At 40.5% G+C, this 68,958-nt stretch overlaps 1 protein-coding gene and 1 gene segment (V, D, J or C); both read right to left on the bottom strand.

Moving 5' to 3' along the window:
* Positions 1 to 17,920: 17,920 nt before the first annotated feature.
* Positions 17,921 to 32,760, bottom strand: cd8a (CD8a molecule). 2 transcript variants are annotated; one of them, XM_007898005.2, is made up of 7 exons: positions 32,648 to 32,760; positions 29,758 to 30,054; positions 26,756 to 26,848; positions 24,776 to 24,886; positions 24,613 to 24,652; positions 22,378 to 22,426; positions 17,921 to 18,282 (listed from the first exon to the last, which is right to left on the bottom strand). In XM_007898005.2, exons 1-6 carry the CDS (start codon positions 32,685 to 32,687, stop codon positions 22,381 to 22,383), a joined length of 627 nt encoding a protein of 208 aa, XP_007896196.1. In that variant the 5' UTR covers positions 32,688 to 32,760; the 3' UTR covers positions 17,921 to 18,282; positions 22,378 to 22,380. The 2 variants fall into 2 exon arrangements, with proteins under 2 accessions (XP_007896196.1, XP_007896195.1); XM_007898004.2 differs by lacking the exon at positions 32,648 to 32,760 and adding an exon at positions 30,554 to 30,707.
* Positions 32,761 to 50,464: 17,704 nt separating this feature from the next.
* On the bottom strand, positions 50,465 to 64,318 carry LOC103181488. The segment is given in 6 exon segments: positions 50,465 to 51,210; positions 56,866 to 56,902; positions 57,508 to 57,600; positions 61,769 to 61,861; positions 62,822 to 63,175; positions 64,246 to 64,318. Coding segments are annotated over 6 exon segments (630 nt in total).
* Positions 64,319 to 68,958: the final 4,640 nt, after the last annotated feature.

The raw sequence follows: 68,958 nt of genomic DNA on the forward strand, positions 1-68,958 counted from the left end.
TAAGGGAAAGAAGAGGCTCAAGGATGGAGCCCTGGGTTACCCCGCAGGTGGCCGGGCAGGGCCGGGAGGAGAAACCATTGTAACTTTCATGTTCCAAGCTCACAGGTTCTGTGCATTTTGATGATTTTGATTGCAGGTTTAGTTCTCTGGATATAAAATTATATTCCAGCTGTAGATCATACATTTTGTGAATGTAACCAAGGAGTGCAAATACAGTTGTGACACAATTTAACATTTTTCTTTCAATTTAAACAAGATGAATAGATTTCTAGGTGTTCTACATTGGGCATTGGTTGCTAGAGCAAGGAGGTGAATTTGAACTTTAGAAGACACTGGTTGGGCTACAGTTGGAGTGTTGCAAACCACCTGTGGAATTTTGTCCCAATACCTGTTTTAAATCAGAGGCTATTTCAAGAACAAATAACATTTTAAAAGGCAATCTTAAATCAATTAATTGACTGCCAAATTTGACCCACAAAATATATATATAGTCAATTCACTTTACAGCATATTGTGTGAATATGTTGTCTCAAAGTCATGATAAGGCGCTGTATCAAATGAAAGGATTCTTATTATTAATCGATAGTTTATGCACACGTGAACAAAATATTTTTAGGAAGCGAGAAATTTTCAAACATGGACCTGATACCAATGCAGCCACAAAAGGATGTAGTAATACAATGTCTCCAGAAGGGAGCAGACATTACCAATGTAATTCTCTGAATCAGGTCCATCCAGTGAGCAACCCAGCAATTACCAATGAAATTTCTACCCCACACTTTTCCCACAGCACCAAATAAAACAAAAATATGGCAGTGTTTTAAAAAAACCGTTTTGACATCAAAAAACAGTTGCATTTTACTCCCATCCACTCAACCTGAGAACAATAATAAAAAATAATAATACTTGCATTTGATATAGCATCTTATCACGTCATTGAGATGTCTCAAAGTCTTCACACAATATATTGTAAAGTGAATCGACTGCACATTTTGTGGGTGAAACATGCACAGCAGTGTCCGACAAACAGTCGTGGAAAAAGTATTTTTTTCTCCTTCCCAGATGAGCACAAATTTCACCTAAGTTAAAGATGGGGTCTAATTTGTGTGATTAATGAACAGTAATATTGTATTCTAATATGTCTCAGTCCCACCCTCCATAACTGCTTGGATGCCAATCTCTGTCTTGACTTATCTGAACCTGGATTTCGACAAAAGTTTTTTTATTATTATTTATATGTTCAGCTGGTATCTGATATGCAGAAACCCATCAAAATGTGACCTTCAACATTTTGGGTACTGAATTTTAGGAAGGTATTACTATTCTCTGTCTATCTGCCAGGCTTTTGCCTTCCAAATACATAGATGATATATCAATAAATACATTTCCCAGCAGGTGAAACATTGGACAAGTTTCCTTACTCCATACGCCTGATAATAATCCCTCAAAAAACAACATTAAAATTGGTCACTTCAAACCACGACTGTTTGTGGGACACTGCTGTGTGCAATTGGCTGCTGCATTTCATCCACAAATATACAGTCAATACACTTTACAGTATATTCTGTGAAGCGCTTTGAGACATCTAGAAGACGTGAAAAGCACTATATCAAATGCAAGATATTTATTATCTTCAACATCCACCTAACCTGGAAGACTGGACTTATGTTTCATCTGAAGGACGGCACCTCAAACAATGCAGTGGACCCCCAGCAGTGGAGTGACCGACGTGTGGCTTGAACCTTCTAACATGGTGCGGGCAATGGAGAGGTAAACTAGGTTGAGCTCATTCGGAGGAGAAACACCCAAAATGGACCTTTAGGCTTTAAGACCATGCTGAATTGTGGAAAATTCTTAAATTCAGACTTAAATTGGAAGCTTTTTTTGTTGCGGTTTAAAAGAATTTAAAATAATTTTCCATCATGCTGTTCGATCTTAAATTTTTAAGACAAGGTACAGTCTAGGACATGGTAGAATTTTGGGGCTCCAGTGAAGCCACACAGGACAAGAATGTTAGATAGCTGGCCAACTTACGTATTCATCAATGAGGCTTGGAACGGTAGTGCCTTCAGCCTCCCCAAGACAAAAGCCCCATTGGGAAGGGAAGCCCTTGCTGGACAAGTACTGTGTTGAATAGTACAAGTTATTTGCTAAACCACAGAAGTCATACTTATTTTGGAGTAAACCTGCAATTTATTTAGGATGGTCATTGTGAAAAAGCGATGCAGATCCATATGTATAAAGGGGCTTCAATCTGTCATACTCCCTTTGACCCTTGTGGTACAGTATTTCCTTGTTCTTGACAGTTCTGTATTTGTTGAATCCATGGTGCAAGGAGCCCACTTTACATTGCACTGCATGTTCAGGAGCAAAGAGATCAACAACTTGGCTTTTGCTGTTTGCATTTTTGATGGTAAAGAGCAAGTTACCATAGCTGTGCTCTCATCTAAACCACACAAACATTGTCTGTGTCTGCGTGTCTGTCTTATCAATGTTATCCTCTGCTTCTAACCACACTGACAATGAAACCTGTACCCACGAATCATGCTGTAGTAAAATTCTCCAACTTTACTTATAGAGCAGCACGTGTTAGCACTATATTGTAGTAACACAGAATATGTGCTTTTCTATCTTCTGTGCCTAATGCTCAACCATAAATCCTATTGTTTGATAGATGTTAAAGATCCTGCAACACAAATCGAAAAGAGAAGGGAGTTTCTTCCAGCAACCTGGTCAACAATCCTCCAGATAAAATTAGTCATTCCCTTCATTCCAGTGTGAGGGACATGGCTGTGTGCAAATTGGTTGCCGCGTTTGCCTACAGATGAGCAGTTTTTACACTTTAAAATAAAATCTTGTGAAGCACTTTGAGACATTGACAACGTTATAAGGCTCTATATGAAATGTAAGCATTATAAGATTGTTTAGAGATATTCCAATGATTCTCAGCTGAGAAGCTAATAAGTATTGTTTCTTGGATAATTTATTTTGTTCCTGTGAAGTTTTCCTTTCTAAAATCATACACTTCAGTAATAACCTAGAGCCAAGACACCATTGAGTAGCAGAAGGGAGTTAAATGAACACCCACAGGAGGAACAGCAGACAATGTTTGTTAACGCCAGTTGCCTCAGATCCTGGATTTGCTCAAGAGCTAATCAATTATGGAGTCCTGTAGGATAGTGGTTAGAGCAATCGCCTCACAAGCAGGAGGACCGGGGTTTAAGTAGCGGGCAAGGTGAAACCTTAGATAAGTTTTCTTAATCCAGCCGCCTCTGCTTACCTAGCAGTAAGTAGGAACCCAGTTGTTAATCAATTAGTCAGATAACACTAAGCAGAATCCCTCAAAAAAATGTGGTCACTCAATTCATGACTGTGTGTGGGATACTGTTGTGTGTAATTGGCTGTCGCATTTCTCCCACAAAATATATAGCCAATTCATTTTACAGTATATCCTGTGAAGCGCTTTGAGACATCTCAATGACGTTATATCAAATGCAATTATTATTATTATTTCTCGATTCCTATGATGCAGACAGGAGCATGGCATAGGGAGATAGCAAGCAGACGCACTATGGTATTCTGGAGCAAGGGATTGGTTCATAGATCTAAGAGTACTCAAGTGAAAATTAGGGTCGCGGAGCCTGGTGCGGGAGAGGACACAGGCTGCAGAGTTCTGGATGATCTGCAGCTTGTGGAGGAAGGCGTTGGGGTGGCCGACAAGCAGGGAGTTTGCATAGTCAAGCCTGGATGTTATGAATGAGTGTGTGAGAGTCTTGGTAGAATGCGGTGAGAGTCACTTTAAAGTTCACATTTGGTATAATGTTATACCCATTTCTTGTTATAAATATTATTTATATTTTTATTTTTTATATTTATTATTATTAATTTATTGTTATAAATTGCTGTTGCTGTGAAGTTGACCCATGTCTGTGGATGATGTCACCAAGAGGGAGCATATAGATATTGAGGAGGAGACCAAGGACAGAGCCCTGAGGAATGGTGCATGAGACAATACAGGGACTAGCAGATAAGCCATTTGTGGAGATGAAATTGAGACTGTGTGAGAGGTACGCTTTGAAGGAGCAAAGCTAAGAAGCCACGACTTGTTCCAGGACCTTGGAAAGGAAAGAGGGGTTGGAGATGAAGCAGTAGTTTGTGAGCAGAGATGGGTCCAGGGAGGGTTTTTTGAGGATAGAGTGATGATGGGCATTTTTAAAGGGGTGGGAACATTACCAGAGGATAGGGAGAGGTTTATATCTATGAATGGGGGGTGGGGGGGGGCAAGGAGGTGGAGCTGGAAGGTAAGGAGAGGGGTAGGAATGTACGAAGGAAGAAGTCGGCTTCTTGCGGGTTATGGTGGTGTTAGGAGAGGAGGGGGAGGGTTCAAAGGAGTGAAGGGATGGGTAGGGGGTATGGTCGAAAGGGCAGAGGCAGCTGAGCGGATCCCCTCGATTTTGGTTTTAAGGAAGACCAGTATCTCCTTGCAGTTGGCATTGGAGGAGAGGATGGGCGAGGTGTGAGACGGTGGGCAGAGGAGCCCGTTAGTGATGGAGAAAAGGAAGCTGGGATTGTCCTTGGCCTCCAAGATTGTCTTGCAGGAGAACAATAATTTAGCAGAGGCGAGGGCAGAGTAGTAAGATTTGATAAGGTTCAGCCAGATCTGCTAATGGACCATTAAGTTGGATTTTAACCAGGTGCATTTACAAGTTGCATTGTTGCCTTTTTTTGCTGATCTGAATATGTGCTGGGAAAGAGGGACAAGAAACAACACAAAGGGGAGAAAGAACAGCCATAAGTAGGAATGGAGGAGGTAGGAAAGAGGAGGTTAGAGTTCCCATATAGTCAGTTTGAGGAGATAAATAGCAGATTAGAGAGCAGGACTTTCAGAGATGGTAATCTCAGGATTACCCCAGTGTGGCAAAATGGCCTTATAGTGACCCGGTAGATGGAGCACCCTACTCTATACCCATTAACCCTTGAAGCCTTTCTCCTTCATATACTTGCCCATTTCTTACTTGAAAGGAACAATGGACTCAGCTTCTACCTCTGTATGAAATAAATTCTAAAATCTCCCTTTCTCTTTGTGTGACTATGTTATATGTAAATCCTTCCAAGCTTTTGCACCTCCGTACCTTTCTGACCTGCTTTATCCCCACTCCACTAAGCTCTACTCAGCTGGCTCTGGTCTCCTGCTTATCCCTCAGCCCCTCTGGTTCACCATTGACAGCGCTGCTCCTTCCCCTCTTTTGGATCACAACTGAAGACTTCCTCTTTGACCGTGTTTACAATCACCCCCTCCCGCTGTCCGGCTCGATCACTGTTAAGCGCTCTGAGATGCTGCCCCGCATGAAGGGCACAATATAAATGCAAGTCGTTGCTGTTGTAGTTGTAGTCACTGACTTCCATACCAGTGGAATTAGCTTCTTTCTATTTATCTTGTCAAAACCCCTCATAATTTTACGCATCTCTAACATTTTACTCCTCTCAATCTTCTCCACTCCAATGAAAATAGACTCAAATTCTCCTCATAACTCATAATAATTGTAATTTTGATAATTGCCGTTGGCAGTTTCAGGTTTATATAAAGCTAAGTGCTGTTTTTGTCGTTCTTTGCAACAGTAGACTTGAATGGAAACCTAACATATCTGCTTTGGCTCAAAGCCAGGAATTTCTGCAGACCTCCTGTCAGTAAGACCACAACATAACAACTTACATTTGTGCAGCACCATTTAGATAAAAGAAATGATTTGAACGCTTTACAGAATGAGATCAATTAGAAATGAGGTGGATGTTGTTAGGTAGGCAAATGAGGTTGCTGGAATATCCTAATTTGTAAAACAAAATTAGAAGGATTAAGCAAACGATTTTAGGCAGCAATAAAATGTCAGTAACTATCCTTGCCTGATGTGGAGTGCTGTAGCTCAGTGGTTAGAGCACTGTACTCACAAGCAAGAGACCTGGGTTTAATTCCCAGGCAGGATGAAACTTTGGGCATGTTTTCTTATTCCACATGCCTCTGTTTACCTAGCAGTAAATAGGAACCCAGTTATTAGTTGATTGGTGGATCGCTTTTCCGAGGGTAATAATTCCTTTTTTAAAAAAATGGGTCACTCAATCCACGACTGTTTGTGGGACACTGCTGTTCACAATCGACTGCCATGTTTCACCCACAAAATATGCTGTCAATTCACTTTAGAGTATATTCTCTGAAGCACTTTGAGACATCGCAAAGACTTGATAAGGCACTATATCAAAGGTAAGGATTATTATTTAGCAGGATGGTTAGATTGACGAATTGGACATTTGCTTACTGACTGACTGATTATGGGATTCACTTACTGACTTCAGATGATATGTTAAACTAATATCCCGTCTGCCTGTTCAGGTGGATGTTAAGCATGTTATTCGAAAAGAGAAGGAAGTTTTCTTTCCTGGCCAACAATCCCCCCCCCACCAAAAAAAAAAATACTGGTCACTTGTTCAATGGCTGTTTGTGGACACTGCTATGTGCAACTGGCTACTGCATTCCGCCCCACCCACCCCAAATACACTCACTCCATTTTACAGTGTATCCTGTGAAGGAAGCACTTTGCACATTCTTAAGCATGGTGATGGGTTGCTGCATGTGTCGGACACCTGGCTAACCAGAAAAAAGTTAAATGCTTACCCGCTAAACCTAGTTTTATATGAAATGATTCATTTAAAAAAAACTATATCATGGTTTTACTAACGATAGATAAACTCGCACACAATTTTAAACCTGTATTATTCATTTTCAGGCAATCTTCAGATTATTTTTATTATAATCACTTGGTTTATAAGATGCCACTCACGTAAAAATAAATGCTTTTACAAAAATGTTTACAAATACTTTACAAAATATAGATGATTAGAGACACACACTTTCAGTGTGTACTTTCAGTGTAGCTCGTAGCTAATGAAGGGGTTTCTTCCAGTGTCCTGGCCAACAATCCACCCAAAATAAAATTGGTCACTTACTCCATGGCTGTTTGTGAGACATTGTGCAATTGGCTGCCACATTTTGCCCACAAAATACATAGTCATTCCAATTTACAGTATATCTTGTGAAAAGCTTTGAGACATCTCAACAACGTGATAATGGAGTGCAAGGATAACAAATACAAGGGTTATTATTATTATTATAGCATATGATATTGAATATGGTATATCATATATTATATTTATATAATTTTGAATAAAATACATTAAAAACACTCCATTATAAACCACAGTGATTGCTGGATATCAACCTATCAATGTTTTACTGGAACAAAAGTCAAATCTGAACAGTTTGCATTTACATAGTGCCTTTCATGTGGGGATGAAGTGTGAAATATATTTTTGTTGCCCATTAACACATTTATTCTAGATTTGATGATTCCAGGTTTCCATTTATTATTATTAATACATAAACAATTGGAATAAATAATAATTTATCATTCTTAATAACAATAAAACACTGAGAATAATAATAATTGCATTTGATAAAAATCCTTACAATGGTGTCGCCTCGAGGATACATTATTATCATTAGCTTGTCTCAGAGTACAGTACTCTCTCTGGCTATAAAAATAATAATAATAGAAACAAAAAAGTAAACAAGGAAAAGTGCCAGTTTGCATCATTTTGCACAATCTAGAGAGATACAAGAGACGGTTTACCCGAGCCAAAATACAGGTCACGAAAAGAGGTTTCACTCAGAATAAAACAGGGCCGTGTTTGTGTTCTTAAAACACACAACAGAATGCAGAGGAGGATTTCCGGATATCTCGCCCCCAGGTTTATTTTCACTGCAATCACCCCGCAGCTGGGTAAGAACATCTTTCTCTCCCTCTCTCTCAAGGTGGGTGGGTGTCTCTCTCTCAGGGTGGGTGGGTGTCTCTCTCTCGCTCTCCCAAACTGGGGGAAACACAAGGAATTGATCTAAGGAATTCCACTCTGTTCCAACTAGACTTCAACCCAACTCCTTATATCTGGGAGATCCATTCAGTGGGAGGGTTCACTGAGGTTTTAGTGGGATTCCATCCCATTGAAACAAGTGCAAATCTAGTAACTATGGAAAGTCACACCTCTCTCTCTCTGTCTTTCTCTCTCTCTCGCCCCCGTGATCAGAGAAACCACAATGCCAATTCAACCAGTTTCCATTAACACCACCTCAGGAGTGGCTTTCCGGTTAACTTGCAAACCGTTTGGAAAGAGTAAATAAGGAAATGTCAAGTGCTAAAATGCAGTCAACCAACAACCACACACACACACAACCAGTGGAAATGTGGGGCATCAAGTCTCAGCTAACACACACCTCACTGTGACCTTGATGCAGGCGGTGGGTGGCCTGAAATTCCACCTAGTCACAGCCTGTGGGACTCTTAACATTTTTTTTAAAATCGGTGTAGAGCTGTGGTCTTAAACGTGGCCTTGATTTGGAAGCCAACAACAATATATAAATTACACTTATATAGTGTCTTTCACCTCGGAAAGCTGGTGTTCCACAGTGCTTGAAAAGAATCCGCTTCCACATTTGGACTGAAAGTTTAAGAATATTATAATAATTATAGTATAATTCTTGCAATTGATATAGCACCTTATCATGGCGCAGAGACGTCTCAAAGCGCTTCACAGAATATACTTTAAGTGGATTGACTGTATTTTGTGGGCAAACACAGCAGTCAATTGAGCACAGGAACAGCCCACAAACAGCCTTGAAGTGAGTGATCAATTTTATTTTGGGGGAATGTTGGCCAGGTCACAGGGAGAGAGAAACTCTTCTCTTTTCAAATAGTACTGTGGGATCTTTAACATCCACCTGAACAGGCAGACAGAACCTTGGTTTAATGTCTCATCTGAAGGACAGCTGTCTGATATCGCAACGCTCAACCACACTGTACTCTTGAACCCAAACCTTTTGACTCAAAGGTGAGAGAGCGTTACCACTGAGCCAGGCTGACACACAACGTTTCAGAATGTTCCACAGTTCTGCACAATTTTGTATTTTAAGACAAAGCTGCCTAAACAAGCTAAGACGAGGTACAATTTCAGCCCTCCGAAGTGCTTGGAATGTCAGAATCTCTCCATAGTCTTATAGTATACTAATTAGAGCACTTGACTCTCAAGCGAGTGGATCTGAGTTCGATTTCCTGGACAAGGCAAAACCTTAGGTAAGTTTCCTTACTCCACACGCCTCTGTTTACCTAACAGTAAGTAGGAACCCGGTTGTTGATCGACTAATGGATTGGTTTCCGGGGATAATAATCCCTTAAAAAAAAAAAAAATTTGGTTACTCAATCCACCCACTCAATCTATTTGTGGTACACTGCTGTGTGCAATTAGCTGCTGCATTTTGCTCACAAAAAACGCAGGAAACTACTTTACAGTATATTCTTTGAAGAACCTTGAGACGGTTCAACAATGTGATAAGGCGCTATATCAAGTGCAACGATTATTATTATAAATATTTTACAGGTGATTGCTCTCAAGTGTAGTGACTGTGCATTTTGTAGGCAGACCCAGCAGCCAAGTTACATACAGCGATATTCCATAAATAGATACTATCAGTACTATTATTATTATTATAATTATAGCAAAGGGAAGCTCCCTCAGAGTCCTTCGCACCAACAGACCGTGACGTAGGCTCAACCTGCGTATGTAAATCCCCACCCTCCTGACTTATACAGAGACTCAAGAAACACGATTAAGAAAGCTCAACGGTATTTTATTGGGCTTTCAAATGCAACCCTATGCCTTACTTATCTGCCCGTTAAATATGAAAACAGTCGCAACGTTCAATAGTAAACACTAACACACTAAAACTATGCAACTAACAGCCTTATCTAACAGGAGTACACAAAAAAAACAATCTTGACCAAGAAGACTCCTCCTCAAGTCAGGCACATATCTCTTTGATGACAAGACAAGGTGAATAGCGACCACGAGCCATTTGGGCTCACTCATTTTAAGGATATTAGACCCATCCTCTTTTGGAACATATCTACTGATACTTTTTCCCCACCAAACCTGCAGCTTCACCCCCTGGATCCTCCCGATCCTCTTTTCCCGCCAAATTGTTGCCAAATCTAGACTTGATGACGCCAACAAGATAATTTCTTTTAAATACAAATACTGGCTATGGACTTTTAATCGCTCTTAAATTATACTCCGTAACTGCGTAACTTTGCATACGCAAGATTTTCAATAGTGCGAACATCTCGCCTTCAACAGCACACAAGCTTACTTGAAGCTTTCAACAACACGTAGATACAAATATACATATTAAAAGAAGGTTAAGATTAAATAATGGGGTGTCTGTAACATATCAGCCTCTTGATAATAAAGAAGCAGGTTCGTTATCAATCCTGATTCGTTACCTAATTTACTGATTTTCTTTGACGGTGTGACAAGGGAGCTTGATAACGGTAAGGCTGTGGATGTTGTATATCTGGATTTCAGTAAGGCTTTTGATACTGTTCCTTTTGAGAGGCTGGTACTGAAAGTAAAGAAAGCGGGAATTAGTGGAAGTATACTACAATGGATATGTAACTGGTTAACCGGAAGAACCCAGAGGGTGGTGGTACAGGGAATGTCATCAGACTGGGAAAATGTTACCAGTGCAGTTCCACAAGGGTCTGTTTTGGAACATCTTTCGTTTTTTTTTTATCAATGATCTGGAACTAGGAGTCGCAAACTCTATGGCTAAGTTTGCAGATGACACCAAGCTAATGAACGTGGTAGATTGCGAAGCTGAACAAGATAGGTTACCAGAGAATTTGAACATACTTGTGAATTGGGCAGATCGGTGGCAGAAGAAATTCAATGTGGAGAAACGTAAAGTACTTCACATGGGGACAAAAAATCCTGGACGGGACTATTATTTGAACGGAAGGAAAATAATATGTACGGAAAATGATTGACAATAAATTGAAGATCTTGCAACAGTGCTCTGTGGCAGTGAGTAAAGCAAACCAGATGAATAGCAAGCTGAAATAGTGGCGTAATCCTGCCAATGTATAAATCACTGGTGAAACTGTACATAAGTACTGTGTACAGTTATGGTCACTGTAGTACAAAAAGAATATGGGAGAAATCAAGAGGATACAGAGGAGAATGATTGAAGGAATGGAGGGACTAGACTATGAGGGGAGACTAAATAAATTGAGCTTGTTCACGCTGGAAAAGAGAAGATTGAGACATGGTTGCTGTCTTTAAGATTCTAAAGGGGTAAGACTATATAGATCATGACAGGCTGTTTCAACTTCAGAACCAAGGTATGCAAACACTAATTCAGTGAGTGAATAGTGAACCTGTGGAACAATTGAAGCAGGAAATATTGATTCCTTCAAACACAGATTAGATAGTTTTCTTTTAGGAAATAACATTATGGGATATAGTATGTAGGTAGTTTGGAACATATGTGTATGAGACCACCGGGAAGGTGGGAGGCGAACGAGATGGACCTTGGTCTTTTTTGTCTAGCATTTCTTATGTTCTTATGAAGGTCTTGATAAATCATCTCTCTCTCCTCCATCATGTGCTGGTTACCTTCCTTTACGAGAGAGATGGCTATGCTGTGAGGTATCTCTAGCTGCCTGTCTGGATCGCTGGAAAACAAAAATCTCAAAACAGTAATGTGTCCTTAACTGTATACATATAACATAACTATTAAGTTTACACAAATGAAAAGCTCAGCACCATTACTCCTGTATCACAAGAAAATTCTAAGATTTTTGCAAATCCCCAGTGTGAAATCATTTCCCCGAAAGTTGTCCAACATTTGTAAAGAGTGCCTCTTTAGTTGACAGTAACCAGTGCTGTCAATGGGAACAGTTTTTTGCAGATTTTTTTTTTCAGGTCTTTTTGAGTTCTACTCTGTCTCCCTTCACCGCTAGGCGATCCAGGCTGGCTATAACAATAAGCTCTCCTCAGCAGTGGACTTTGTACAGGCATTTCTATCTTTTTAACTTGGCTGGAAGAGTGTAATATTCTTGCTTCTCGATGTAAGAATCCCTATCGTCTTCGGATTTATGACTTTCACAACCTGGCTTGGCTTGTAAAATCTGTATCATAATGTTCCACTGGTATAGTGGGTTTTCCAGGCACCAAAAATCCCCTCTTGATTATCACACTCATTTATAGTTTGATGACCTGCATTTTAATCAGCAATCATACGGTCCCAAGGTAAAAATATACATATTAAAGAAGGTTAAGAACAATTACTGGGATGTCCATAACAGTACAGAGGGATCTTTAATGACCTTCAGAGCAGGTAGAAAGGAGCTTGGTTTAATGTCTCATTGTGAAGGACAACACCTCCAATAATGTAACACTCGTGCCCTTGAGTGTCAGCCTAGACTGTGACCAAAACGCCAGTCAGGGTGAGGGAAGGGAGGGAGCGAGGAGGGGATAGAGAGGGGAGCCGAAGGCTCGGTCAAAGAGAAAGGTCTTGAGACCGGCCTTGAAGGAGGAAAGGGAGGAGGCAAGGCAAAGGCACTGGGGGATAGAGTTCCAAAGCAAACAGAAGCATGTGGAGTAAAGAAATTTGCCTGTAGTTTCAACATGATAAGGCGCTATATGAAATGCAAGGATTATTATTAATAATAAAAATAAAAGTCGCTGGGAACAGGCAGCAGATCAGGCAGCATCTATGGAGAGAGGAAAATGACTTAACATTTCAGGTCGAGGACCTTTCGACGGAACTGGGGGAGGTTGGAAGGGAGCAGATTATAAGGTCCTTTGTTTTATTATTATTATTTGTAGCTGAAAGTCCACCTTACTGTCAGCCCAAGGGTAGTCAGCCTTTGTCCCTCTGTACAAAAAGTTACGAAAATTCGGAGTGACGATGAAATATTTGTCTCAGTGCTGCTTCTTGGCTGTGGTGTACAAACATTTGCAGATCAAAGGACTGATCCTGATACAGATAATGCACAATACAGCTGTCAAACACTTTTAGGAGCATAAGAAAGCTCGGAACAACAAAAGGCCATTCGGCCCATCAAACCGTTCTTTCCATAGATCATTCAAAGCCTACCTTTTCCCGGTGAGAGGGTAACATAAATATCCCTCAGTTTGAGAATTTTTCACAATTCTGCTTGATTTCAACATTTTACGATGATGGTCTTGAGGCTGAGACTGCGAGAAATTTTGAGCTTCCGACCCACTGCAGGTGCTTTCACCAACAATGTCACACAAACATTGTTCAAACAATGGGCATGTCACACAAATATTTCTGTCGCTTCCAGTGGTGATCAGATCTCGTGCTTGTGCCGAGCACTGAAAACCACAGAAGTATGACTGAAGATGAAAGACCTTCTTTTCCAGTTTGTCTCGACCTTGTTGCTCCGCTTTGCTGCTCAGACCTTTGCAGACCAAAGTGTTGATTCTCCTGCAAACAGGGTGCACTGCAGCTGTTGAAACCTTTTGTTTTACAAGAGTTAGATTCTCAGACCCATTGCGAGGCACACCCAAGGCACCAAACATATCCTTCTCTTTTGTTCGCTCTGTATCCCTGTCTCTGGATCTCTTCTCAAATCCCTTTGACTTGTCCCTCTCCAATCCCTGTCTTCAAAACCCTGTTTAAAAAAAACTAACTTCAACCGTTGCTTCAGTCTACATCAGGAAGGTCCAACCTTTTGGCTGCTGAGGGCTGGATGCTAAATTTGAGAAACGTCCGCGGGTCACATAAGCAATATTTAACCTGATTGTCCAGTCTTGTTACCAGGCAGAGCCTGAGCCCCCGATGACCGTCTCCTGACTGGCTCGGGGCCTGTGTTTTGCTTGCATTTGCCTGTCAGACTTGAAGTTAGAAATGGATTTAAGGCTGGATGAAATAATTGGTGATTTGAGAACATTATTTTCTGGGAAAATATTCTATGTATTATATAAGTGCAAGTTGTTTATAATGATAACAATAATATTCCTTGCGTTTGATGTAGCGCCTTCTCACAGGATATACTGTAATTTAAATAGCATTTTGTGGGTGAATGCGGAAACCAATTATTAAATATTTGCTAATATTTGTGCTGTTTTTTACTGTGCCTATGGTCAACTCCCACTCCCCTTTCTCCCTTGTTCTGTGTTCCACAAACAGCCATGAAGTGAATGGCCAATTTTATTTGAGGGATTGTTGGCCAGGACACTGGGAGAAATTCCATTTTTCTTTTTGAATAGCGCCATGGAATCTTTAACGTCTGCTTTATCAGGCAGACAAAGCCTCGGTTTAACATTACATCAAATGGCCAGCACCAACAATGCAACATACCTACAACACTGCATTGGAGTGTACTAGACTATATGACTATCTGTACTAGACTATATGACTATCTGTACTAGACTATATGACTATCTGCACTAGACTATATGACTATCTGTACTAGACTATATGACTATCTGTACTAGACTATATGAATATCTTGTTGGGATTTCCGATCCTGTAGTTCGACATATGACTCGACAATCCAAATATGGTGTAGCAAGGTTTATTATGAACAGAGTGCACGCAACATGCATTAACAAGTTACTACAAATGTCTAACAAATTATACGAGCAGTCTTTGAAGACAGTCACACAACGTCATGGAACACCTTCCTTGTGATTCTTAAAGGGACCTCTCCACACTGGTCACTCTATCTCTCTCTGGAGCTTTCCTGTCTACTGACTGTTCTCACCTAGAGTGCCATAGTTATACCCTTTCTCCAAGTGACCTTCCTAGGGCCCCTCTACCCACTTCTGATACAGTCACGTACTGAGGTTAATCAACCATCTGCTTGGTGCGAGCCTGACTGAGTCTCCACGAGGTCTTCCCTTTGTCCTGTCTAGGATAGGAGATGGATCGGTTTAGGGCTGTATCTGGTGTTTGTTATTTTGTTATGTGGGATCATTAGTACATTCCTTTTAAGTGACTGGTTATTTCTTATCATTGTCCCGGGATGATACCGAAGGTTTCTAGTTTAAACAACTTTCTCATTAGTTGCTATTCTTGAGGGTTGCCTTCAGTCGCTTGGCAGCCCTGTCAGAATCTAATGACTTATTGCTAAGTCGAGATCCTGTGTCGACCGGTACCTTGGACCATTACCTTGTGGGCTTGTTGTTATTTACCGATAAGAGGAGCCCCTGCCCTTTTCCAAAGCTGTCTTGTTATTCTTTCAGAAACAGAGAAAAACAGATGTGTCCTATCCCATGACTGTCAGTACTTTCTCCATTCTACATTTGTTTAATGTTTCATTATTATTAGACTACAACTTCTATAATCTAACAATCTGTACTAGACTATATGAATATCTGTACTGGACTATATGAATTCAAAGTTCTGATGTTGGACTAGAACGCATAATCTTCTAATTCAGAGATGAGAGTGGGGAGAATGCTACCAACTGAGCAAGACTGACAATTACAAAGAATGTACAAAACAGAATCAGGCCACTTGGCCCAACCAGTCCATACTGGTGTTTGTACTTCACGAGTCTTCACCCATTCCTTTAGTCTTCCCATATCCTTCTATTCCCTTGCCCTCCACGAAGGTCCAGCTTCCTCTTGAATGCATCACACTATTTGATTCAACCACTGCTTCAGACAGCAAATTATAATAATACAATAATAATCCTTGTATTTGATATAGCGCTTTTCACATCTTCTCGATGTCTCAAAGCGCTTCACAGAATAGATTCTAAAGTGAATTGACCATATATTTGTGGGTGAAACGCGGCATCCAATTGCACACAGCAGTGTTCCACAAACAGTCGTGGATTGAAATGACCAATTTATTATTGTTTTTGTTTTTGGAGGGATTATTATTAGGCGTTCTCACTAGCCCTCTTCATGGATGTGGGAGCTTGACAACTATGTTTGACAGCAATTTTTTTGGAAGGAGATCAGCCAGGTTTCTGAGACATGCGGAAATCTATCATCATGCTTAAGGGTTGCCAAACCAAACTGAGAATTCCATGCTTCCCAAGTACACATGGAAATTCCAGAGATAAATTGTTAGAATGGAATGCGCACTCTCCATCGAGGGAAGCATCCTGCTTACCTAATTCGGGAAAGTATTAGGCACAGGTTGGCAAGAGCCAAGGCTCAGGGACCCCAGAATGCTAAAAATAACAATACAGGACTCTTTCAAGGCCCTGAAATTGAAATGAGTACATTCAAATCCTTTAGTGAAGATCCATTCGAGGGCAAGGCTGGTGTTTGACAGCCATTATCTGTGAAGCACTTTCCGACATTGACACTTTAGGCATTATATAAAATGCAAGAATTATTTGGGTAGCTGACTTCAGGGTGTCTTCTATTTGCCTCTAAATGATGCTGTAATTCTGAAAATTTACAAACAGTAATTTAATTGTCTTCAAGTACTACTCTGAAAAAAAGGCATTTAAAAATAATTGGGGTAACTGCAATATGTTCAAAATTAGCAAAAATACATGTTTCAGCCCTATTTCAGTGAGTGAGCCTGATTGAGACTAAGGAGTAAAATTTGTAATAGTTTCTTAACAAATTTGTTATGCTTTTATCTCAAGGAATAGATTGGAAAGACTACCATGGATTTTACACTCCAATCTCTAACTATACTAATCTCCTCCTAACATTCTAATGTACAATGATGATCTGTTGAGCTCAATTCTCTGTGTTTGCTCCTCTAAGAATAAATAATAATAATAATAATAATAATAATCCCTGCATTTGACACCTATCATGTCCAACCATCTCAAAGCGTTAACAGGTTTTTTTTGGTAAGACAGCTGAAACATGTGAAAACCCATCACCATGCTTAAGAGTATCCAAACCAAACAGAATTCCATGCATCCTACCAACACATGGAAATTTATTGGAATGGAATGCGGACTCTCTCCCTTGAGGGATGCATTGTGCTTACCAAATACCAGAAAGTATTAGGCGAGGTTGGCAAGAATCAAGGCTTGGGAACCCCTAACAATAATGTATTGTGATGGTGTATTTAGTGAGTGAAATGTGGCAGCCAGTTTGTGCACACCAATATCCCACAAACAGCCACAGAATGAACGACCAATTTTATTTGGGGATTGTTGGCCAGGACAGCAGGAGATACTCCCTTCTCTGTTTCAAGTAGTGCCATGGGAACTTTAATGTCCAGCTGAACAAGCAGAGATCACGATTTAACATCTCATCTGAAGGACGACACCTGGGACAATGTAGAGCAACATTGGAGGGTCAGCATCAACTCAAAGTACCTGAAAGACAGGGGATTTAAGACATCTATTCTCTATAGATTCAATCCAGTTTGATCAGTTAGCATTTCCTTGCTTAAACAGTTCACGCACCATAGATGCAGACAGGTTTCAGATTCTGGGTGAGGTACAGGATCAGGTGCAAAATGAGGACTGAAGGTTATACTAAGTTTTTGTGGTTTGCATACGCCAGTACAGAAAGACTCGAACCATGGTTTAGCTGGTTGCTGCACAATTTAATATCACAGTAACATCAATCCGCACGCAAATTTTTATAATTTAGTTTAGCAAGAAAATCGACGCACTCAGAAATATATAAGGAGTCCTGCTAAATATCGAACAACATTGGGGAATTTATTTTTTTTAAAAAAGAAAGCAACTTTTCCGATGAAGGAAAGCAGGCACTGGCTTTGTTGGATAATAGAGTAAAATTACTGAAATTATTTTAAATGAAATCGGGGCAGAAACCCTCACTTATTACTCTAAAACCCCGAGAGTCGAAAAAATTATATTGGAGTAAGATTTCCCCCCATCTTATCCCTCCCCCCCTCATACAACGACGACAACAAATTACATTTATATGGTGCCTTTCATGTTTGGAATCAGGAGGGGCGGAGGGAGGGTAGGGGTAGGAGGGTGACCGAAGGCGCGGTCGAAGAAGAGGGTCTTGAGATGGGCCTTGAAGGAGACAAGGGAATGGGGGAGGTGCAGGGACTGTGGGATGGAATTCCAAACCGTGAGGGCAGAGAGGCTGAAGGTGATGGTCGTGGATAGTGGTCAAAAACAAGGAAAAGGAATTGAAATGATAGTTCAAGCCTGCGTTTTATCGCCAAGCGCGCAAAATGCTGAGCTCCACCTTCGGATCATGGATCAATTTCATTGTTTTTTGAAAATCGATAGTTTCATTTCCATCTGACTCACTGTCCTGGTAGATAGGTGCCCCAGCAAAGCTCCATTTTAGTCTTCAAAATGTGCTCGTGTTAACAATTAGCCAGACGTTGCTTAGATCAAAGTGATTGTTGAAATGTGCTTTTTTTGTCTTGTTTTTGTACAACGATTGTTTTTTGGAAATCTGTAAAAGGCAAAGATATCAATAGTTGATTAGTCTAGAATGATGTCTTGTTTTTTTGGGGGGGTGGGGGGTGGGGGAGGTAGGCATAATGTGGGGAAGGAAGGGGAAAAAATAGCAATAATAATAATAATCTTTGCATTTGCTCTAGCAACTTATTACGTCTTTGAGACATCCCAAAGAGCTTCACAGGATATACTGTAAAGTGAATTGACTGTATATTTCTGCATGCGAAACACGGCAGCCAATTGCACACAGCAGTGTCCCACAAACAGTCATGGATTGGATTGAGTGACTACATTGTTATTGTTATCCTACACCTGTTTGTTAGATGGAAGTTTGCTCAAAGTTGGCACACAGTTGGCATTCCAATGTGTTACAGGGGAGGGATGTCGGTGGGTGTGGGAGGGGTTGGGAGAGACCTATAAAGGAGAAAAGTCAAAAGTTGAACACATTTGACCATGCAAATATAACAAATATGGTTTTGACTGAAAATAAAAAAAGAGTTCAGAGTGTGTCACACCGGGCCATTACATCTCTTCAGAGTTCACAGCTACAGTGAAGCACATCTACAGTGATACTGCAAGATCTAAAATGCCACGATCAGTAAACAATTCAAATCCCAGGCGCCTGGGTTTGTCTCACTGTGACCTGTTGGGACTCCAAGCTCTCACCAAGTCCCTCTATTTTCCATAATCTGACTTCAATTTGACTTCAAGTCAAAACTGAGACCAACGTCAGACAAATCCATTCACAGTAAACTACTGATAACTTGACCCATGGTTTAACTTGTCACAAATCACTTAAGTAATCCTGATGTCAATTTCTCGGCTGCATTTATTTATGTATTTATACATATGCCTGACTCACCGCTCTGGATAACTGGTCATAGAGCCCTTTTCCTGGGAGCAATGAGTTATCAGGAGTTGACTGTAGCTCCCTAGACATTAAGCTCAATAGTCACTTAACACCAGTTTATTGCATTTGAGAAAAATAAAGCGTAAAATAGGTTATGCCCTTAAATATAACCTTTACCTGGTTGAGGAAAACTTTTTTGTTTAACAGCTAAATATCCAAACTCCCATTTTAACATTATAAAAGCATCCTGATTAAGCAGCAAAGTTAAATGTGGTTGAGAGATAATAAACCACAGTAATGCTTGCATTCTTAAAAGTGCTTCACAGGATACATCGTAAAGTGTATTGCTTGTATATTTTGTGGGCAAACACGGCAACCAATTTGCACACAGCAATGTCCCATAAAGAGCCATGAAGCGAATGACCAATTTCATCTCATAGGTGCAATAATAATAATAATCCTTACATTTGATATAGAACCTTGTCACGTTGTTGAGATGTCTTAAAAGTGCTTCACAGGATATACTGTAAAGTAGATTGACGGTATATTTTGTGGGAGAATGGAGGCCACCTTTGCTCAACAGGTGTAAAAATAAAAACAATGTAACTTGAGGTTTTATTCCTATGACTTTCAGCCACATTGCAGAAACATTGCTGTTCAGAACCACAGCAGAGTCAATTTGCAGAAGGAGAACAAAATGGCAGTGCAGACTGTGCAATGGGGGTTTGTTTGCAGTGTGGGGGATGGTTGCTAGTTTAATAGCTACTGAATTTACACCTGGGGCATTTACTAAATCCACACCTTGGTGCAGGATGCTTTGAAATGAAATAAAAAGCAAACAGAAGGCATAGAAAAATGCAATAAGTGATACTTAGCCTATACTCCATATATTACATCAGTCTGGCTCAGTTGGTAGCTTCCAATGAAGCATCCTTGGTGTGTTGTTCTTGCCATAAGAATGATGCATCATGAGTATATATATATATTATTGCTGACCTTTGCCAGTATGAAACATGTATTTGTAATCAATTTAACATTGTACACCATTAGATTCAGTTAGGTTGATTATTATACTGTATTGGTTAGGTATTTTGCTTACTTTAACGTTACTTCTGCTGAGAACTTTTGTAATCTTGATACGAATGAATCATGTCTGTGATTCCTTTATTTAATGTCTTTGTGTATTATCTAGAAAAGAGACTTTGGCATGCAGATATGGGAGTGTGAGGTGGAGTAATCTGAAACTCTGAGAAACAGACTGAAATAGCAGGGAAGATAATCAATGTGAGTTGTTTGAAGTCTTGGTTCTCTTAAGCAAAGTATAGCATGGTTTAATGGTCACGGACAGCATTTGACATGTTTGTTTAGGGGTAAAAGTATTGGTCACTAACTAGCCTGAAGTTGAAACAGACTCTAGAGGGAAGAAAATAATCATACCCTATTATCCATTCCTTGGAACATCCTCCCAATGTGAAAGGTGCTCTACAAATGTCCTTTGTTGTTGTTATTCCCAGATTGTTAAATATGCCTTTCTGTACATGCAGGTCACTGTATAAAGGTTTCTTTAATAAAACAGATTATTGAAGGAGCACATGTCTCTGTGAGTTTGATTATCTTGGTATCCGGAATCTAAATGATTATATATCGATAGTTTTATTTAAAGTAAATATAATACAGAACTGACCCATTGCAGCCAAAAAAGTTAGAAGATTGTAGGTTCAAGCTCCCCATTCAGGAATTTGATCTTGTAGTCCAGCTACACACTCCAATGCAGTCAAGTCTTATTGTAAAGCAGTCATACAGTTTTATTGTGTGTACACTAATCAACAACTTACATTTATATAGCAGCTCTCACACAGGGTAGCATCCCAGAGTGGTTGACAATGGTGGTACCTGAGGCCAAGCCGGGGGAGGTGGGGAGGTGACCGGAGAGGAAGGTCTTCAGGTGCGATCTGAAAATGGGGAAGGAAGGGGCAAGGCGGAGGGATAGAGGAAGAGTTTTAGGGCATAGTGACGTGAATGCACAGCCACTAATGGTGGAACGGAGGGCACAAGGGACATGCAGGAGGCCAGAGCTAGTCGAGTGGAGGTAGGGGATGATTGGTTGGGGAGTAAGCAGGGTGGAGAGTTAGGGAGGTGTCAGGGTATGAAGGAATTTGAAGACGAGTGAGAGGATCTTGAAATTGAATAATCATGATAATCTTCAATCCCTTTCTTAATATATGTTACTGTGCCGCTGTGTTGAGATGTGACGTTATATTGAATAATCATGAAATATATCGTCAGCATGTTACAAATGATTGGCTTCACAATGCTTGTAGAAAAGACCACTAGGTTAATTTCTCAATTGTATTGAAATCATTGTTAATAATAATAATATGTAATAATCCTTGCATTTGATATAGCACTTTTCACGTCTTCTAGACGTCTCAAAGCGTTTCACAGAATAGACTAAAGTGAATTGCCTGTATATTTCCGGACGAAATGCGGCAGCCAATTGTGCACAGCAGTGTCCCACAAACAGTCATGGATTGAAATGACTAATTTATTATTGTTTTTTTTCTTGAGGGATTATTATCAAGCGTGTGGAGTAATGAAACTTGCCCAAGCTTTCACCCTGCCGGGAATCGAACCCAGGTCTCTTGCTTGCAAAGCCAGTGCTCTAACCGCTGAGCTACAGGACTCCACACCTTGTTAATGCAGCTATCAATATAGATAAGGATATATGCTTAAAGTAGACATGGTAGTACAGGGTTAAAAAGATAGGGAATGAGCACGAGTCGGGGCAGCAGCCAGAGGAAAGTCAAGGATAAAGGTCAAATGGTTGTTGCCCAGAGTCATCAGAATGGGTGGTATGCTTTGATTCTGTAAATACTTATATTTGACTAATTGTTCAATAAAACTTTTGTTACACCACTTTGGATTGTCGGGTCATATTTCGACCTCAGGGATCGGAAATCCCAACAGTTGGTGCATTCATTCAGGTTTAATAGGCTGTCCGTCCTTATTGATATTCTGCTTCGTACTGTTTACAACAGCGTAATGCAGTGGGACCTTATCTATTTGTGGGCACCTTAGTTTTGAGGGCAGCTCACTAACCAGTTAAATTCTTCACAGTCTACTTCGTTCATTTCAAATTCACAGTGACCCAAATCCACAAACCTACAATCAAAGGCACCCTAGGGTAAAATAATAATAATTATTGTAATAATAATACCTCAATGTAATTGAGGTACTCACATGTTAGTAATAGTTGTTTGGTAGCCTTCTGTCCTCCTCAGGCATTGGTCTAAAGGAACAAACAGTTGTAATCATGAAAGGTTTTTTTTGGAAAGAAGCAATTGTAACCTATATTTTGTATGACAATGTGTCATATCTATAAATATAATCGACAGAGTGTTACTGAACTGGGTAGCAATGGACTGCAGAGAAAGAACCTTATAAACAGAAACTGAACCTAAAAATAAATGTTCACATGTTTGTTTTACATTTGCAAAATGTAATACATTTTTTCGTCACCTTCCATCTCCAGTGGAAAGTGTACCAATTGTACTATTCAGGAGGTTGCGAACTGTTCTAAATGGGGGCACAAAGTCACTAAATAAACATGACCTGCATTTGATGAAGCACCTTATTACATCAAAACAACTCAAAGTGCGTCACACAAGCAGCTACAGTTGTAGGTGCTGCCACTGTTACGTTGGCAAACATGCCACTCAATCAGCCAACACAAACATCCCAACAAATGTTTTGCCCATGAAATACAGTCAATCCACTTTACAGTATATCCAGTGAAGTGCTTTGAGATGTCTCAACAATGTGATAAGGCACTATATCAAATGCAAGGATTATTATTATAAAACCCAATGAGATATATGACCAAAAGCATCTATTTCTCGGGGAGGAACGGTTGGGGGTGAGGGAGGTAATATTAGCCAGGACACTTGGACATTGCACTCAACTATCTAGAAATAATACCTTTGCATTGCTAAAGTCCACACTGGAACAGAAAAACTAAACAAAATACACAGTCAATCCACTTTACAGAATATTCTGTGAAGTGCTTTGAGGTGTCTCACGACGTGACAAGGTACAATATCAAATGCAAGGATTATTATTTATTATTAAGCAGGGCTCACTTGCTAGTGCATGGAGGATAGCCTAGATTATAAGCTCAAGCCCTGCTCTCCTTAATGTGATCTACCACTACTACTCCTTTAATTTGTTATAATGCTTATCATGTCTTTCAGATGTCTCAAAGCGCTTCACAGAATATACTGTAAAGTGAATTGATTGTATATTTTGTGGGGGAAACACGGCAGCCAATTGCACACAGCAGTATCCCACAAACAGTCATGGATTGAGTGACTTAAATATTATCATATTAATTACAATGACATTAATGCTGTTCTGTGTCCACTCCAGGAGCTAGGCAGATACCTTAAAAAGAGACAGCTACATGGCTGTGGGAAAAGGACATGTAAATGGGACTGAAAGGCTTGATTTTGAGGGAGCGACACAGATGCGATGGGCTGAATGGCTTTTCTTCTCTAACATAATTCGCTATGATTCTAACTCCATCCCAGAGTCTCTCCACATCTTCCCTTGCCCTTTGCCCCTCTCTTCCCACCTTTAAAGATCTTCTGAAGATCTTTTCTTTTCAACCACACTTTCGGTCACTCTCTGCACTGCCCCAAGCCCCAGCATCCCCAAGTCTCAGAATATACGGTAAAGCGTTTTGTGGGTGATTATTGGAATTTCTGCTTATTGCTTATTGCTTATTGCTTATTAACTCTGCTTATTGGAATTTCCAATTTGACAAGCATCTTTGAGAGCATCTCTTGATAAATTCTGGGTTTTCTCTTTATAATTATCACAGGAAACCTTTGGGTAATTTCCTGTGTGAAACAGTATCAAGCAAAGATCACTTGCTGATTTACTGTTGAACACGATGAACATGTGGATCACCAAAGAGATAAGAGATAATAATAATCCTTGCATTTAATACATTAAGTGTGATCAATTAATTCTAAGTTAATTCATAAGTGTCTTATCAAAGAGCTGCACAGAATGCACTGTAAAGTGAATTAACTGTACATTTTTCGGATAAAACACATGCGACCTTCTCCACCTCCGCTATTCCCACCCTCTTAATCCAAAAAACCTCCATAAACCAATTTGGGTCGTCAGTCTAGGTCAATGATGGGCAACCAGTGGCCCCTGGACTGCCAAAAATGTGGCCCCCGAACAATTGCACTAGTCTTGTGCTCAATCATTTCCAGGTTTGTCTTGATTGAATATTTATTGGTTTATGGTAGAAATCAAAAAAAAACACTTCAGGAAATTTATTTTGAGAATTCACCACTGCCATATAAGGTGAAATATAATAGATGGAATATCAATAGATTATGAAAATACAGTAGGTGAAGTATTATAATATTATGGAGATATAACAGGATAAGCAAACACACTGACCTCTTTCGGAACTGGTGTTGGCAGCGTCTCCTACGGGGTCCTGGAGAGAGAAAACACCTCCATGTTAGCCACACACCGACCGCTGCACAATGTAACAAGTTTGCTCTACTAACATTTGTAATAAAAATAAATAGTGTGGAAGATATCAACGCGGGCATCTTACGTTTACAGTAAAGGATGGAAACGGTGACTAGAATCACCAGCAACAGGGAGGAAACGCCTGCGAGCGATGTCCAGATGATCAAGTGGCAGGAAAACCTGTCATCTGCAATCCCTAGTTACAAAAAAAATCAATCAGTAAAATCAACCAACCAATCATTTAACTGATCACATAAACAACCAATCGATCGATATCCATCCATCCATCCATCCATCCATCCATCAGTAAAATCAATCAGTAAAATCAACCAACCAATCATTTAATATTAATCACATGATCAATATCGATAGATCGATTGATCGATAGATAGATCGATCGGTAGAATCAATCAATTAATTGATCAATTAACCAATCAATTAATCAATTTAATCAATACAGAGGAAGAAATTTGCCCCTTGCCATTTCAGCCACACACTCAATGCAATTTCATATCAAATGCCGTTTGAATCTATTCATTGTTGTTAATATTAATAATGTCTAAAATATTTTCGATGTTGAAAATAGTCCAAAAATACTAATTCATGTGGCAGATTAAAATCTACGCCGATTTCAAAAAAAGAACAGCAGGAAATAACTAAACCAGAGAAATCTATTGCAGTAGATTCGCACACGAGTGGTGAGCAGCTCTCTCTCTGCATCGTCCTGCTATCCGCACCAACAACAAGGCAGGAGTGAGCCGCTAAAGTGCATTATACCCGGTGTAGCATTCGTTTAAAAAAGCTTAAATCTTAAAGGTATCAAAGTATATCCCCCAAAAAAGCATTCGCTCTTAAGATCAACTCTTGGGTGATTAAAGGCTAGACTTGGCTAAAGAGAGAGAAACAGACAGACTGAATTCCTTTCCCATTTATATAAATATTTATAAATATTATATATTAGATATATCAAAAAAAATTAGATTATATATCAAAATAAATATTTATAAACATTATATATTATATCAAAATAAATATTATAAACATTATATCTTATATCAAAATAAATATTTACTGTATTATATGTGATAATTGTATATAGTGTATAAAGTACTGTAAATATCAACATTTTATTGCATATTTGATATCCTGGAGAGATCAGAGCTACCTGCTTGTTTGAGACCATTTCTCAACAAAATTCTCATTGTGATTTTATCAGTGTATCGATATTTTGATATAATATATTTTGATATCAATATTTTTGATATTTTGATATTTATTTTGATACAACACATGTTGGCATTTTGATATCAAAGTATATTAGACCAATATAAATATCAATATATATCAAAATTGGTATAAAAAAATCAATGTACCGATCAAAGCACAACCGAAAAATGTCATACAAGCGATGCGATATATACACTGAGTTGGAGACAACTGTGGAAACCTATATATGACATACATTGTATATAGTTATTTACATACATTGCATACGTTTGTATCATATACCCATATATACATTTTATGATATTCCTATACATCACAAAAGTACTTGCTGAAACTCCTTACACGTTTTGCAATTATTATCTTTTTAAAAAAAGTAAAAATATAATTAAAAACAGATGGTTAACACAGAAACGTTTGTTCAATACAGTTAAACATGTTCCAGCCCTGTTAACATTGGTGTTGTTTGTGAACGCACACATACACAGATATACACAGACACGCAGGTACCCACAGACACACACACACACACACACACACAAATAAATACAGATACATGCACATTCACACATAGACACAAATACAATTACAGACACACACATACACACAGACATACATACAAACACATACACACAGACATACATACAAACACATACATGCAGAAACCCACAGATACAGACACACATACACACATAGAGGCGGGTGATGTGCACTAAGTGTAGCTGGAGCCTGTGCGCTGGGTTGCGTTGCTGTAAGGATACCCAGACTGTCAAGTCATTCTCTTACGGATAACGACTGAGAAGAGAATGAGCTTGTGAGTCTATGCTATAACCCCCTGTACCTCTGCTGGGCTGGGTTGTTGATGTCTGTGGAGCCTCAGTTTTCGGCGGGGGCAGTTTGGTGGTTGAAACCTTTGTGGCAATGGTTGTAACCTCTGTGTTGGGATAGAGAAACAGATAGACATATAAACATGTAGAAGTCGCTGTCAGATGGGATTGTTTAACAAAGCGCCAAATCGAGTTAAAACAATAATAAGCCTTGCGTTTGATCAGCTGCCTTTCATGTCTGGAGCACATTTGCAAAGGCTTCACAGGAGTTTTTTTTTAAAAAACGAACCACTATAAAGTTCTGTCATATAATAATAATGATAATAATTTGGTCACTCAATCCACGACTGTTTGTGGAGAAACTGCTGTGCGCAATTGGCTGCCGCGTTTTCACCCATAAAATACAGTCAATTCACTTTACAGTATATTCTGTGAAGAGCTTTGAGATGTCTCAAAGTCGTGATAAGGCGCTATATCAAATGCAAGGATTATTGTTATTATTGTCATAAAGACTCCAATATTGTAGAGATCACCAAAGAGTCAATTTGCTGCCAAACAAAGTCCCACAAACAACCATGAAGATAAAGTAGATTGAAGTGGAGATCTAACCACATTCTCTACACAATATATCATATAATATAGTATTTTAAACAAAATTCATCACTCACTCCAAGGGATATTATTGTGTGCAAACTGAAATTGTCTGCCCCTTTTCACCCACAAAATACACAGTCACTCCACTTTACAGTCTATCCTGCGAAGTGCTTTGAGACATCTTGACAATGTGATAAGACGTGATATCAAATGCAAGGATTACTATTATTAAGGAGTCCTGTAGCTCAGGGGTTAGAGCACTCGACTCACAAGCGAGAGACCTGGGTCTGATTCCCCGCAGGTCAAAACCTTGGACAAGTTTCCTCACTCCACTCGCCTGATAATAATCCCTCAAGAAAAAAAATAATAAAATGCACGACTGTTTGTGGGACACTGCTGTGCACATTTGGCTGTCACGTTTTGCCCACAAGTATATAGTCAATTCACTTTACAGTATAGTCTGTGAAGCGCTTTGAGAAGTCTAGAAGATGTGAAAAGCGCTATATCAAATGCAAGGATTATTATATTATTATATTACTATAACAACAACAACTCAGATTTATATAGCGCCCTCCACGCTGGACGGTGTCTCAGAGCACTTTACAGTAACGGATCCCGTTAATATATGATATAGGATATAATATATGCTGTATCACATGTCATAATATGCAAAGCATATATTATGAAATACGGTATACAGTATTTAATAAAATATTAATCAAATATATAATATATTATATATAATAATAATCCTTGCATTTGATATAGTGCCTTATCATTTCGTTGAGACGATTTTGCCCACAACATTTTGAGACCCCTCAAAAATATGATAAGGCGCTATATCAAATGCAAGGATTATTATTATATATTATATGTTATAGTACAATATATTATAAACCACTCCATTACATAGCACAGTGAATGCTGGATATTAACTTATCACTGTTTTACTGGAACCAAAAGATATAGCTTGTATTTATATAGCGTCTTTCACGAGTGGAAGGAAGTCTCAAATATATTTCAGTTGCCCCTTAACATGTTTATTCTAGTTTTGATGATTTCAGGATCCCATTTATTATTATTTTTATTATATATTATATCTTACAACATATATTGTATTGTATAATAATGATGATAATAATAATAATAAATGGGATCCTGGAATCAACAAAACTAGATTAAGTAGGTTTCACCTATAAAATACAAAATTCACACCAAACGCTTTGAGATGCTTCAATGACATAATAAGGCACTATTTCAATGAAAGGCTTATTATTAGCAGTAGTAATAATAATAATAAACAATTGTGAATAAATAATAATGTATTAATAATTATAAACAACGAGAATAAATAATAATAATTGTATTTCATACTCTTTTTGCATTTGATAACAATCCTTACATTAGAGACACTTGTTGGATATAATAATAATCCTTGCATTTGATATAGCGCCTTATCATGTCTTTGAGATGTCTCAAAGAATATACTGTAAAGTGAATTGACTGTATATTTTGTGGGCGAAACGCGGCAGCCAATTGTGCACAACAGTGTTGCACAAACACTTATGGATTTAGTGATCAAATTATTATTATTATTATTTTTAAGGTATTATCTCTAGAAAAGTGATCTGCCAATCGACTAACAACCAGATTCCGACTTACTGATAGGTAAACAAAGGTGTATGGAGTAAGGAAACTTGCCTAACATTTTGCCCTGCCTGGGAATCAAACCCAGGTCTCTGGCTTGTGAGGCGAGTGCTCTAACCAATACACTACAGGATTCCATGTCTATAGGCGCCTGTAAGAGCATTTCACATGTGGAATTATTGCTCAGTGTGTAGTGGAGTGTCCCTGTGCTCACTCACCAGGTAATATTGCTCAGTGTGTAGTGGAGTGTCTGTGCTCACTCACAGATAATATTGCTCAGTGTGTAGTGGAGTGTCCCTGTGCTCACTCACCAGGTAATATTGCTCAGTGTGTAGTGGAGTGTCTGTGCTCACTCGCCAGGTAATATTGCTCAGTGGGTAGTGGAGTGTCTCTGTGCTCACTCACCAGGTAATATTGCTCAGTGTGTAGTGGAGTGTCTGTGCTCACTCACCAGGTAATATTGCTCAGTGGGTAGTGGAGTGTCTCTGTGCTCACTCAGAGATAATATTGCTCAGAGTGTTGTGGAAGTGTGTAGTGGAGTGTCTCTGTGCTCACTCACCAGGTAATATTGCTCAGTGTGTAGTGGAGTGTCTCTGTGCTCACTCACCAGGTAATATTGCTCAGTGTGTAGTGGAAGTGTGTAGTGGAGTGTCTGTGCTCACTCACCAGGTAATATTGCTCAGTGTGTAGTGGAGTGTCTCTGTGCTCACTCACCAGGTAATATTGCTCAGTGTGTAGTGGAAGTGTGTAGTGGAGTGTCTCTGTGCTCACTCACCAGGTAAATGGAAATCATTAACCTTTCCGAACTCCAGCTTCGAGTTTTGCAGCATCAAGCAGAAATAGCTTCCAGTATCCCTCTTGGCAAATTTTTTAATTTTGAGATGTGTAACTGTAGCTTCGAAATTTGCATCCACAGAGGGTGAAACTCTCCCTAAGGGTGAAACATAGAGCAGAAACTCCGGGTTCTTTCCTTTGCTGTGTCTGAACCAGTAAATGCGATCGTCGGCTCTCAGGCTACAAGGCACAGACACACTTGTCCCTTCCTGGACTTGTTGGGTGTTTTGGTAAGTTGCTGAAATAAGGGCAAAAAAAGAGACAGAGAGAGAGAGAGAGAGAGAAATTACCTTTTAAACCCAGAGCATAAAGTTTCTTTCAAGTTTTAAGGTTTAAAGTTTAGTCATTCTAACATATGCATATACATATACAGTTAAACCTCAGCTGTAGCACCACTCTCAACTCCAACTCAACAACAACAACAACAACAGCTCCACTCAAAGGACCAGAATATTTACAGCGAATTAAATTGATCGTATTGATCAGCCACATACGTGTGCAATTGCATAGTGTGGATCTAATGTATCGTGCAAACACAGTTGTTGCATGTTATGCAACATATTTGCTGTTGTTAAAATACTTCCCCCACCCCCGGGGGAGTTGGGGTGGAGGGAGGGAGGTGATGGTTCAGGATTTGCACCTATATATTGATCCATTGATTAATTGATCGATTAATTCTATCGTCTCAGGCGAGAGAGAGAAAAAAAAAAGCACAAGTTTGCAAAGCAGTGTGTTACCCCAGGGGAGAGCCATCAGCGACAGGAATCCGAGGACAAGTCTCGCCATCTGACAGTGAGAGCGATAAGCCCAGGATCCGAACTGCGCAAACTTAAGCGTAACTTGTGAGTGTGTTCACCTTCTGCAGCAACTGCTGCCCAACAGCATCAGCTCAGGACGTGAGGTCACAGGGAGACTCACCAGAGGCTGTGAGCTCCAGAGTTTTATATTGCACGACCAATATTTACTACTTATTCTATTCCATCTCTCCACAAAACAGGGGATTCTGTTTGACTTCCCAGAATGTGTGAGGAGAGAAAGAGAGAGAGAGAGAGAGAAGAGGAGGGAGTGTGAGTTGGTGAGAAATAATGTTCACTGAAGAGTTCCAACAGAAAGATTGTGATGGTGTGGATGGAATGAACCTCTGTTTTGGTATTTAATAACAAAAGATTAACAAAACGCCAGTGCAGAAAATGACTTAGAACACACAAAGCAATTGGTGGATACCCAAAAGCAGGCTTGAAACAAATAAAATCTCATCTCAGTTATTTCTATCTATTATTAATAATAATAAACACTGGGAATAAATAATAAAAACAATTGCAATTGCTAATTTATCAAATTTGATAATATATATACAACCTGGGAGAATTGTACGCAGTCTAAAATACTACAGCCCTGAACAGATAAACTAGTTTTATTCTTGTATGATAAGGTGAGTCCACCTCATTTCTACTCGGGCTAGATTTACACTATTTACACTATTTACCCTCATACATGCATTCATAACATCGAGGCTTGACTATGCAAACTCATTGCTTGTCGGCCTCTCCAACTCCTCCCTCCATAGGCTGTAGATCATCCAGAACTCTGCAGCCCATGTCCTCTCCTGCCCCACAATCCGTGACCCTATCACCCCCATCCTCGCCCGACTCCACTGGCTTCCCATCACTTAGACAATACAGTTCAAGATCCTGGTCCTCATCTTCAAAACCCTCCTTGCTCCCCACTACCTCTGTGACCTCCTAACACCCTACCATCCTGCTCACTCAACTCCGCTCAGTGTGCTCCAGCCTGCTTCACGTCCCCCGCCTCACCCACCCCACCATTGGCCGGTGGACCTTCTGCCACTCTGCCCCCACCCTCTGGAACTCCATCCCACAGTCCCTCTGCCTCGCCCCCTCCTTTGCCTCCTTCAAGACCCATCTCAAGATCCTCCTTCTTCGACCGTGCTTTCGATCTCCCTGCTTTCCCCCCTGTCCTCCACCCTCCCCAATCCCAACCCCCAGCTTGGGTCCGAAACACTGACTGTCCAATGCCTTGGAACTGTCCTCCCAACATGAAAGATGCTTTCCAAATGTAATTTTGTTGTTATTATTGTTGTTTAACAACAAGAAATTTTAATTAGATTTAGATTGCCTTCACAAGCGAGAGGACCTGGGTTCAATTCCCGGGCTGGGCGAAACATTAGGCATATTTCCTTACTCCACATGCCTCTGTTTACCTAGCAGTAGGTAGGAACCTGGTTGCTGGTTGATTGGCGGATCATTTTTCTGCTGTGGGCAATTGGCTGCCATGTTTCTCCTACAAAATATACAGTCAATTCACTTTACAGTATATTCTGTGAAGCGCTTTGAGACATCTTGAAGACTTGATAAAGCGCTATATCAAATGCAAGGATTATTATTATTTATTATAATGTAGTGTTTCTAGATTTGTTACTAGGACAAATCTAAACCCAGGTGGAATTTCAACCCCTTTTATGCCCCCACCCTCTGGAACTCCATCCAGGAGCCCCTCCACCTCAGCCCCTTCCTTGCCTTCTTCAAGCCTGTCTGAAGACCTTCCTCTTCAACTGTGCCTTTGTTCATCCTCCTACCCTGCATTCCCCTACCCTGCACCTCTCTTGATTCCAACCCACAGCTTGGATGCAAACCCTTCACTGTCCAAAACCTTGGGACATCCTCCCGACCTGAAAGGCTCTGTATAAATGCAATTTGTTGTTGTTGAGTGCATCAGTAACCGTGTGTCTGGGGCTTTGGAACAATTTGCATTCAGATAGCTACCTGGTACGTTCTCATGTAGAATCTGACTGAGGAAGTAAAACCACAAACCCTTCCATTCGGCGTGTGCTCTTTCAGCGCCTTGGGACATCCTCCTGACGTGAAAGGCGCTTTCCAAATGTAATGTTGTTCTGGTTGCAAGACCACATTGTTATTGCTGCTGAGCGCATACAGGGGCTACACTATTCAGTAAAAAAAATATAGATTTTTAAAACAAAGTTATCGCAAGACAAAAGCCAGCACGTGTAAACCATCGTTCTAACATTACGGTCATGGAAACGACAAATATGGTGATAAGTCTTGGTTAAAGCAATAGGAAATCCGCATTGGTATGGAGTAAATGGTTGTATGAAATCACTAACATTCTCTTTGTTGAGAACACGTTGTGGACAAGCCTGTGCCTTTTTATGCAATGTATGACAATGAGGTCTTGCCAATTAAGGCAGATTTTAACTGGGGGGAGAGAGAGACACACACAGAGAAGAGGGATAAACCACAATCTGTTACAATTTTTTTTGCAGTGTTTTGCTGGGACCTCTTCTGCACACCGTGTAGCAAAACACAATTTGCAGCATTTTGCTTTCTATATATCATTTTTTTTAATGACACACCGATCTTTGGCTCTCTGCCCCTATAATGTGATTTCACATCGTTTTCTAATTGGGAAGTATATGGATTTACATTGAGATGAACTTTATCATATTTGACGAATTATAATAATCCTTGCATTAGATATAGCATCTTATCACATCATTAAAACGTCTCAAAGCGCTTCACAAAATATAATGTAATGTGAATTGACTGTATTTTGTGGGCAAAGTGTGGCAGCCAACTGTTCCCTCGAACAGTTGTGGATTGAATGACCAAATTTTTTAAAAGGGGATTATCACCCCCATAAAAGGATCCGCCATTTGATTGAAAAACATGTTCCTACGTACTGCTGGGTAAACAGAGGCACGTGGAGTAAGGACACCTGCCTAAGGTTTCGCCCTGGCCAGGAATCAAACCCGGGTCCTCTTGCTTGCAAGGCGAATGAATGCTCTGTAAGTTGATAAGTAAAATAAATTCGAGCCTCCTTGCGCAATAGGTGAGCCAGCCTCAACATTTAAAAGTGTAATAATGAACAAAACAGGACCTTGTTTTGACACCAGCCGTGCTTAAGACTCTGTGGAATCAGTATGGGATTATTATTCAGCACATCATCAGTTCTTTTGAAGTACAGTATTTCAGTTGGCCATTAAAGATCCCATGGCACTATTCAAAACAAGAAGATTTTTGTTCACGTTGTTCTGGCCAAGAATCCCCCCAGACAAAATTGGGAATTAATTTTTTGCTGTTTATGGGACACCGCTGTGCGCAAACTGGCTGCCACGTTTCATTCACATAAAACACGGGAAATCACTTTATCAGTATTTCCTGTGAAGTGCTTTGACATGATATCTCGAAGATGTGATAAGGCGCTATATCAAATGCAAAGATTATTATTATGATGAGAAGTACGGTTGCGAAAGACATAAATTGACTCCAGTCTTTATTTGGTTAGCTGTGAAGCACAGACCGTTGTACATTTATGAATTTAATACAGTACTATTTACATTTATGTAGCACCTTTCACATCAGGAAGATGTTGCTGGGGATGGGAGCTGAGGGGCGATGGAGGAGGGTGGTTGGGTGAGGGGGTGCGGTTGGGTGGTGGGGGGCGCGGGAGAGCGGAAAGATGGCACACTGACTCTCAAATGGATAGTTTTGACCTAAATTGGCCCTGTAATGATACAGCACTGATACAATACACTTTTATGTTACAGTACTGCTTACATTACATTTTATTTAATGATGTCACCAAGGGGGAGTCATGTAGAGGATGAAGAGGAGGGGACCGAGGACAGAGCCCTGAGGAAAGAAATGAAAATGAAACAATAAAGTGTTTAGAAGACAATGAAACTTTTAAAAACAATATTCTCAGATCAAGCAAAACCCATTCAGTCTAGTATTTATATTAGTTCTTGAACTACTGTGCAAATGATTTTTTACTTGTATATGAAGTCCTGTAGTGTATTGGTTAGAGCGCTCGCCTCACAAGCAAGAGGACCTGGGTTTGATTCCCAGGTAAGGAAAAACTTTCGGCAAGTTTCCTTACGCTACACGCCTGTTTACCTATCATAAGTGGGAACCCAGTTGTTAGGTGATTGGCAGATTGCTTACCAGGGGTAATAATTCTTTTTAAAAAATCACCCAATCCACGACTGTCCGTGGGACACTGTGGTGGCTGCCCACAAAATATATAGTAAATTCACTTTACAGTAGATTCTGTGAAGAACTTTGAAACGACTGAATGATGTGATGCAAAGAATGTCAATTCAAAGAATATTTGTATTATTATTAAATGTCCAGGAACTTGGAGCTCATGGTCTAGGCTAACACTCCAGTGCAGTGCTGGTGGACAGCACATTGCCAGTGGTGCCACCTTCAGGTGAAATGTTAAAGTGAGGCCTTCTCTGTTTCTTCAGATGGATGTTCAAGAACTCATGACACTATTTGAAAAGAGAAAGGTGTTTCTATCAGTGTTCTGACCAGCAATCCTCCCAATAAATTGGTCTGCCACTCCTTATGGGTCACTGCTGTGTGTAAATTGGTTGCTAAGCTGACCTATAAATACACATTCACTATGTTACAGAAATTTCTGTGAAGCATTTTGAGACATCTTGACTAGGTAATGCACTTTATCAAATGTAAATCAAATTTTTATTTTAATTCTGTCCAGAAAGGATATTTCTACTGTAGGAAAGTTTACTTTTCTTAATGATGAAATAGTGTGTGTGCAATTTGGATGTTAAACAATTGTTTGTTTGCTGCCGTGGAAGAAGATCTCCCCGCAATCCCTCTTCATTGCCCTGGAGTCCTCTAATCTCCTTCCCCTCTGGCCCACCTCTCGCAACAACCCACTCACTGCATCCACTCTTCTCCACAGCACCCACTCCACCACACTCGCCATCCTTGCCCCCCTCACCTCCTGAATTGCCTCCTATTCTTGATCCTCACCCTGGTTCACCAGCCACCTCCGCTTGCTTAAGGTGTGGGCTGCCGAATACACTTGGCTCAAATCTGGCCTAACGGTCCACCGCTGCATCTGGCTGGACCTCATGAAAACCTACCGTTCCGCTCTCACCTCTGCCAAATCATCCTTCTACTCCAGGTTAATCCTGGAGGCGAAAGGCAATCCCAGGCTCCTGTTCTCCACCACTAACCGACTCCTCCGCCCTCCCTGACACGCCTCAAAACAGCCACTATCATCCCCACCTTGAAGAAACCTTCCCTCGACCCATCATAGCTATCCAGCTACCGGCCCATCTCCAACCTCCCTTTACTATCCAAGGTCCTTGAGGGAGCCATTGCTTCCCAGCTTCTCTCTTTCCTCTCCTCTCACTCCCTCCTCTTGTGTGGTGTTCCTCAGGGTTCTGTCCTCGGTTCCCTCCTCTACACCCTCTACATGCTCCGCCTTGGTGACATCATCCGCAGACATGGGGTAAATTTCCACGTATGCGGAAACTCTATCTCTTTGCCTCCACCCTCAACTCCAGGACTATTGGCATCCTGACCAACTGCCTGTCCGACATCAAGTCCTGGATGAGGGACAACGTTCTCCAAATCAACATCAGCAAGACTGAGGCCCTCCTGATTGACTCGCGCCAGCGCCTCCACACCTCAGGCGCTGGCAGCATCAGCCTCTGCGGCTGCACAGTCAACCTCACTAAGTCAGTCAGGAACCTTGGTATTTTGTTTGACCCTGAACTGTCCTTCTTCCCCCACATCTGCGCCATGACCGGCACTGCCTACCACCACCTCTGCAATATTGCCAGACTCTGCCACTGCCTCACCGCTAAGACTGCCGAAATCCTCACCCATACATTCGTCACCTCAAGGCTTGATAATGGGAACTTCCTCCTCATCGGCCTTCCCAACTCTTCCCTTCACAAGCTGCAGATCATCCAAAACTCTCAACCACCAGGCTCCGTGACTCCATCACTCCCACCCTCGCCCGACTCAACTGGCTCCCCATCCCTCAGAGGATCAAGTTCAAGATCCTCGTCCTCACCTTTAAGGCCACCCATGGCCTTGCCCCCTCCTACCTCTCTGACCTGCTGACTCCCTACGAGCCTGTCCGCTCCCTCCATTCATCGGGCTCCGGCCTGTTCCATGTCTCCCGCCCGACCCACCCTACCATTGGTGGCCGGGCTTTCAGCCTCTCTGCCCCCACGCTCTGGAACTCCAGCCCACAGTCTCTTCACCTCACTTTCTCCCTTGCTTCCTTCAAGGCCGGTCTGAAGACCCTTCTCTTTGACCGTGTCTTTGGTCTCCCTCCCACCTCTCTGCCGTCCCTCACCCCTACACCACCCCTCCCCCATGCTAGGACCCGACATCTGACTGTTCAGCGCTTTGGGACGTCCTCCCGACATGAAAGATGCTCTATAAATGTAATTTTGTTTGTGGAGTCCTGTAGCTCAGTGGTTAAAGCACTCGCTTTGCAAGTGAGAGACCTGAGTTCAATTCCAGGCAGGACGAAACGTTGGGCAAGTTTCCTTACTCCACACAGAGCCTAATAATAATCCCTCCAAAAAAAACAAAACTATAATAAAAATTGGTCATTTTCAATCTATATGACTGTTTGTGGGACATTGCTGTGCGCAATTGGCTGCCGCGTTCGCCCACAAATATACAGTCAATTCACTTTACAGTGTGTTCTGTGAAGCGCTTTGGGACGTCCTCCCGACGCGAAAAGCGCTATATCAATTACAAGGATTATTATTATTATTATTAATTTAGGTATTGATCAGTTATATACCCTTGGGAGCACAGCAAGCAGCGGGGAATCATCTGATTTGAGTCTCAATGATTTAGACTAAATTCTCTATTTTATAGCTGATTGATTATTGGTGATTGTGGATCACAGACCAATCAAATAACACATACAGCCTTTGGTTAAAACTCATAGGCCTGAGCAGGGTTCAGATGGCTGGATGTCTCAGCGAAGAATGCCAACCAAAATATTTTCCTTCAACATCCTCCATTTCTCCTTATCAGAGAGCCATTAAACAATGCCAAGGCCATGGTATTTTTCTGCATTTCTGCAGATAATATTTTATGTAAACTCTTTCCCCATATTAGCTACTTTAAAGCTGTTTCAAAAATATTTAAGGTCAGATAGTAGTAAAATCTACTGTAAAGTTCGCTCCGCTGGGTCTAGCCTCCTCCTTGTCCCCCGAATCCTCCGATCCACCATCAACGGCCGTGCCTTCAGCCACTATGCTCCAAGGCTCTGGAACTCCCTTCCTCACTCCCTTCGTCTTGCTCCCTCTCTTCCTATTTCCGGTCTCTGCTGAACTTTCTTTTCGACCGTGCCTTTGGTCACCTTCCTCCCCCTCCCCCCGGTTCGGTCCTGAGATCCGTTACTGTGAAGCGCTCTGAGACGCCGTCCGGCGTGGAGGGCACTATATAAATCCAAGTTGTTGTTGTTGTGAGGTTAAGATTATATCGAGGAACGTAAAGAGAAGGTTGTCAGAGTGTGGAATGACCTGTCTGGAGTGACTGTCAGAGCAGAGTCGTATTTAAAAGGAATTAGATAAACACATGTGGAAGGAATGGAAGAAGTGTATTAGAGGATATGGGGAAAGAGCAGAGAATTGGGATTAGGTTAGGTGGCTTCATTGGAGAACTATCCCCCTAGGGAGGGGGAGGGAGGAAGGGAGGTGGGGTCTTCTTGGAGCTGAACAGGCTCCAAAGTGACATGCTTGACCTTATGGTTATAATAGTAATAATAATAATAATCTTTGCATTTGATATAGCGCATTATCACGTCTTTGAGATAAGTTACGTATTAAAGCATTCTTCAGTAAACAGGTCCCCACTCTGAACAATAAGACGCAGTGATGCACTATCAGCACTAGATGGCAACCCCCCACAAGATCTAATAATCCTTGCATTTGATACAACGCCTTTTCACATCAATGAGACGTCTCAAAGCGCTTCACAGAATGCACTGTAAAGTGAATTGACTGTGTATTTTGTGTGTGTTCCGTCTGCTTCTTGTTCAGGTGGCCCTTAAACATCCCACTGGACTATTTGAAAAGTGAAGGGAGTTTTACCCGGTATCCCGGCCAACAAATCCCCCAAATAAAATTGGTCATTCACTTTATGGCTGTTTCGCCCATAAAGTATACAGTCAATCCACTTTACAGTATATCCTGTGAAGCACTTTGAGATGCCTCAATGACATGGTTAGGCGATATATCAAATGCTAGGATTATTATTATTTGGAGCCCTGTAGTGTATTACGTAGACCTTAGTGGCTAGAGCACTCACCTCGCAAGTGAGAGGACTCAGGTTCGATTCCCAAGCAGGGCGAAACCTAAGGCTAGTTTCCTTACTCCAAACGCCTCTGTTTACCTGGTAGTAAGTAGGAACCCGGTCGTAAATCAATTGGCAGATCACTTTTCCAGGAGTAATAATCCCTTCAAAAAAAAATAATATTTGGTCAATCAATCCACGACTGTTTGTGGGACGCTGCTGTGCACCATTGGCTGCTGCATCTCGCCCACAAAATACAGTCAATTTACTTTGCAGTATATCCTGTGAAGCTCTTTGAAACATCTCGATGACATGATAAGGCGCTATAGCAAATGCAAGGATTATTATTTATTATTATTATTTTAGCTTTTGTTTCATCCTGTTGTTTCATTGTCATCCCTCAACCTGAAAGGCACTATAGAAACGTAGATTTGAATGGTATTGTATCATTGGTGGTGCTGTCCATCAGATGAGATGTTAAACCAAGGTCCCCACACACCTGCCTGTGCAGGTGGATGTTAAAGATCCCATGACACTATTCAAAAAGAGAAGGGAGTTTCTCGCTGTGCAATGACCAACATTCTTTGAGGTTAAAAACAACTGCTCATTATGGCTATTTGTTGGCTGATGCTGCACACAATTCTCTGTTGCTTTTGCCAACAAATAGACAGACATTTTAAGGCAATGAGAACCCGTAACTTGGCTATGGACCTATTGGAGCTGGAAGTCAAGCCAACCAGTGGACATGCTGACAATGGGCTCCTCCACACCGCAGTCATCTACAATTTGCAGCCACGTTACAAAATTGTTAATGTTAAAGCCTTGTCACCTGGTGTATAATCAGGAGAACCGGTGCAGTTGAGCTAAAGTATAACAGCTACAAACTCATTAATCTCATACCTCTCAAATGGACAATTTTAACCTAAATTGAGCCTGTAATGATAATAATAATAATCCTTGCATTTCATATAGTGCTTTTCACGTCTTCTCAACATCTCAAAGCGCTTCACAGAATAGACTGTAAAGTGAATTGACCATATATTTGTGGGCGAAACGCAGCAGCCAATTGCGCAAAGCAGTGTCCCACAAATACTCATGGATTGAAAATGACCAATTTATTATTGTTTTGTTTTGGAGGGATTATTATTAGGCGTGTGGAGTAAGGAAACTTTCCCAAGGTTTCGCCCGCCTGGAATGACAAATCCCTTTGATATAGAAAAATACAAAGCCAATTCACTTTACAGCATATCCTGTGAAGCGCTTTGAGACAACTCAAAGCGTGATAATGTGCTATATCAAATGCAGGGATTATTATTATTATAATAAAAAACTATAAAATTTCTGAATTTAGCTTCTTATGAATACTTTTATGGAAATATGTTAAGGAGCATTCCCCAGCTAATATAATGCGCCCAGGAGCGAGACACAAGTATGTGTGTCAGCATTTGTGAGAGGACTTGAAAGAAGAAGAAGAATCCTTGCATTTGATATAGCGCCTTATCATGTCATCGAGAAACCTCAAAGAGCTTCACAAGATATACAGGATATATTTTGTGGGTGAAACAAGAAGTTGTCAATCATCCTTATTAATGTCCTAAATTAAAATATCCGGGTCAAATGAATAATAATAATCCTTGCATTTGATATAGCGCCTTATCACATCTTCAAGATGTCTCAAAGCCTTTCACAGAATATACTGTAAAGTGAATTGACGGTGTATTTTGTGGGCGAAACACGGTATCCAATTGCGCCCAGCAGTGTCACACAAACAGTTGTGGATTGAGTGACCAATTTATTTATTTATTTATTTATTTTGAAGGGATTATTATCCCCGGAAAAGTGATCCACCAATCGACTAACAACAAGTTCCTACTTACTGTTAGGTAAATAGGCATTTGGAGTAAGAAAACTTGCACAAAGTTTCGCTTGGGATCTAAGAGTAACAATAATAATATTTGGTTTACTGCTATCAAGTCAGAAGGATATCCCAAAGTGCTTCACAAGATATACTGTGAAATGTAGTAACTGGGATTGCCATCTTGTGCTGATAGTGCATCACTATACTGTTTTTTATTTGTGGGTAAACATTGCAGCCAATTTGCACAAAGCAAAGTGCCACAAACAGCCATGGAGCGAACAACCAATTTTATTTGGAGATTGTTGGGAGATAAACCCCCTTCTAATAGTACCATGAGATCTTTAACGTCCACCTGAACCAGGGTCTCAGTTTAATGTCTTATCCGAAAGATGGCATCTTCAAATATACAGCACTCCCCCAGCACTGCATTGGAGTGTCAACTGGACATAGTTGATGGGTGAAATGGTTTCCTCCTGCTTCTATACTCCGTATATATTTTAGCTTATTTACCTTCAAGAAAATCATTAATTCCTCATGTACCTTGCTTTATCGTCTCCATATGTTGAATTTCAAATGGTTTGTCTATTGCGGTTCAGGTTTCGAATGTTCCTCTTGTGCCCCCATCATTACTTTCAGCATCTCTGACTTTGCTCTGCAATTTCGTACAAGACTCACTTTCGAAACACCCACCTCTCTCCGCACTTCACTGTATCATCTCACACTTTTTTTTGTTTTTCTTTTATGCTTCCTCTAACCTCCTCATCTTAGCCACACAATCCAGTTGTGAGGCTGAGGTTTTGATAACAGCATCTTGCCTTTCTATGGTTCAGTACCATCTACCAGCTCGCTGTGTAAAGCACTTTGAGATGTCCTCCCGAGGTAAAAGGCACTAGATAAATGTTAAATTGCAGTGCAAATTGGATTGTATTTACAGTAAACACAAGGAAGCACGTTGAGCCATCCTCCCGACATGAAACATGCTAGATCGAATATCCTTAATATTCAGCTGATCGAGCATCAATCACCAGTTGTGATATTGAACTCTACAACTCACTGAAGAAATCCATTCTATTCTCTCTCTCTCTCTCCCCTTCTCCCCGTCACAACCTTCTAAAATAAAATACTGAAGTCCTCCTGATGTGAAAGGAGCTATAGCAAAATGTATGAATTATTATTATTTATTATTATTATTAATAAAGCTTAATTTCAAAACAATTCCTACCTTGCCCTCTTATCTGCAAATTGGAATTCTCATTCTCCGTTAGGCTGATACATGCCTCCTGAGTTAGGCCACCTGGTTCCTCAGCACAACTCAATTGAGAAGCAGCAATAGAGTAAAGTGGGCCTCCCCACCTTGTAATACAGTAGATGAGATAGCTGGGATTTCAAGTGAAACATGCTTGAGATGTCTCGATGATGTGATAAGGCACTACTCATCAAATGCAAAGATTATTATTATTATTTGTAGAAGATTAATGTGTGTCTGACACGTTGAATAAATCAGCCTGAGTGTGTTCTAATGCACTAACAGCGTGCATGATGGAAATATCACTTTTTTTTTACAATTTGCATACAGATATTTGCTGACAAATAGCAAGAAAACATGAGAAGGTTATCGGGTCACTTATCACCTACACTGTGGCTGAAGGGACGGCCTTTCAAAGGCATCAGCCACCATCATCGTGGCATTTCCGATCAACCCAGTGCTCTGATGTTGGACCTGACCACAGGCACAAAAATCTCATTAGAGAGGAACTGGGGTTGCGAGATGAAGGATTCCTCTGCGCCGAATGAAACCCCAGTGATGTCTCTTCACAGAATGTGGTCAGACAGCGTGATCATCACCACATCTATACTTCCTGTTCATTTTCTTTCTTTCTCTCTCTGTGAAGGCAAGACTGCAACATTTGGGCTGTTAGTTCAATGAGATGATCAATCGGAGCTAATCAGCAGTCATATCAATGATGTCCATCTGAGTATTTTAATCGTTGGTAATATGTTATAAACGGTGAATCAAAAGACCTTGAGGTCTACATGAATTGTCCAAACTCCATGCCATGTACACATTTGCAGTTTTTTATTTGTTGTGCGCAATTGGCTGCCGCATTTCGCCCACAAAATACACAGTCAATCCACTTTATCCTGTGAAGAGCTTTGAGATGTTTCAACGACATGATAAGACGCTATATCAAAATGCAAGGATTATTTTATTTTGTTGGCAGACAAGGTATAACACATTATACATATTATCACACACATCAACTCGGTGACAAATATTTTCACGAATGTGGTGAAAGACAACTCCTTTAACAACTGCATGCTCTCTATGGATGTTGTCTTAAAAAATATAAAATTAATAATAAAAAATCTCTATTAGTAAGGACTTCTGTGTATCTGTAATTAAAATAAAATCTCCTTCTACCCCGTATCACAGGCGCCACGTGTTATTATAGACTTTGACCTTTTTATAGGGGGTTTCTGGTGAGACAGAGCTCAGTGAGGGAGGTGGGGAGGTCTCGCCGTGACCAAATCTGCAATGGAAACCCCAGAACATCCCAGTCGCTGGCAAGAAAACCTAAGAAAACAATGAGTGGGCCAGGGTGCTTTCCCTATCACAACAGATGCCATTTCAATTGGGCTAGAGGCACGAATTTCAAGCGATCTTTGTTTTTTTCTTCTATTTATTGGAGATTTAGTCAGTGCGGGTGTGGATTCCACTCATGCAACAGGTCTTTGTGCAAATGGTTCTCTGGTTGAACAGGAAAAATAGTGATTCTTATAAAACTGAGCAACTGAGGAGAAGGACTGGGATCTACAGTAGAAGACATCTCCTCGGCTGGATGCAGAAGACGACATGACAATATGTGCGTCAGCCTGGCCCAGTTGGTATCACTCTCGCCTCTGAGTCAAAAGGTTGTGGGTTCAAGCCTCAGGTTGGGACTTGGAATCACATAGTCTAGGATGACACTCCAACGCAGTGCTGGGGGTGGATGCTACATTGTTGGAGGTGCCATCCTTCAGATGAATCGTTTAACTTCCACTACTGATCCACCCCACACACACTGTGCATCCTGGCTGAAGCTTTCACTGATGAATTACACAGTTTTGTTGTAAGAAAAGACCATGCTCGCACTGGACAGCTGCAGGAGATGTGATTTCATTGGATCTTTGAGAAGCTGCTGAGGTCAGTCAATAACCTCTGCCTGGTGCTGGTGTGTCAGCCTGGCTCAGTGGTAGCACTCTCACCTCGGAGTCAAATGGTGGTGGGTTCAAGCCACACATTGGAACTTGGAGCTCATGTAGTCTAAGCTGACACTACAATGTAGTGTTACATTGTCACACATGCCGTCCATTGGATAAGAAGTTAAACCGAGGTCCCATCTGCCTGGTCAGGTAGACCTTAAATATCCCATGGCGCTATTCAAAATGAGAAAGGAGATCCTCTCTACCAATATCCTGGCCAACAATCCTCAAAGTAAAATTGAAAATTGTTGCTTGTTTGTCTCCAAAAATACATTCTGTACAATTTACAATAAATCCTGCGGAACACTTTGAGATGTCCTCTTGATGTGAAAGGCATTATACCAAATGCAAGTATTATTATTAAGCAATTTATTATAATAATATAAAAATAAGCTTTGTATTTGATATAGGGTCTTATCACATTGTTGAGACATCTCAAAGTGCTTCACAGAACATATATTATAAAGTTTATTAAATGTATATTTTGTGGAAAAAACGTGGCAACCAATTACACACAGCCGTATCCCACAAACAGTCGTGGATAGAGTGACCAATTTCTTTTTTTTTGAGGAATTATTACCCCCGGAAAAGGGATCCGCTAATTGGCTAACAACCAGGTTCTTACTGCGAGGTAAACAGAGGCGGGTGGAGTAAGAAAACTTGCCCAATGTTTCGCCCTGCCTTGAATCAAACTCAAGTCTCTTGCTTGCGAGGCAAGTGTTATAACTACAGAGCTACAAAATACCCTTACCTAACAAAAATCTATCTATTTCAGTCTTGAAAATTTGAATAGACAGCATCTTTTGGGGGAGAGAGTTCCAGATTTCCACTACTCTTTGTTTGAGAAAATTATTCAGGAGGTGAATAACAGTTTAACTGGAAGTTAATTTGCCAACACATGGCTTTTTTATCTTTTATGAACAGTGTTATTGGTTCTTTAGCATCGAACTAAATGGGAAGACAAGACCCTCATTTAACATTTCATCCAAAGGATTGCACTTCATCATTGCAGCGCTCCCGCAATGCTGCACTGGAATGTCAGCCTTGACCTCAAAGTCCCTAACGTGGATCTTGAACCCACAACTTTCTTCTACAAACTGAGCTGGGCTGGTACCTTAAAGTATTGCACAAAAACAAAACAATACGACAATGTGCCAATGTTACCAGAAATATTGTGATGATCCACATTAAAAAAATTTGCCCATAGTCAGTCACATTACAGCATATCCCATGAAGCATTCGAGATGTCTCAACGATGTGATAAGGTGCTATATCAAATTCAAGGATTATTATCATTAATAATAAATATTGCTATTTTACTTTAGCTTAGGATTCAACGTTCATTTTTGAGTTAATAGCAAATTCTTTTGAACAAAGTGTTGATTCTTTCGAGAACAAATTTCTGTTAGGAAATAATATCTTGGGATACAGTATATAGTTTGGGGCATGACATGAACATGCTACTACTAGGATGGTGGAACGCAAACTGAATGGACCTTGGTCTTCTTCCACCTAGCAAATCCTTATGTTCTTATGTTCTTAAACTGCATTAAATCGCTTTGACATTCTGAATTTCTAAGAACATGTAACTCTAATCGGTGCTTGCAATCTTCAACATTGTGCACTACATAGCATTAACCACAATAAACCCTCAGGAGCCACAGAAAATCCCAGGTGCAGCGCCTAGCAGACAGATGTGTTTTTGCAGCACCTGTTATTCTGTGCCACCAGGAGAATGGCAAACAATCATGCCTCTTTTAAATGATAATTCAGTAATTCAACAACAACAGATTACATGTGTATAGCACCTTTCATGTGGGGAGGACATCTCAAGGCATTGTAGAGTCAACAATTTAGCCCCGAGCAAGAGGTTGGGATCAGGAGGGGTGGAGGGCAGGGAGCTTACGGCTGAATGGGTGACTGAAGGCTCGGTCGAAGAGGAGGGTCTTGAGACATGCTTTGAAGCAGGCCATGTAGGGGGCAAGGTGAAGCGACTGTGGGATGGAGTTCCAAAGGGTGGAGGCAGAGAGGCTAAAGGCCTGACCGCCGATGGTGGGCAGGGGACATGGAGCAGGCTGGAGCCTGCTGGAGGGAGCGGACAGGTCTGTATGGAGTTAGCAGGTCACAGAGGTAGGGAGGAGCAAGATAGTGGACAGCTTTGAAGGCAAGGATGAGGATTTTGAACTCTGTCCTCTGAGGGATGGGGAGCCAGTGGAGTTGGACGAGGGTTGGATGATAGGGTCAAGATAACTTCAGCACACTCTGCAAACTAAATAGGTTTCAATATCCATTCAAGGGCAATTGGGGTGTTGGGTGGGTGTAGAGTGGGTGGAGGTGGGGAGGAGGAGTTGGTGGAATATAAAATATTTCTTATTGCATCTTGCAGACAATTGCATCTAACTGTCAGCTTAAACTCAGGTGCATGTGGCTAGCCTTTGTGGTCCCTTTGTGAAAGGCAGGACACGTGTAAAGTATTATAGGGTAGAAGTGTTGAGAAAAGGTGGTAAACATTCCACCTATTTGAGTCACTTGTTCAGAAATTATTAATATGTGGCTTGAACAATAAAGTTATTCCCCCACTTCTATTTTGTGTCATGGAACATTGGAGATTTTAACTATTAAGGTTTTCGCTGGGGTTCATCCAATATTTGGTCGCTCGGATCCTCACCCTCACTACCTTCGCAAGCCCATCACTCTATCCTCACCAGGCTCCACTCGTGGATTCCCGTTGGTTAGTGCGGTCGCTTTGCAAACGAGAGGACCTGGGTTCGATTCCCGGGCAGGGCGTTAATGACCTTCGACAAGTTTCCTTACTCCACACGTCTCTCTCTGTTCACTGATTAGTCGATTGGTGGATCGCTTTCCGGGAGGTATTAATCCCTCCAAAAGCAAATAAATTTGGTCACTCAGTTCATGATTGTTTGTGGGACACTGCTGTGCGCAATTGACTGCCGGGTTTCGCCCTCACAATATACAGTCAATTCACTTTATAGTATATTCTGTGAAGCGCTTTGAAACATGGCGTGATAAGGCTCTATATCAAATGCAAGGATTCTTATTATTATATTACTGTCTTTCTGTTTCTCAGACTTGAAGATCCTCTCTCTCACCTACAAATCCCTATGTAACCCTCGCTCTTCCCTCTGTGACCTTCTTTAGCCTCACTTCTGCTCACCCCCTGCATTTGGCTTACTCAGGCCAGCTGTGACTACAAATAGGTCATCGACAACAACAACAACTTGCATTTATCTAGCGCACTTCACTCAGGATAGCATCTCGGAGCACACGGAGGTACAGAGTGCTTTGTCACTTTCTTGATCAGTGTTTTTCACATAGAATCATAGAATCCTATAGCACAGAAGGAGATTATTCAGCCCATCGGGCCTGTGCTGGCTCTTTGAAACAGCTATTGAATTAGTCCCACTTCTCCACTCTTACCCCAATTTTTTTTTCTTCCATGTACAGCTTTATCCTAAAGTACTGTTCTAGGTTTCCTTTTTCAATACCCTTCATCCCGGGATGAATTTAAAAGTAAACCCAGATCAATACTTTAGGACACAGGAAGATAGTAGAACAAGAGGATATAGGTTTTGTTGTAAAGGGCAACTTCAGGACAGACACCAGGATGTTTTTGCCCAGAGTGTAATTAATGACTGGAACAGGTTACCAGGAAGGGTTGCTGAAGCCTGGACATTGGGACTCATTTAAAAAGCAGCTTAATGTAATGATGGCAGGGATGTGTTCTGAAGGGATGAGATCAGATTGGCCGAAGGGTCTTCTTCACCCAGACCTATCCTGTGATCTTTGTGTGATCTGCGAGTTTAATCAATCCACATGAATCTTCTCTGAAGCATCTGTTGCGTAAGCCCTGCCTCTCCGACCTGCTTACTCCCCAACCCACCATCCCCTACCTCCACTCGACCGGCTCCGGTCTCCATCCATGTTCCTTGTGCCCTCTGTTCCACCATTGGTGACCACGCTTTCAGTCACTATGCCCGAAAACTCTGGAACACTCTTCCTCTATCCCTCCGCCTTGTCCTTTCCTTCCCCATCTTCAGATCGCACCTGAAAACCTTCATCTATGGCTGTGCCTACGGTCACCTCCCGCTTCCCCTGGCTCGGCATCATGCTCCTCCATTGTCAAGCGTTCTGGGACACTGCCCTGTGTCTGAGGCATTATATAAATGCAAGTTGTTGTTGTTGTGTTTTGTGGTAGAGTTCTTGTAGTAGAATACAAATTCAAGACTACTCAGAATTTTGGATTATTTTGAAAATTTAGTCTGAATTTGGGAAAAAAAGTGAGAAGAAACAAATTAAGAATGAATTTAAGAAATGTCCAAAATTCTGTGTAGCCTCAAATTTTAAAATGATGGAGTGTTTAGGTTCAAACCAGAAGAGATTTCAGAGAGTCAACTGAGTGTCAACTTCTTACAAAATACAATACAAAATTCCATTTGTATAGCGCCTAGCATGGTCGGAGGACATCCCAACCCACTGGACAGTCAGGAATTTGGCCCCAAGCTGGGGGGTTGGGATCAGGAAGAGTGGGGGGCAGGGAGAGTAGGAAGGTGGCCGAAGGCTCAGTCAAAGAGGAGGTTCTTGAGACATGCCTTGGAGCAGGCAAGGGAGGGAGCATGGTAAAGGAACTGTGGGATGGAGATTCAAAGGGTGGGGGCAGATTGGTGAAGGCCCAATTGTCGATGGTGGAGCGGGCTGGGTGGGAGTTGTGGAGCAAGCCACAGCCTGCTGAGCAGGGAGAATGGACAGGTTGCCGAATGAGGGTTTTGGCAGCCTCAGAGTTGAGGTAGTGGTGGAGCCGGGCAATGTTGGGGAGGTGGGGGAAGGCAGAGCGGGTCATTGCACACATGTGGGGTAGAAAGGACAGTTGAGGGTCAAGCAAGATGCCAAGGTTCTGGACTGGCTCTGTGAGGTGGAGTGTGTATTCTTGGATGGTGATGCTGAAGGTCATGTCCCGGCTACAGACCCAATTGCAGAACCTCCTGCAACAACAGGCTGAGGGAACTGATGTCAGAAAAGAATTCCAGGAGGTGAAGGGTCAGCAAACTGTGCACTTTGCTGCCCAGGCCTCCAGGGTCATCTTCCAATCCAGGGTGCTCAGGATAGAACAGGACGAGATGGGCTCACGTTTCTTCTTTTAAAAAGTGAGCAGAGGAAGTTCTGTTATCACTGGGCTGAGGGTCAAAACAGGCTGAGTGCATGCGGAGCAGGCTGGTATGCAGAGGATCAGCAGATCCTTTTATGCTGACCTGTACTGTCAAAAACCCACAGAGACCACGGCCTCCAGGGATATCCCATCTGCCCTCACCGAGCTGCTGGATGAGGAGAGCCGGGAGCACTTAAACAGGCCTCTCTCCCTGCACGAACTAACCAGGGCCGTCAAATCCCTCCAGACTGGTAAGACACCAGAGGCGATGGCCTCCCAGTGGAGCTCTACTCAGCTCTGTGGGACCTGCTGGGCTCGGACCTGCTGGAGGCCGACAACAACCTGCTGCTATCAGGGACCATGAAACAGAAGGGTGAGAGGGAGGAGATAAAGAATCGGTGACCAATCTCGCTACTGAATGTAGACTGTACGATCCTGGCAAAGATGATCTCCAAGCGGATAAAGACTGTCCTCGGGCGGGTAGTACACCCAGACGAGACCTGCTCGGTTCCGGGCCAAAGGATCTCAGACAGTCTCACGCTGCTCAGGGATACCATCGCCTACTTGCAGGACAGGGGGGTGATCAAGAAAAAGCCGTTGTCAGGGTATATCACAGCTACGTGGATGAGCCACTCTCCAAAATGGGCTTCTGGGAGGGAATACGCAAGCGCATCCGACTGCTCTACACAGACATCTGTAGCGCAGTCACAGTTAATGGGTACGAGACTGAGCTGTTCCCCATCAGGTCTGGAGTTAGGGCTGTCCACTATCCCCCACCCTATTTGTCTGCTGCATTGAAGCCTTTGCACGGGCCATCAGGAGGGACGAGAGCATCAGAGGTGTCACCATCCCAGGCAGCCACGGCTCACAAGCCAAGGCCTCCCTGTATATGGATGATGTCACTGTCTTTTGTACAGACCAAAAATTGGTCTTGATCCTGCTAGGCATTTGCAAGCGGTTTGAGCAAGCCTGAAATGTCACAAAGAAGAATAGAAATTTCTTGGAAAATAATGCACATAAAAATTAACGCAATTAAAAAAAAAAGAAATTATCACCATTTTATTTTCATTTTATTTTGAACGTGCAATGGCGCTAATCACAGAATTTCTGCTTTTGTGAGGATTGAAGTCACAATTTACAGGGTGTCCACAAAGTTCCTATTACCCCCTCTGTTTTTTCTCACAATAAATTTTTATTTTCTGTTGCAGATGAGTCGAATGTAACAATGTTTGCTACCAGTAACTTCCTCCTCATTCACTCCATATTACATAAGAACATAAGAAATAGGAGCAGGAGTAGGCCATTCGGCCCTCAAGCCTGCACTGCCATTTAATAGGATCATGGGTGATCTACTAACCTAATTCCATTTAGCCACCCTATCCCCATATCCCTTAATCCCTTTAGTTTTGTTATGGAAGATGTTGCAATGAACATTATCTGCCATGAAAATGATTGCGCTCACTCAGACCAATCCTCTGGCCATCTAAATACAGCTAAACACTTGTACTGAATACAATCAAGTGCTTCTAAATACAATTATCACCATTCTTCCACATGTTTCAGTTGTTGGTCAGTGGACTGTAGAGAAAAATATGGGGATAACAGGACTTTGTAAACACTCTGTACACATAAACAGTATGGTGCAAGCAGCAAGTGGAATAAGCCACATCATTGTTATTGACTAAATGAAAAAGCTTTTACGGAGGACATGTGTTTTGACTGCCACCAATGGTGCATTTACCTGAAGATTATCTACAAACGCTGAAATTCCTCTCTAAGCCACGGCTCAAAATGTTCGAAGATGATCACTTGGAATTACACTGCAAGATTTTAGCATTGACAGAAATAAACTTGTAAGGGCTGATTAACAAGTTGCTGGTTTGTTCATGAAGGTGGTATAATGTTCTGATGCAACTTTGTTAAAGAATAAAAGTTTCCAAATAACATTCCTCTCTCTGTCTCTCTCTCTTTGCATTTCTTCAAAGCCCGTGGATGTGTTAAGCATACCTGCAATAGATAGAAAAAGACATGATAAACAGTACCGGACCATAATCCACCAATAACATGGGTTGGTAATGTAACAATCTATCATTTTAATGTCTCTAAAATTATCTTTGGGTTTTCTTTGGGAAACAGGATTGCTTAGTGCAGTGGTGGCCAATGTTTTTAGTCGACCAGCCAAATAAAATTTTCTTTATTGAATTTTTCTTCATATATGTCCTCTCCAGGCTGCCTTGTACCTCCTGCTCCACCTCTCTTCCTGTCACCCTCCCCGATGCCTCTCCTCTCATAATATATTTAAAAAGGTGCCATACATACATTTCAAGGCTGCTGGGTGCTACTCTGTCACTGGCTAGATCCACAAGTTAACACTTTACTTATACACTCCTTTGCCACCTAATAAACTGTGTGCGGTCAAATGCTTGTGCATTACAAACCAGAAAAGAAATCAACTCATTTTGCTCTGCTTAAGAACTATAGACATTTACAACACCGAAGAAAGCTGTTGGGCCCATTATATCTGTGCAGGCTCTTTGAACAAGGAACCCTTTCATTTACGTCTAGCTGCCTTTTACCTTGTAAGCGCTCTGGGACGCGTGAGGAGCGATATATAAATGCAAGTTGTTGTTGAGATGCTACCCTTTGGGAAAGCCACAATATAAATCTAGGTTGTTGTTGTTTCATACTTCATTGATATTTGTGGAAAATTATTGCGTTCAAAACTGGATGCCACATTTGTCTACAAAACACACAATCATTACACTTTACAGTATATTCTGTGACACACTCTGAGACATCCTCCTGACATGAAAGGCGCTGTATCAAATGTAAGGATATTATTATTATTACTTTTATTATTATTAACCTAATGAATCCCTTCCATTTTCCTGCAGGTCCCACCTTGCTCTGATGTCTAGTTCAATGGATAATCATTTGATATCTCATTCTAAGTCAAGACAGTGTAACAGCAGACTTTTTGATCACTAAGGGCATCATAACCAAGTCAGATCTTCTTGTCACCCAACAAATGCCTGCAGCACCCAATAAAGCTCAATAAATCAATGATCAGGAAGAAGGGGGGAAACACTGGTCAATTTTCCTGCTCAACCGCCCAATTGTAGCAGCTCTGCTGCCACAGTGAGTAAAGGGGAGGGGAACGGTGAGTGTGGAGGTAGGGGGGCATGTCGTCAAATGATAAGGGAAACACAGTACACAAGGAGGAATCAATGTGAGTAATTTCAAGAAACTTTTACACTCTAATGTCTCTCCCACTCAAATGGTTTCAGTGTTTGTCGGAAAATGAGCCTTGGTTTACTGGATATCCAAGTAGAGAACCAAGTCCTAAAATACAATACTTGTGAAACCGAGGCTTCCACTTTGCTCTATCAAACCTTTCCAGATAGCACTTCATTTGCTTCAAAACAAGAGGACGCATTCTGAAACATTTCTACCTAGGACAGTTAGAGGTGACATCCGAAAAACATTTCTTCACACTTAAACCCAGGTTTGATTCCCCAACTGAGAAAACCCCTAGGCAAGTTTCCTTACTCCACACGCCTCTGTTTACCCAGCAGTAAGTAGGAACCCAGCTGTTAGTTGATTGGCAGATCGCTTTTCGAGGGATAATAATCCCTCAAACAAATTTGATCACTCAATCCATGACTTTTTGTGGGACACTGCTGTATGTAATGGCTGCTGCGTTTCACCCATAAAATACACACTTTACAGTATATTCTGTGAAGCGCTTTGAGATGTCTCAACGACATGATAAGGCATTATATCAAATTCAAGGAATATTATTATTATTAGAGGGTTGTAAAAATGTGGGCTGGATTGCCTCCAGAAAACGGTAGAAGCAAAATTAATGTGGATGTTCAAAAATGAGATAGATACTTGAGAAGTATTAAGGGGTAAGGAGAAAAGGCAGAAAAATGAGATGCTGTGATCTAATAAACTAAGGGAACAGGTTGAATGAACTGCTACAATTGGGCGGTTGAGCTGGAAAATTGATCGTAGTAATAATAATCCTTGTTTTTGATATAACGTCTATCCTCCTGACGTGAAAGGCATCTATAAATGTAATTTTGTTGTTGTTGTATTATGTCAAAACATCTCAAAGATCCTCCAGTTATTCCCATCTACAATAGCAACAACAATTTACATTTGAATAGCGCCCTTGTCTATCTGTATAATGTTACATCTTACAAACACGAACAGATTGGAGCATTATACAAAATAATTCTTGCATTTAATATATATTTGACACACGACCAGCAAAACTGAACCACCTTTAAAGCAAATAATTCTCGAGAATTTATAAAGGCAGAAAACTTGACAGAGCATTATTTGCCAATCTATTTCAGATATGAACAACAACAAATTACATTTATCTTACGCCCTTCATCTGGCTCTCTTTATGATAATGATCCTCGCATTTGATATATCACCTTATCACATTGTTGAGACGTCTCAAAGTGCTTCACAGAATTTTACTGTAAAGTGTAGTGACTGTATTACTAGGTGAACCCAGCGGCCAATTTACATTGAGCAAAGTCCTACAAATGAAGCAAACTTTATAACTTTAAAATATACATTAAAATATACTTTATAATTTAGAGACAAAAATATTCAGATTAAAACTGCTATCCATGAAATGGGGCGACTGAGTGCATTTTGTGGCAAAATGCAGCAGCCAATTTGCAGAATTGTCCCACAAACAACCATAGACCAGTTTTATTTCAGGGATTGTTGGCCAGGGCACTGAGAGAGAGAAACTCTGTTATATTTTTGAATAGTGCCATGGGATCTTTAACGTCCAACTGGATGGGCAGATGGGAACTTGGTTTAACAACGCATCCAACGGACTGCACCTCTGACAATGCAGCTCACGCCTAGCACTGCATTGGAGTGTGATTTAGACTGTGCAAGTACCAAGTCCTGACATGGGGCTTGAACCCACAAACTACTGACTCAAAGACAAGCACTACCAACTGTGTCAGACTGGGGACAGCAGGATTTAGTTATTGACTTACAATGGCGATGACAGATTTGATGTGCCAGTTAACGCGTCGTACATGTCTTTTTGAAGGTAGAGCGGCCAAATCTACACATATTCCAAAATGTTGAACTATGCAAATGTAAAGTAGCTGTTTTTGACATGTTGCCAAAAACCTTTGAGAAGTATCCCATTGTGCAACAAACTTTGCTTCATATTAGCTCAATACCTTCAGTAAGTAGTGAATATTCACCTTGAAATCTTTTGCTTTACTAATTGAGTTTCTTAAATGCACTAGTTGTCTCTCTGTCATCTATCTCATTGTTGAGCCACAGCAACGTGCATTGTAGCTTCACGAAGTATAAAGCAATGCTCATTGCTATCACACAAAATGTTGGAAATTGGGGTCTAATTTGTGGAATTTCTTGATGAAATTCCTTATTCCCTCCTCATCAACATTCACCCCCAAAATACTCATTAGTTGACTGCTCATCTCATTTCTGGCTGTGTCCCACAAGCTGATGCAAATTAGTCTCCACAAAAATATTCAGATCATTTCTAACTGTTTCCATTCAGTGCTTTGAGACAAGTTCTATATGTGAAAGGCGCTTTAAATAAATGTCAGTTGTTGTTGTCTTCACTTCCCATTCTAACACTAATTTTCCTTCACAAAGGTAAGAACTATTATTTGAAGTAAACACTAACTGTATGAAGACAGTGGTTTGACTTTAAGTATAAGTATTGTCCCCACAAACACATATCACCCTCATCTCGGGTGCCCATCCAGCAATGTTAAGCACTTTTAGACATTCTCCTGATGTGAAATGCTCTTTATAAACTACATTAAATTGCATTGCTCCAGTGTATAGATGCTATATCAAATGACAAAATTCTAATTGTATTATTATTATTATTTGATGTGTTATCAAATACACATAAAGTTCATTTTTACAGTGCCTGATCCTGTCAAAATACTCCAAAGTGCTTCCTGGTAATTATTGGCAAGTGCAGTGACTGTTTTTTTGATAAAAGTGATTGCTGATTTACACACAGATACAATCCACAGGGCTTGCAAGAAAAGCAAATACTACCAATTAAGTTTGGTTGAAATCTGACATAGAGAACCATCCAATTAAAAAACAATATAAAGAAAATACACAGGGATACTATGAAAACTTCAGAAAAATACACAAAGTACTAACGAATCACAGGGAAACTGCACAGTTTATCAGGATCCCCGGATTTCAATTACTAGTCTGCTGGGAGTGGTATCACTTGGTGCCAGCATTGCTACCCATTGCAGGAATATTAAAACTAACTTTGTTTTTAAGATATCAAATGTTTATCAAATGCATACAGTAGAATTTAAAATACAATTTACATTTATGCAGCACCTTTCATGTCGGGGGGATGTTTCAAAGTGCTTAAATGTTGGGTTTTGATTGGGTCTGACTTATTGCTTCCCCCCTACCCCACTCTCTTCAATTAAACGCTACGATTTCATGAAACGTACTACAGTATATCAATGCACGTCAACATTACTGGATTGTGGAGTGACTGAAGGTGTTCAACAGCAGTGACATTGATTCTTAACCTGAAACTCTCTCCTGGAGGTGGTTTCATGACTAGTTCCAAACAGAATTATTGTCATTTTCTGTCTCTCTCACAAGCTGCTCTACACTTTTAGTGTCAATTCAACTCGGAAACTGCATCAAAGAGGCACGTACTATGTAGGACGACTGCAGTATAAATAGATAATAATAAATGAATTATCGGTGGGAGTGGGGCAGAAAGGACAAAGAGCGAGGCTGTCTGTTACATTTGTCATGGTTTTAACCTTCTTTTATAACGCGGACAATTATTGACAGTGACACAACGTGGTCATTCTTCAAACAGGTACAGCTTTAGTCTTACGAAAATTGCCTTAAAATTTAACATTGTAATAATAATAATAATACTTGCATTTGATATAGTGCCTTATCACGTTGTGAAGACGTCTCAAAGCGCTTCACAGAATATACTGTAAAGCGAATTGACTGTATACTTTGTGGGCAAAATGTGGCAGCTAATTCATGAATCAATTAATGAATGAATAATTAATTAATACAGTATTTGGGGGTGGGAGCAGAGGGGAATTCTTCAATTCAGTCTTAATTTTGGAGCCAGTTCTTATAAAAGTCTTTATAAGGAGGTTGGGTTTCCGCAGTTCTTGAAAAAAACCTTTCAAATTCAGATTAAATTCAAGAACGTGGCAAAATTCAGCAAAATCTTACATTTTAGGAGATGCATAAAGACCCTGAGGAATGAGGATCTTCTCCGCACGGACCCCGACCCCTACCTCGTCAATTCCCCCTGCTTCTAAAATGTATCTTCAATCTGGTTATATCAAAACATCAATTCAAAGCAAATGTATTCCCAAACGAATGTACAGCCGATCTCGAACAACAACAACTTGCATTTATATAGCGTCCCTCAAGTGGGATAGCATCTCGGAGCACTTACTACAATAGGTTCCAGGCTCTATTACATATAAATATTTATAGAATAATAGAATCCTACGGCACAAAAGGAGGCCATTCGGCCCATCGTGCCTGTGCCGGCTCTCCCACTCCCCCATTCTTTTCCATAGTATGACAGTAACGAGTTAGAGATTTCACATCACTGACCTCTTCCGAAAATGGTGACGGCATCGCCTTCGACGATCTAGAAAGGAAAGTCAAACATTGCTCTTGTTAGAAACATTAGCAATCTCAGCACTGCAGGGGCTACTGCCCCCACCTCAGCTATTTACTATACAATACAATTAGGAGAGGTTTTGAAAGAGAGTAACAATAGAGAAACAATTTCCACTGGTGGGTGGGTTGTTAACCAGAGGGCACAGATTTGAGATAATTGGCAAAAGAACCAGAGCGGACACAAGGAGGATCCTTTTTACGCAGCAAGTTGTTACGATCTGGAATACGCTGCTTGAAAGGGTGGTGGAAGCAAATTCAATAATAACTTTCAAAAGGCAATCCTAACTCTAAAGCTATTTAGAGTGAATGAACAGGATAAATAAATGCATTGGGTTATAAATTCACATTGCTATATCAGCAAATTAACATGAGGTGAACGGTCAAAGCAATTTATCCGATAGTACTTAATACTAAATGAGGGAGAAAGGAATAGAGGAATAAGAGAGAAAGGATTAGGAAGGGTGCAGCTTATATGGAGTATAATCACCGGCATGGACTAGTTGGGGCTGAATGACCTGTTTCTGTGCTGTCAAGTTCTAATCAATTCTATGTACTGAGCGTATTTTAACTTACTTCTATGATGGATGACAACAGTAGCGATGGAAATGAGCAACAACGCAATGACTGCGATGAATGGACTCCAGACTATCCAGCCACATTTGAGCTCTGAAATAATAATAATAATAAATAAATTATAATAATTTTTAGGAAGCTCAAATATATCAAGAAAGGTAACATCCATTCATAGGTTAAGTGGTAGTGTTATTGGTCTGGCTGACCATCACTGAAAAACATTTAAAAATGACCTCTATAGATTGATTTAAACTGTAATAACATAATAATAATAAAAATAATAATAATAATCCTTACATATAATACAGCTCCTTTCATGTCGGAAGGACAACTCAAAGTGCTTCACAAGATTTACTGTAAATTGTAGTAACTGTGTTTTTTGTGGACAAACAAGATAGCCAGTTTGTGCAGAAATGTTTGCCAAACAGCCATGAAGTGAGTGACCACTTTTATTTTGTGTACTGTTAGACAGGACACTAGGAAAGAGAAACTCTTTTCTCTTTTCGAATTGTTCAATGACATCTTTAACATCTATCTGATCGGGCAGACGGGACCTTGGTTTAATGTCTCATCCGAAAGACGGCACTTCCGATAATGCAGCACTCCCCCAGCACTGCACTAGAGTGTCGGCTTAGACTGTGTGATTCCAAGTCCTGCCATGTGGTTTGAACCCACAGCCATCTGGCTCATAGACGAGAGTGCTACCAACTGAGCCAGGCTAACATACAATAAACAAATCCTGCACATTATATCAAACCGGCTGTGGGACAGAAATGATCTCTTCAGCTTTATAGATAAGAGTCCATTTTGTAAACAGCTGCGGTATTTAGTATTATAATATAGGACTAGCACTACTATTGGGGAATACTGTAACAGTCCTGTAGCTCAGCAGTTAGAGCACTCGCTTTGCAAGTGAGAGACCTGAGTTCAATCCCAGGCAGGGCAAAACCTTGGGCAAGTTTCCTTACTCCACACAGAGCCTAATAATAATCCCTCCAAAACCAAAAACAATAATAAATTGGTCATTTTCAATCTACGACTGTTTGTGGGACATTGCTGTGTGCAATTGGCTGCCGCGTTACGTCCACAAATATACAGTCAATTCACTTTACAGTATATTCTGTGAAGCGCTTTGGAAGGTCCAGAAGATGCGAAAAGCACTATATCAAATGCAAGGATTACTATTTATTATTATTACATGATCAACCAAGACAATCTGAAACCGTTTATATCATAGCTCTCAATCATTTCTTGACTGTTTGTGGGACACTGCTGTGCGCATTTGGCTGTTGTGTTTCGCCCGCAAAATATTCTGTCAATTCACTTTGCAGTATACTCTGTGAAGCGGTTTGAGACGTTTCGAAGACGTGATAAAGCGCTATATCAAATGTAAGGATTATATTATGTATATATTATTTGCCCGTCGCTGCTAAAAATCCACACCTTGGCATTTTCCTGCAGCTGTTACTGTGCAAAATGTTATTGAGGATCTGTTACTGTGCAAAATTCTACAGCAAAAGGCTAATGTTTAGTCTTAACCCATTTAAAGCAATTCTTTTTCAATTAAAAGCGCTTAATCCCAACCCGTAGCTCGGGTGCAAACACCTCATTGTCCAGCACCTTGAGACGTCTCCTGCTGTGAAGGGCGCTATATAAATGCAATTTGTTGTTGTTAATAAAAAACAGTTTTCCTCACATTGCCTTTCCAGATAAAATCCTGCCTGTGTGATGCAATGTGGCAAATATACAGTCACTACACTTCACAGTGAAATCCTGTGGAGTACTTTGAGACGTCCTGGTGATGAGATAAGGCGCTATATGAATATCATGGATTATCATTATTACCATTATATATATAATATTCCTGGTTTAGTTTACACTATTAGTGTATGTGCATGTGCAATGCAGTACATCTTGATCTCTGTCCCCAATGGACGAGGCAAGGCTACACTGCGCTACACTACACAGATTGATCCACAAGGTATTGAAACACATTAGATGCACATGACCGACTTTCCAAACTGATCAATCATCTTTGCAAGAACGCCTGCCAGTCAGTCATTAGGAATTCAAAGAAACATAAGAACATAGGAATTGCTAGATAAAAGAAGATCAAGGTCCATCCAGTTCATCTTCCATCATCCTGGCAGTCGCATGAACATGTCATGTCCCAAACTATATCCTGTATCCCAAGATATTATTTCCTAACAGAAATCTATCTAATTTGTTTTTGAAAGAATCTACACTTTCTGCTTCCACCGTTTCCTGACAGACCCTGTTCCATACTCGCTTACTGAAATAGTGTTTGCATCAAAACAAAACAACAGAAATGCCCTTTCATTGTGCAAGGAATGAATCGGGGGGTACAATAACATTTCAATGAGTTTCACCTTTAAATAAAAGTAACTGCAGTGCATTGCTGAGCTGTGGGGAAAGGTCAGGGATTGGAACAGTTACCGTGTGTAGAACTGCATCGCTTCAGCCAAACTGTTGAAATTATTCTTCAATGGGTTTATTTGTTGAAAAGGGAAACGTGTATGTGTGTTTCCCCCTCATTATCCGTTATCCGTGGGTTGTTTTACTCAAATGGTGTCCGCAAAAATGTTGTTATATTTATTTTCAGAGAGACGCTCAGTGTGTGGGTACTGGGTACAGATCCTTGGTTAGTAAGATTAGTGGAGTTGCTGGTGCAATAGGAGCAAAGTTTTGCCTACAAAATACACAGTCAATCCACATTACAGTATATTTTGTGGAGGAAATTGCTACCAAGTGACTGTGATTTGCAGGAAAAGGCGCAGCCTGTTTGCCCCAGGAGCAATGTCTCATATCGAGCCATGGAGTGAATGATCAATTGATTTGGAAGAGTTTGGCTGGGACAATAAGATGTAGATACAATAACAATAATCCTTGCATTTGATATAGCGCCTTATCATGTCATTAAGACGTCTCAAAGTTGGTCACAGAATATACTGTAAAGTGGATTGACTATGGGCGAAAAAATCATAAAATGGGGCATTTAAAACCAGTGACCGCAAATTGCAACTTCCTTCTCTTAAAAAGAGAACAACATTATCCAACTTCAGTGTTGTCTCTCCGAATGCCGATTATTATTTGGACAAAACAAATGCGCAGTTTTTTTAATAAAGAGCAAAAGTTGGAGAAACATTAAAGTTATTAAAAATATCTTCTCCCTGATGCCTTACTCACTCTGAACCCGATTTAAGAGATGATACAAACTTATTCAAAATATTCCCACTCCTATCCTTGGCATGTAAATTTAACTCCAAAGAGGAGGCAGTACATTTTACGCAGCCATTAATATAATACTAATTATTATTATTATTATAATAACAACAATAATAATAGTCACCAGAAGAATAGCAAAATCTTGACTTCCTGCAAAAAGTAGCTATTTTAAGAAGCTCAAATCAGAAGTCCTTACTCATAGAGTTTTTAATTATTAATTATGTTATTTTTTTAATTTCTTAGAGTGAGCAGCTATTACAGGAAATGTCTTTCATTGCGTTCGTGAAAGTTTTTGTCATCGAGTTGATATGTGTAAACTCGTACATGGCATGTAATTTGAATATCTCTGAGTAAGGACTTCTGATTCACCTGTATATTAAGAAAAGTAACATGGGAACAGCTAGACAGAAAATATCCATCTAATCCACCTTCTACCATCCTGGTAGTCGCATGCTACAATAATGGAGATGCTGATAGCAATTATTCTATATGGATTAATCTACAACACAATCTTAGATCCAAAGTTCCCTGTTTCTTCCAAGCCATACCACCATACTTAGTATATGTTGTGTCTCAAATTACTCATATACTGTACACCTCTTTGTATATAAAGTGTCAGTGTTATTGGTCTGGTTGACCCATCACTGAAAAGCATTTAGAAATTACCTCTATGGAGTGATTTAAACTGTAATAACATAATAATAGTAACAATAATATTAATAATAAGTATCCAGGTCAGGATTGTTCAATACTGGTGAGCCAGCCAAGCCTCTCTTATTATTATTATCATCATTATTATTATTATCATCATCATCATCATCATCATTATCATTATTATTATTATTATATCAATGGTTGGGTAAAATGTACTGCCTCCGCCTTGGAGTTAAAGGTACATGTGAAGGAGAGGAATAGATTGGTTGGCTCACCAGCACTGAACAATCCTGCTTTGCTGGGGAATGAGGCACAGTAAGGTGATGGCATTTACAAAACTCAGCTTCCGAGCCAATCTTACCATTGTTTTCCTTGCGAGTCTTGGGTTTACGAGGTATCGATTTACGCCGAGTAGTTGTAGAAGGCGGTGAAGTCACTTTCTGTTTCTCTGTAACTGAGATGAAATGGGACATTGTTTTCTTTGAGGTCTGTTGCTTGCTTTTACTTAAATATTTTCTTCCTCTCGCATCCCCCTCCCCACCTTCAAAAATAAACTACCCACCCAACAACAAGAAAGAAAATTAACAGTAAACCCATCAATATGAAGGGCCCCTGAGATATCAACACTCTCCCGCCACCAGTAACGATTCACACTGATACACACCTGGCAAAGGAGAGTAAATTATTGTAAGAATTCAATCGAACCTTGAAGAAAATAGGGGGTGATTGAACTGATAGAAATTAGTTGTAATAATCCCTTAAAAAAAATTGATAAAATAATAATAATTTGGTCACTCAATCCACGGCTGTTTGTGGTGCACTGTAGTACGCAAATGGCTGCTGTGTTTTGTCCATAAAATATATACAGTTGATTCACTTTACAGTATATTCTATGAAGTGCTTTGACACTTCTCAACAATGTGATAAGGCGCTATATCAAATGCAAGGATTATTATTATTATTTTATTGTTATGTAAGACAAAGTGCACTGATTATCTGCATTGGGAAGGCCATATGTACACATGGTACAAAACGTTATTGAACCCACAGACACTGCTGAATTTCACACCATTTTTCTAAGCCGATGTTTCTAAAAGGGCAAAGTTAGGTGCACCAGCATAAAAATAATAATAATAATAATAATCCTTGTGTTTGATATCGCGCCTTCTCATGTTGTTGAGATGTCTCAAAGCACTTCACAGGATACACTGCAAAGTGGTTTGACTGTTTTTTTGTGAATTTAATGCGTGTTCCTTGAATCTGAATCTAACCGCCCACCTCCCCACCCAAAACAAACACACACACACCCGCCCTGGAATGGAGCTTAGTGCCTGGTCTTAACCTATGCAAGGATTTTCACTTTTTGCTCTGCTAACTTTGAAAGCTTTGCAATGTGACAAGAGAGGCCACTAACCCACTTTGAGCTGGATTGCACTTCCCCAGAGGTATTTCTTAGGCAGTAGGCAGTGATAGGTGCCGCTGTCATTGAGGTGCAAGTTGTTTATGGTCAAACTGAAGGAGCTTTGAAAGTTGCTTCTGCTGATGGTGAAGCGTTCATCTATGAACTCCGCTCGGGTGAGCTTATCCAGGACAGTGCCGGAGATCACAAACTGCGGGTTGCCGTCTTCACGCATTCTCAACCAAAACACCTCCAGTTGTTGTAAATCTTCTCCCTTTAGTTTACAGGAGAGTTCAGCACGCTCGCCTTTAACCATGATTTTAAATTTGTCAGTCGGTTCTAAGGTCGATGACATTGTCCTGGAAAGACCTGTTGAGAGAAAGAGAGAAAATATTTTTGTTTGTTAAAAAAATCTCCTCATAAAATTTCCCTAAAGTATTCCTACACACTAACACACTCACTATATACTCTACACGCAAACCCGTCCTTTTCTCTTCCAGAAAAAGTTAATATCTCATCGCTTGGAAGTCCTAAATAATAATGATAAAATAAAGTTTTATTGCATTTGATATAGCGCCTTTCCCGTCTAAGAAAAGTATAATGCCTGCAGTTCATTTTAATACTAAGTAAACATTAATGAATGCAAATACAAAATGTGTAAAATAATAATATAACATAATAATCGTTGCATTTGATATAGCTCCTTATCTCATCGTTAAGATGCCTCAAAGAGCTTTACAGAATATACTGTAAAGTGAATTGACTGTATATTTTGTGGGCAAAATGTGTAAATATATGTACGTGTACAAATATTAATTACCCCCAATTATATGTAACATTTTCTATAACCAATTTCCCTGATGCTATAGGATTTACACACTCATATATATTGTAAGTTATACTAAGTAACTACTAAGTAAATATTAATGGATGTAAATACAAAATATGTAATAATAATAATAATAATCCTTGCATTTGATATAGCGCTTTTCACATCGGGAGGACATCCCAAAGCGCTTCACAGAACACACTGTAAAGTGAATTGACTGTATATTTGTGGATGAACGCGGCAGCCAATTGCGCACAGCAATGTCCCACAAACAGTCGTAGATTGAAAATGACCAAAAAGCACAAATATTAATTTCTATACCAATTTCCCTGGTGCTACAGGTTGGAGCGAAATCCACTAACTTTGCATTTTACTCCTGTAAAAAATATCCCCATATCTGACTGGATTTCAGCAGCAATTCTCCTACAGCCAATGCCTGTACTGGCACATAGAATCCTACAGCACAGAAGGAGGTCATTCAGCCCATTGTGCCTGTGCCGGTTCTTTGAAAGTGCTTTCCAATTAATCCCACTCCCCCACTCTTAACCCATAGCAAATTTTTCCTTTTCAAGTATTTTCAACATTGCGATTTATTTGTGAGCCTACTTACTTAAACAGCATCTCAACATGAAGAGATATTTCAGCAGCTTCATGTTGTCCTGGTGAGGCTGACAGTCAGACGGGGCTGTGACAGGCTCTGGCTGCTGCTAACTAACTCAGCCAACTAACAGGAGGAGCTTCTAACGCTCAGCTCCACACACTGAGCATCCAGCCCTGGGGGTAGGTTCACCCACGTACCCCACTCCACCATCTGCCAACAGCTTCTCCAGGCTTTACCAACTCTGAGAGTGGAATCATAGAATTGTACAGGGTGTTCACAAAGTCCTGTTACCCTCCTGTTTTTTTTACAATGAATTTTTATTTTCTGTTGTAGATGAGTCAAGTTCAACAATGTCTGACACCAGTAATTTCCTCCTCCCTCCATCCATGTTACGGAAGATGTCACAACAAACATGGTGTTGGATCATTATCTGCCATGAAAATGATGGAGCTCACACACACCAAATCTCTGGACATCTAAATACAGTTAAACACTTGTACTGAATACAATTAAGTACTTTTAAATACAATTATCACCATTCTTCCAGTTGTTGGTCTGGTCACTGTGTAAAAAAAAGTGGGGGTAACAGGACTTTATGAATAGCCTGTACAACAACATTTGGCCCATTTAAATCTGGCTGGTGATTTTCCTCCACATGCCCTCCACTGCCCCATAGATCTGCAAAATATACAATCACTACACTTTACAATAACATTCTGTGAAGCGCTTTGATAGGCAGAAGGAGCTGTGCCAAATGCAAGGATTATTATTATTTTATCTAATCCTCTCTCCTATTGCCCTCCTGTTTAATGTTATTTTAAACTACCAAATATCTATCTAAATTTGTTGGGCTCTGATGGGCTCTGAGGTATGAGCTGGGAAGTGTGACTAGTTGGTAGCTCTTTCAAAGAACCGGCACAGACACAATGGTAATAATAATAATAATCCTTGCATTTGATATAGCGCTTTTCACGTCTTTTAGACGTCTCAAAGCGCTTCACAGAAGATACTGTAAAGTGAATATTTGTGGCCGAAATGTGGCAGCCAATTGCACACAGCAGTGTCCCACAAACAGTCGTGGATTGAAATGACCAATTTATTATTGTTTTTTTCCTTGAGGGATTTTTATCAGGCGTGTAGAGTAAGGAAACTTGCCCAAGGTTTCACCCTGCCAGGAATCAAACCCAGGTCTCTCGCTTGAGAGGCGAGTGCTCTAACCACTGAGCTACAGGACTCCTGTAGAATCATGATTCTATGACTCTTGATGTCCTTTTCTAAAAATAATCTATGGTCTTTGCCTCCCCAATGATTTGTGACAAAAACGCCAACCACCTCTGTGTGAAGATTCTTAATTGCCAACAACCTGTTTAATTAGTTTGGGATTATCTTAACTTTGTGCCCTCTAGTTAATGATCCGCAAACCAGGGTGAAATAATCTTTTACTAATGATCTTATCATTAACCCTTCTTAATCATAATTGAAGCAGTCTTTGCAAAAGTTGTAAATGGAAAATACATTGTATAGTGTTGCACAGGATGTGTGGACCTAAGGCTAACTTTTCTGGCTTGTCTTGGTCTATAAAAAGACACCAAAGCATAATAATAAAAATACCACTACTGCTAATCTTTGCATTTGGTATAGCGTCTTGTCATGTGCATTGAGATGTCTCAAAGCGCTTCACAGAATATACCATATATTTTGTGAGCGAAATGCAGCAGCCAATTGCCCAGAGCAGTGTCCCACAAACATTGTGGATTGAGTAACCAAATTATTATTATTGTTTAAAGGGAATATTCCACCTGAAAGGCATAGTTATAGCACAAGCTATTCCCCCCTCCCCTATATATAAGTCATGTATGGTCGGCACCTACCCTTTTATGCTTCTTAGAAGGCTGACACCCATTTATTCTTCTTACCTCAAACCGATTCCAACTTGAATACTCTCCCCAGTGACTGTTTGTCCATTAAACTAATAGAATCACTGCTCCACAATAGAAACAAATATTGGTTGTATTTACTGCACGTTGTCCCTATGACTGATGTATTTCACCTATAAAATATACAGTCAATCCACTTTGGAATATATTCTGTGAAGTGCTTTGAGACGTCTCAACGACGTGATAAGACATTTTACGAAATACAAAGATTATTATTATTTTTGCTAATATATAAAATAGTAAATGGAAAATATGATTATTTATAGCAAATGTCTACCACTCATTTTGCAATGAAATGATGAAACTTTTTGTGACATGCTGGAAGTTTTGAAGAGAATGAACATTTGTGAGAATGTGATAATAATGGTAATTGATTATTATCACTGTGGTTGGTGCGTTATTAACTAGAGGGCAAACATTTAAGATAAACAATAACAACTTGCATTTATATAACATACTTCACGCAGGTAGTGTCTCGGAGCTCTTAACGGTGGTGTGGTGTGACAGTGAGCTGGAAAGAATGAGGAGGGGACCGAAGGTAAAGTTGAAGAGGGAAGTCTTGAGGTGTGAATTGAAGATGGGCAAAGAGGGAGCAAGGTTCGACACAAAATGAATTCAAGAGTTTAGGGGGGGAAATCTTTATACAGAGCTGCAATGTGGCATTCACTGCCACAAACCATGGTTGAGCTAAAACCTAAATAAAGTAAATAATATTAATTAGTTTAAAATAGATTTACAGATAAAGACATGTGAAGAGGAGGATATTGAATAATATGAAGAGGGAGCAGGATTTAATTAGGTGTTTCACATAGAGAAAAAAAACAAATGACCTGTTTTGTGCTGTTATATTCATTCTATAATCTATGTGTGTGGGTAGTGCAAACAATGCTCAACCTCTTTAAGGTAAAGAGAGCTGCTTTACTCAACCATGGTTTGTGGCAGTGAATGCCACATTGCAGCTCTGTATAAAGATTTCCCTCCCTAAACTCCTGAGAGCTCTTCCTCTCTCTCTGGGTTTTCTTGCTTGTAATTTGATAGGATTTTACTGAAAGTGCTCAGCATTAAATAGTAAGGAATATTTTTTCCTCCATGTTTGAGGATTTTGATATCTCCATAGTTTTGTATTCAAAATTTAAAAATTCTGATATTTCTATAGGTTTCAAATCAAAAGCACATTGTGAGTGAACATATTAACTTCATTGCTGTCTAATGCTGTTACCAGTTTAAGATCTAGAATCTGCACCCTCCATCCAGTACTGTGACTGTGTAAAACACACACTCACACACACACAAAAACACACACCCACAAACACACACACAAACACCCCCCCCCACACACACACACACAAACATGCACTCACACACACACACTCACTACAGAAGCACCTGCAGGCACAAATTCTTACAGTAAAATTATTCCAGGATCCGAGATTTTGTTTAATGACAGGACAGTAATTCCAACACATTCCTGGATGGATTTGTAGCTGAGAGGACACAACATTCAACCACAAATCAGCACCAAACTACCAGCAGCCAGTCAACATCTGCAGACGTCTTATTCTTGGTGAATCTGGTTATAAATAACAAAACCCCATCTTAATTGCTAAAAGTCTCTGAATCCACTGTCAAAGACACGCCTGTGTTTTAGCAGTCATTTGTAGTCCTTAACCTACAAAAATACATCCTTTACAGCATGTTCCTGCCAAGTGCTTTGGGACGTCCTAAACAATGCAAAAAACGCTGTATCACAATACAAGGATTATTACTATTTACTATCATATCTGTTCCAGCAGGAAATTATTCTCTTTTGCATGCAGTTATGAATCCCCTAGACACTTAGAAGCATTGACACCCTTTGCTTAAGTAACTTGCCTTGGGCCAACTTGTAACGGAATTGTCCTTTTCATAGAAAACATTGTCGCAAAGGTCAGAGTCACATATAATCTCCAACACTTATGTATACTGTATTCTAGCCTTTAAACCAACAAGAGGTAACATTTTAGGCGCTATCTTTAAGGGAGCAAGATACTGTGCATTGTTTGAAGCTGTCTCCTCAAGGCTGGAAGGCAAACGGTGCATCATTAACCTTTATCACCAGTTCAACTCTGTGTGAAACACTTTACCCCTCCCTTCAAAAAAATATTTACTTATAAGGGGCAACCCACCCGTTTTAGTTAGCCTGAGAAATTATCCTGAAAAACAAGCTCCCTTCACTCTTTACTCTCCCTCCCAAAGAATTCAGGGCAACAATTAAATACATCATCTGCCATTTGTCAATTTTATCGCTCATCTCACAGTTTCAGTAATAATCCTTCAAAAAAAGATGTGGTAACACAATCCATGGCTATTTGTGGGACACTGTTGTATCTGGTCCCCAAATTGGCTGCTGTATCTGGCCCCCAAATTATACAGTTAATCTCTTTCACAGTATATTCTGTGAAGTGCTTTGAGACGTCTCAACAATGTGAAAAGACGCTATATTTGGAGTCCTGTAGCTCAGTGGTTAGAGCACTCGCTTTGCAAGCGAGAGACCTGGATTCAATTCCAGGCAGAGCGAAACCTTGGGCAAGTTTCCTTACTCCACACGCCTAATAATAATCCCTCCAAAAACAATAATAAATTGGTCATTTTCAATCTACGACTGTTTGTGGGACATTGCTGTGCGCAATTGGCTGCCGCGTTCGCCCACAAATATACAGTCAATTCACTTTACAGTGTGTTCTGTGAAGCGCTTTGGGACGTCCTCCCGACGTGAAAAGCGCTATATCAAATGCAAGGATTATTA

This window comes from Callorhinchus milii, unplaced genomic scaffold, assembly GCF_018977255.1.
Source record: "Callorhinchus milii isolate IMCB2004 unplaced genomic scaffold, IMCB_Cmil_1.0 Scaffold1, whole genome shotgun sequence".
In the NCBI taxonomy this organism is placed as follows: Eukaryota; Metazoa; Chordata; class Chondrichthyes; order Chimaeriformes; family Callorhinchidae; genus Callorhinchus; species Callorhinchus milii.

What these genes read in the sequence shown, in the direction of transcription:
- cd8a (XM_007898004.2), bottom strand. Translation starts at nt 30,602, where the DNA reads ATGGCGAGACTTGTCCTCGGATTCCTGTCGCTGATGGCTCTCCCCTGG. An exon ending in GCTGATGGCTCTCCCCTGGG is followed by an intron (nt 30,055 to 30,553) that starts GTAACACACTGC and finishes CCCTTATTTCAG; the next exon opens with CAACTTACCAAAACACCCAA. An exon ending in TAATGATTTCCATTTACCTG is followed by an intron (nt 26,849 to 29,757) that starts GTGAGTGAGCAC and finishes ATCCCAACACAG; the next exon opens with AGGTTACAACCATTGCCACA.